The sequence below is a fragment of the Pan troglodytes genome, chromosome 2, assembly GCF_028858775.2.
Source record: "Pan troglodytes isolate AG18354 chromosome 2, NHGRI_mPanTro3-v2.0_pri, whole genome shotgun sequence".
Classification (NCBI taxonomy): domain Eukaryota; kingdom Metazoa; phylum Chordata; class Mammalia; order Primates; family Hominidae; genus Pan; species Pan troglodytes.
In genome coordinates, this window is record NC_086015.1 from 138,702,656 (window position 1) to 138,774,744 (window position 72,089).

Sequence of the window (72,089 nt, forward strand, 5' to 3'; positions counted from 1 at the left end):
CCCTTCTTGTTTAAAATGGCATAATAAAAACATGCATCTCAGACTCCCAGACTTCATTGCTGAATTAATTTCTCCATGGAAGCCCAAGAATTCAGGAAATTCAGCCTTCCTCATTTCAGAAACAGAGGTCTGAAGAAAACAAATTGCTGTTTGTTGTCTCAGGCTTGACTGCTGTTAACTGCCTCTGAGAGGCTGGGCAGCGGTCGGCTGTCAGTCCCCCAGCAGCCTGACACAGGGCCTCTGAATTCACTGATGAGAATCGAAACGCTTGGAGCCTTTTGTAACAAGCTCTTCTGCTCCCTGTGTGAAAACATCCTTCCTTAACTCCTCCTCTTGAGCACACCGGGGTGGGAAAGCCCCTGCAGAGGCACTCTGGGCCTGGCTGCATCTGGCCGGCCCCCATAAATCACGCCTGCACAATAAAGATGCTCCATGGAGGCCATTAGAGGCCTGGGGAGCAACGGCGCAGGAATGGATGCCCAGCAAACAGGAGGGGAGCAGGAAGCCTCCCAGAGAAGGGAGCTGCCCTGTCAGCTCAGGAGGATCCCTGGGAAGGGGGACAGGGCCACCATGTGGCACAACTCCAAGAGGCACCACTGACATTGACAGGGCCCTGGAGGAGGAACGGGAGTGGTTTCTGCAAAGCCGACACAACACAGCTCTTCTTCCAGAGGTGTCCAGCCAGGCTCCGGAGCAGTCCGTGTGCCCAGACCACTCACTCTGGGAGGGGCGTCGCAGGCGTCTCTGGGTCCAGGAGGCTCTTGGTTAACCCCTGCACTTCTAGAGTAAGGATGAAGCCCCCTCCCAGGAATTTCAATAGTTCTTCAGATAAAACATCTGAATAATCCAGCTGAGGGCTCAAACTCATTTGAGAGCTTGCAAGATGGAGGGGTACATTTTTCATTCTCTTTTAAATGAAGTCAAATTTATATTTTATTTCTGAGGAGTTTTGTTTATTTTCCTAGCTATGACTTTAGATTTTTTTCCTCCATGTACCTCCTATTTTGCTATCAATTTTATTTCTTAAATATTCCTCCCCTGTCCTCTTCTTTTCCCTCCCTCATATTCCATAATTTCTTTTCAACTCCGGAAAATATCTCCTCTCCTGAGAGATTTCCTTTTCCTATTTCCAAACCATCCCCTAAATACATGTTTTAATAAGCTCCCAACACTGATCTCCTTACAAATCATTCTTTGCCAGTTTGCAATTGAACCAATGTCTTGGTTAAAATGAAAATTCCCCAGGGCACACAATAAATAATAAAAAAGAATAACATAATCGAGAGGGTTATTATTCTGAGCAGAAGAAAATAATGTGAAGCAGTTGGACTGTACTTTGTGAATCTTATGCTCAAAATGCAAACATGAGAGAAGGTGGTGGGCAGGAGCCTCGCTCCGCAAGCCCTCGCCCTTCTGGGAACTCTACACAGCAGCATATGTTGAGGGGACTGATCTTGGGAAATGAAACATCTTTTCTCACAAAGACCTGCCTTTTGCAAGATGTTGGGAGTTACTCTTGGAGAAGGAAGCCACCAATATAAAATAAGACTCATGCAACGTTAACAAATATTTAGCACCAGGCACTGCACCACACACTGGGACTATAAGGAGGACAGACACAGCATTGTGGCACTTGCCGGTCTCATGGGTGAGAATTAAGGGGAAGCAGACTTTCATGGTGACACAGGCATGATTTAGAGTTAGAGACACAGGATTTCAGCCCTGGCTCTGTCTATGAGACTTTGAACAAATTGCCTATCCTTTCCATGTCTCAGTTTCCTCATCTGTAAAATGGGCACAGTAAGACGATCTACTATTGTTGTGAGGATGAAATGAAATCATTCCTATGAACACCTGAGTGTAGTCCATGTCACAGAGTGGGGACTCACTAAATGATAAACCCAATGTAAGTATCAATAGTCTAAATAACTAAAAACTGAAGCCCTCTGGACCCCGAGGACAAGACTCAGGGACTTCAGGCAGGGTTAAAGTGACGGAACACAGGACAATACATAGGGTCCCAGATGCCTGGCTAGAGCAGGACCAAAGAACCCCCAACATGAAGTCTAACCCAGGGCTCCATCCCTCTAGGCTAAAAGGCTTTTCTGCAGCATTGCAGAAAAAAGCCTCCCTTCTCCGCCTGCTCCCTCCCTCTCTTTCTTCCAATGCTTTTGGATACCTTTAATGGACTTGCTTGTCCTCCATTTCCTCACAGGTTCTGCCATTCCAAATTGTCTTACTCCCATCTCTGTCATTCTTCATTGCCTACCTGGTCCCCAAGACATTTGAATTTGCAACCTTGGACAAGATTTCCTCCAGGGCCTTGCTATTCAACATGCGGTCCATGGACCAGCAGCACTCCAGACATACACCAGAGTTTGTTAAAAATGCAGAATACCTGGTCTCACTCCAGATGTGTTGAAGTGGAAGCTGCATTTTAATAGATTTATGTGCACATTAAAGTTTGAGACATTTGGGCCAGTCCAGGAGAGCTTCTCTGAGATCCTTCACAACCCAAGCCCATGTTTCCTCTGCTCCTCAGGGCACATCATGCATCTGCCCCATCCATGCCCCCTCCGAAATGGGATTATTCTGGGTACAGAGCATTGATGAGTTTCCACTGAAGTGTTAGAACACTTTCAGGAATTCTCCCTTATATGGATGTTCTTGCCTTAGCATGGTCTTCAGGAAGATCGCTTTTCAGATTTGGTGCCTCAAAGACGAGCAGTTAAGCTTCTACTGAAATCACAGGCTTGGTGCTCTCATGGAAAACTGGTGATGCTGGAGAGAAATGCAGACGTGGCAAATTTTAACGCTGCCGAAACATAATCAGCTTTTGCTTCTGCAGCAATTAGCATAATATTACCGATAATGTTTTACATGGCAATTTTGCTGTAAACATTTGTGCTAATTTGCCATGACCTAATTATTTTATGACATATAATTAGGAAGTATTTTTCAAGTCGAAATATTTTTGTTTTATGTTTCTATAATCCTTTTCCAGAAAAAAAATTTAAAAATCAGCACTCCCACAAGTGGAAACACACAATTCTCTCTTAGCTGTTGTTTGTGACACTTTATTTCACTAAATAGGAGGAATTCCCTAGTGCTGGCACACTGATGATCATGCATTTCCTTGTGACTAATTTGAATTGGGCGTCATTGAATCCGCCCGCTCCATTATTACACCAGGAGATTGTCGAATCTATGCTGTCAGCCTCCTCCCAACACCCACTCATTCCCAAACATACAAACACTCTCAATCTGGCAGGGGAGGTGGCTAATGCTTGCACTGAGAGAAAAAGGGTTGGGTATCATTTTTAATGAATGTGAAATCTTTGGCTAAGAGAAGAACATGAACATTGTATTATCCTCCCTTAGACAGATTGTTCCCAGTGTGCTCTTAACAGCCTCCTCCCAACCACAGGATGCTGAAGTGAACAGCCTCAACCATACCTTCCATCCTCACTCTCTCCCTAGTTAGAGGTCTGTAAGCTTTGTTGTGTGTATTCTCCTGGGGTGTTGTAGGTGAGGAGGAGGGTGATGCCTTTCTTCTGCCCGGGTCCCCATGAAGACAGTCCTGTCATCAATCTGGCCTGGCGGTTCCTGCTGTTACCCACTCCGGGGCAGGTCTGCTTAGCAGTGGGTAATGAGATCACAGACCTTCAATGGTCAGCAACACCATCTGACCCCATGCGCCAGGAATAGACTCAGGAAGACAGCCAGTCTGTGGAAGGTTGACTATGCCAACTAGGGTCACCTTTTGAGGCAGGTTGAGGCAAGCCAGAGAATACCCTGAAACTCACACCCCAATTTCACATGGAAGAGGCAAGGTCTCAAAAATCTGGGCCACAGAAGTGAGGGCTAGAGGCCAGAGACCAGGGAGGGTGAGGGCAGCCAATGCCGTGAAAGCAGAAAGCAGGAGGATGAGGTACATGAAAGCAGGAGGTGACCATGGCAGGCACTTCCAGGAAGAGGCACAGATATGTGTCTCCAGAGGAACTCCTCTAGGACAAACTTCACAACATGGGTTCATCCTATGCCCAAGTAGAGTGGAGAAGAGCCTAGACCTTGAAGCTGGAATGCCTCATTCCAAATCCTGGCTCCTCTACTTACTCAATGTGCAAACTGGGGCAAGTTCTAAACATCTATGTGCCTCCTTTATTGACTCTTCTGTAAAATGGGGATAACAGTAATATTAACTATCCTCCAGGGCCACTTTGAGGATTAAATTAATATTTATAAAGCCCTTAGAACAGACGTTATGTAAGTTTTTACGAAGTAAAATAAAATTTATTATTCTTATAGATTCCCACCAAGACAGGAACAGAACCTGCAAGGAACAGGCACCCACCAAACTCACAAAAGTGAGCAGCAACATATGTCAGATTCTTTAATGATTACTGAGCTAATAATGTTTAAAATTTGTTGCAATAACTAGTTTTTTATTGAACGGATGGAACATTTACAGAGCATATACTCTGAGTTAGGCCCTGGTCATGTCCTTGGGGAATACAAAGGTGAATAAACAGGAACTCACAGTGTAGCAGAAGTAGGCACACAAACCAATAGCTGCATATAAAAAGACAAAACTAATGTGCACAGAGAGATCACAAAAGAGGAAACAAGATTAGCTCAAAAATCTACAACAGGTTCCATGTTACTAGTTAACATTTTAAACTATAGATTTTTGCATACTTGAAAGTTTGTATCAACTTTATTAAGGAAAAATTGATGATCCATAAAAATTCACACATGTTAACTGCACAATACAATCAAATTTTAACAAATGTATATGGTCACTTAAGCACCATCACAATGACAATGTAGAACATTTGCATCACCTCACTTAAATCACTTTTAATAATGCTTTGTTGATACTGTGTTAAGTGAAAGAAGCAAAGTACAAAACCGCATGTAAGTTATAGTTATAAATGTGTGTGAGTATATGTGTGTGTGTGTAAATGGGCATGGGGGAAAACAGAAGGAAATAAAACAAATTGAATATAACAATTACAGCTGATTTATTATTTCTCTCTCTAGTTGCTAAGTCTCCAGTAACTTCCAGCTATCTGATGTTGTAGAGGTAAGAAACCATGTGACACACACACAAAAAATGTCACCTGAGCAAGGTCCAGAAGGATGTAGAGTTTTCTAGGTATGTGGCAAGAGGAGTGGGAGAAGGAAATGCCAGTTCGAATGAACAGTATGAATGAGCACAGTGGTGTGAAAGGGGACAGTGTTTTCAGGGAACCTGGTGATTCTGTGCAGCCAGAGCAATGTAAGAGGGAAAGAGGGAGTCTGGGGTCAGATAATAAAGGATCCAGATTATGAAGTTCCCTACATGTGACTACAAGGACTTTGAGTTTTATCTTATCAGGTATTGAAGGACCATCAAAGTGCTTTTAACTGAGCAGTGAGCCCACCAGAATTACATCTTAGAATAATCACTTGGTGAGCAGTGAGGAGGAGAAGCTAGAAAGGTTGAGCTCTGAGGCACAGTGACCAGTCACAGGTTCTTGCAGAAATGTAGGTGCAAAATGAAAGGTGCGTGAATTCAGGAAGTGACCCTGGAGATGAAGACAGGTAGACAGACTCTACAGAACTTGCAAATGGACTGGATATGGGGATAAAAGACCAAGTGGATATTTGTGCTATGCACTAAAATAAGACTGGGAGTAAGACAGGGGCAGGTTTAGGAGTCAGATATTCAAGAGCATTCAATATTACCTTGAGGTGCCTATTAGACACTCAAAGGCAGATGTCAAGGAGAGAACTGAGTTTTTGAATCTGGAGCTCAGGAGAGAAGTTTACGCTTAATACATACATGTGGGAGTCCTTTGCATAAAACTTTTATGTATATTCCCGAGACTGGATGGGCTCTGTTTTGCTTACCTAATACTGTGTAACAAACCACCCACAACTGAGTAGTGTAAAACAAAAGCTATTTTATATGGTTACATATTCTCAAAAATTATGTGGGACAGGAATTGAGGCATGACACAGCAGTAATGCTTACATCTATTCTACAATGTCTGGTTCCCTAAATGCAAGGGATGTCTGAAAAGAGGTGAGTATATGGGAGACTATAACTGCACAGAGAGAGTTTCGGCAGGCACAGAGTAGAAGGAGAGATGTGGAGTCTGATTAGTAGATGTACAAAATAGTTCAGGGATGAGACTATAGGAGATTATGGATGCCCAGGGATGATTTGATTTTTGCCAGTTAAACAGGGATGTATGGAATAGTGGAAATGATGGGACTGGTCCTAATAGTTCTTGGAGGAGGGTGGATAACAACAGTTATTGCTGTGGTCCTAAATGCATTCCTCAATGGTATAGAAACATATAGGGTGGCAGGTCTCCAAGGCCTGGCCTGAATCACTGTGTATCTGGGAGGAAGAACTCTGTACGATTCCTTGAAGCTAATAATGCTCACAGGGAGAAATTAAATTAAATGGGATTCCTCAGCTATGCATAGGGTATAGGATAGGAATAGGCATAGAATGGAGAAGGAATAGGATGAGAGTGTCTGGTACTTGGGGTTTGGGGGAGAGTGGGGAAAAGTAGGATGGTTCCACAGAAATGGGAATGGAGGTAGACTCTATGGTAGTGAAGGTGAAGATGTAATACCTTTGTGTATGAATAGGTTCATTAGCAGCTGTGTTTCCTGTGGATGGGGATTGATTAACTGTCCTCAGAGGACTCAATATGGAAGCTGAGGGATCGTGATCAAGTGCTATTTTGTGTACTGATGCTAGTTTATGTCAAAGTTTAGGGCCCACCAAAGAGAAGACACCCTGATAAGCAATGCATGTCTTCACTGAAGACCTCTAAAATGTTCTGCCTTAGGTTTAAAGGCAATTGAGAATAAATGAGCCCTCTAAAACAGGAAACCAAACTTTGAAACATTTTTAGCCACTATTAGGTAAAGGTGACCTTCCCCTAACTTAATTATTTCACAGAAGAGAAATTTTAATCCTCTGTGGAGGAAGACAATGTCGAACAGAACTTCTGTAATTTCTCATATACATTTTCCAGCATTCCATAAAATATAACCAGGCATGACAGGAGTCAGGATGAAATTTTCAAAACCCAAGAGGAAAAAAAGACAAAGAAACAAGACTACAGGTTAACACTTTGAAACTATTAGATTCAGATTTTTAAATAATTAAATTAATAATTAGTAATTAAATTTAATATTTAAAATAATATTAAGATGTACAAGAAAATAGATATCAAATGGAGAATTATCAGAATTGATAAAATGCATCAAATGTAAATTTTTTTTTTTGAAACTGACAAAGACAATGACTGAAATTAAGAATTAAATGTATGAGTTTAAACAGTAGATTAGACACAGCAGAAGTATAGATTAATAAACTGGAAATATCAAGACAATAAAAATAAACAACCTGAAACATAAAGCAACATGAATGGTAAACACAGAAAAAAGTAATGAGGTATATGGAACAATTTAGAAAAACTTAATATATATATATTTGAGATCCCAAAAGAAAAACAAGAGAGAGTGAGGCAGAAGCAATATTTGAAGAGAAAATGACCAAAACTGACAAAAGATACCGATACATAGATTCAAGGATCTTCGTAAGCCCCAAATAGATGAAATATAAGTAAAGGCATGCATGCAGAAAATAGGAAAACTACTTGCTATGGTCTGAATTTTTGTGCCTGTCTAAAATTCATGTGGAAAGTTAATCCTCAATGTGATAGTATTAAGAGGTGGGGCCTTTGGGAAGTGATCAAGTAGGAAGGGATTTGCCCTCATGAATGAGATTAATGCCCATATAAAAAAGACTGCAGAGCTATCTGGCTCTTTTATCTCTTCTGTCATGCAAGGATACAGCCAGGATTCATCCCTTTTTGCCCCCTTATGTCATGTGTGGATGCAGCAAGAGGATATCATCTTGGAAGCAGAGAGCAGGCTTTACCAGCACCAAATGTACTGGCACCTTGATCTTGGACTTCCCAAACTCCATAACTAAGATAAAATTAATTTTTATTTTGAATTACCTTGTCTCAGGCATGTAATTATAGCAGGACAAATGGACTAAGACCCTTCAATAAACCCAGGCCAAAAAAAAAAAAAAAATCTAGAAATGCAACCAGAAGAAAAAAAAAAAAAGACCTAATAAGACTTACATGTTACTTTTAATGGAAATTATGGAAAAGGGAAGACTATAAATGACATATTTGAAGTACGAAAGCAAATGAGTCTTAATTTAGAATTCTATACCCAAAAAATATAACCTTCAAAAATAAAACAAAATAAAGACATTTAAGACAGGCAAAAATTGAGAATATTTGTTATCAGGAGGCCCACACTAAAATAAATAAATACTAGAAGAAGTTCTCCAGCAAAAGGAAAATGACCTTATATAGAAACAGGTAAAATGGAAAAGAAAAAAGAAGATTCAAGAGAATAAATACATGGATAAAACAAAGTAAATATTGACTTTAAAATAATGTCTTGGATGAGTTTAATATATAAGTAGAACTAAAATGCATTTTTGTGGAAATTGACAGGCTGGATTTAAAATTTATATGAAAATACAAAGTGCCTGAAATAGCCAAGACAATAAAGTTAGGGTACTTTTACTACTAGATAGCAAGATTTTTATAAAGCTAACATATTTAAGACTGCAAAGAATGGTGCCAGTATACACAAATGAAGCACTGGCATTAAACAGAGAGTCTAGGAACAGATTTGATCATATTTAGTCACCTGATTTATGACAAAGATGTGACTATGATTTCTGTGGGGGAATTACTGTCTTCAATTAATATTTCTGGGCCAACTGAATATTTTCATGGGGAATAAAAGAATCTTGACCCCAATCACATCACTTAGAAAAATCAATTCCAGATGAATCATGGACCTAAATATGAAAGGTAAAACAATAAATCTTCTAGAGGATATAACACAGGAGAATATATTTATAATCCTGAGCTAGGCAAATACATCTTAAACAAGATAAAAAAAGTGCTAACCATAAAGATAAAGACTGATACATTTGAGAGAAGATATTTCCAATGCACATATCTGACCAAGAACTCGTGTGTATGTGTATGTGATGCCAGCATCATCCTGATACCAAAAACTGGCAGAGACACAACAAAAAAAGAAAATTTCAGGCCAATATGCCTGATGAACATTGATGCGAAAATCCTCAATAAAATACTACCAAACTGAATCCAACAGCACATCAAAAAGCTTATCCACCACGATCAAGTCGGCTTCATCCCTGGGATGCAAGACTGGTTCAACATACACAAATCAATAAATGTAATCCATCGCATAAAAAGAACCAACGACAAAAACCACATGATTATCTCAATAGATGCAGAAAAGGCCTTCGATAAAATTCAACACCCCTTCATGCTAAAAACTCTCAATAAACTAGATATTGATGGAATGCATCTCAAAATAATAAGAGCTATTTATGACAAACCCACAGCCAATATCATACTGAATGGGCAAAAGCTGGAAGCATTCCCTTTGAAAACCGGCACAAGACAAGCATGCCCTCTCTCACCACTCCTGTTCAACATAGTATTGGAAGTTCTGGCCAGGGCAATCAGGCAAGAGAAAGAAATAAAGGTATTCAAATAGGAAGAGAGGAAGTCAAATTGTCTCTGTTTGCAGATGACATGATTGTACATTTAGAAAACCCCATCATCTCAGACCAAAATCTCCCTAAGCTGATAAGCAACTTCAGCAAAGTCTCAGGATACAAAATCAATGTGCAAAAATTACAAGCATTCCTATACACCAATAATAGACAAACAGAGAGCCAAATCATGAGTGAACTCCCATTCACAATTGCTACAAAGAGAATAAAATACCTAGGAATACAACTTACAAGGGATGTGAAGTACCTCTTCAAGGAGAACTACAAACCACTGCTCAAGGAAATAAGAGAGGACACAAACAAACGGAAAAACATTCCATGCTTATGGATAGGAAGAATCAATATTGTGAAAATGGCCATACTGCCCAAAGTAATTTATAGATTCAATGCTATCCCCATCAAGCTACCACTGACTTTCTTCACAGAACTGGAAAAAACTACTTTAAATTTCATGTGGAACCAAAAACAAGCCCTTATAGCCAAGACAATCCTACGCAAAAAGAACAAAGCTGGAGGCATCATGCTACAAATTACTTTTTTTAAAAGACAGACAACCTAGGAGAAAGTAAACAACAAACTTGAACAGGATGGCCAGTAACCAGGTGGCCCACAAACACATGGAAAGTTGTTCACCATTAATGGTGGGTAGAAAACTGAAAATTAAAATCACAATGAGGTACTATTATGTATCCACCAGAATGGCTAAAATGACAAGGACTGACAATACCAAGTGTTGACAAGGATGCAGAGGAACTGGAACTCTCACAAACTCCTGTTGGAAAACTAAATTGATACAGTCACTTTGCAAAATTGTTTGTCAGTATCTACTGAAGCTAAATATACACATGCCCTATAACCCAGCAATTTCACCTCTATTAATATTACAGAAATGAATGCATACATTCAATAAATGACTACGAAAGGGCATAATAGAAGCTTCTAGAATGCTGGTAATGTATATCTTTACCTCAGTAGAGGATATATCAGTGTGTTCACTTTGTAAAAATTGATCATCTATATTCTTATGCTTCTTCCTGTTGTACTTTTGTAAGTTACACTTCAATAAAAATTATTCAGAAAGGACTGGCACCCTAAAACTTATATCCATTAAAAACAACAAAATTAGAAACCTTTGAAATTCAGATGGCTAGAAGCTAGAGAGATGGCACAAAATAGAGACACTAAACAGACATTCATATTTAATCACTTAACTGACAAAAGTGTAACTATTTCTGTGAGGAAATACATGGTATTTTCCATTTAAATTGCAAGGCTGAGGTTTAAGAAAAAAATGAAATTTGGGGCCAGAGCTTTTCCCAGGTCTTGACTAACATTCAGATGCTATGAGTCTCTGAAATCTTAGCCTGTGACTCTCTAGTGGAACAAAAGACTAGGGTTATCAAGGGAAAGGACCATCTAACTTTATCTAATAGATTGTATGCATTGCCTAGCCCACTGTACTGAAAGGTTTGTCATTCCCTGCTGTCTTCTCCTGGTTCCTTGGCTGTAATTTCTTCACCAATCAGGTCCTTGGTTTAAACCTTCAGAACACTCATCATCTCTCCTTGCCAGTGGGTTAACTGGCAGGCATGAGTTCTGTCCGGGATATGCCCCCTAAGACAGCACCACAACTTTTGGAGCAGAACAAAAGTAGTGCTATCTACATAAATGATGAAAGCATTATGTGACTTCCAAAGAGAAGATGCGGACCATGAACAGGCTTCACTGTCACTGAAGCGGCTGTAATCAGAAGACCTATATATATCTACTATACAGAGTCTTTATGAGAAGTTTCCCCTCTCCTAAAATTGACGACTCCTAGCAATCACGGCAGTTTCCAGTTGCCAAAAAAGGGCCTCCTCAGCTGAACAGAGGCTGAACTTAAGCAAGTGTTTCTCTTTATAGCAGGAGCCTGGAGTATCATCATTGTGGGGCTACCTCCAGGGAAGCCAGGCCCAAAGAAGCAGAAGCCACTGTTGCTGTGGTGACAGAACAGCATACAAAGTGAAAGCATCAGACCATAATTTCTCATGTCTGGGTGAGAGTCTCCCTCAGTGGATGCACCTGGGAAGAGCCCTTCAAGATACAGAACATGCGAACTGTCAAACCTGTGCTGTTGCTCTGTGGACACATCTGGGTAGTTTCCAGGCTAGTTGTGCAGGGATTTCACCAAATCTCCTAAGAAAGTAGGGATTCTCTGAACACTCACTCTCTTGCTTTCCCACATCTGAGTATTTCCTCCCATCATTTCTTCCTTCCAGAGCACCCCTCCCCTCTCCCTCACTAGCTGTAAAAATGCATATCCCACTCCTGGGCCCAACCGACATGGCACTTCATTCCAAAGCTTCCCTCAACCTCTGTCTGACCTAGTCATGTCACTACTTCAGTGCTCTTTGCTGCCTTCAGAATAGAACCTAAGCTCTCCTGAGCACCTATAGTGTTATTTGCTACCTGGCACAGTGCTAATTTTGACTACTTTACTCCATGAGGACAGAAGCCTTTCTGACTCCCTTCTCCTCTCCATTTGGCTTTGCATGGGGCTTGGCACATAGGAGCCAATATTAATTGACTAAATAAACAAATGGCAATACAAACTTAAGTGTATCCAAACAGAAAACTGCAGAGGACACATGCATCCATCTCAAATTATTTCTGAGTGATAGTACCTGGAAACCAATATTAGCTTTCCCTAGAAGCATAACTCTACAAGATCTCCAAGTTAGAAAGAGGCCCCAAAGGTCACTGCCTCTAGGCTGACCCTCCAGCCTTCCTTAAGACTAAAATTCACACCTTCCTTGGGATATCCAGAGGACAAAACCATGACCAAGAAGATAGATCTTCAGGGTGGGGAGTGTAGAACAAGTCTCTTTCTCCTCAGGGTGGGTAGGTAGGGGCTTCATTTCTTAGCTCTCAGATATGAATAAAAAAAGAGCATTCATTTATTCACCATTCTGAAGGATGGTGTGGCCTAGTGGGGAGATGGACATAGTCATATGTGCCAATAGCTTTGTTCATAACAAAATATAGAAATGAAATTTCATGGTGACAAAGAAGGGCTCTCCCAACATTGCCTAGCAAGTCTGGAAGGGGACATTGATGCAGGCACAAGTACAAGGTAATATGTTAGATGCTATAATCACAATTTGTGCAAAAAGTTATGGAAGTCTGGGGAGGGAGGCATGACCAACTTTACCTGGAAGAAGCAAAGGGAGGGAGTAGCTGAACTGAGTCTTGTGGGATCAGGAGGGTCAGGTGAAGGGAGCAACATTGCTAAAGCTAGAAAGAGTAAAAGGCATGGTTGAAGAAAAGTAAAGATTCAGTGAGGCTGAAGTATAGAGTACAGGATGAAATTTGTCAAAAATAAGGCAAGATAAGGAGATGGTTGCCAAGTAGGCTTTAAAAATCATGCCAACTTTGAACTTGGTCCTGAAGGCAGTGGGCAGTCTTTAAGCTGGACTAAGGTGATTTGTGGAAGATAACCAGACATCAGAATGGGAAATTGACTGAAATCAGATAGTCACAGAAGCAGGAAGGCTGGCCCGAGGCTTTGCTCTCAGTTCAGTGGAGGGTAGGAGGCCTGCGCGTGTCTGGGGCAGTAGCCTGTATTTGAGAAACATGAGTTTACAGAACTTGATAGAGATCCAGGACCTGTTGGTGAGAGGATGAGGGAAGAGAAAAGCAGGATGACTGACATTTTTGCCTTGAATAACAGTGAAATGGTGGTCTCATTCACAGAGACAGGGAAAACAAAAAGAATAAAAGACACAAGGGACACAATGAGTTTAGCATTGAACCCGATGAGCGTGAAGTGTTGTTCTGCATTTGACTGGGCATAGACTTAGGAGCCATGGGTAAGTAGTAGCTGGGCCCAGGCTCTCCATCTCCTCACCCACATCTCTGCCCCTTCCCGCCCCTCCTTTTCACTCCCACCCCACTTTTCTGATTTTGGCACTGAGGTGTCCTGTTAACTCATTTTATATTGGATTCATCCTGGACACCTCGGCAACACATCACCCTTCCAGTCCCCTTCCTCGAACCTCTACTCTGCTCGGTCACACTGTAGTGACAAAATAATAAACTCCAAATATGTCCATGTGCCAATCCCTGCACCCGTGAATATGTTAACCTCTGTAACAAGAGATTCTGTGATGTGATTAAAGATAAGAACCTTGAGATGTCAGAGGATCCTAGATTATGCAGGTGAGTCCAATCCAATCCCATGAGTCCTTAAAAAACAGGGAACCTTTCCAAGCTGCAGAAAACCAGAGTGATGGCAGCATGAAAAGTACTTAGCTCTCTGTTGCTAGCTTTGAAGATGGAGGAGCCAAAGAATGTAAGAAGCCTCTAAAAGCTGGAAAAGGCAAGGGCACAGATTCTCCCCTACAGCCTCCAGGAAAGAACACAGGCTATCAGATGCCTTGATTTTATTTAGTCCCATGAGACTCACATTAGCTTTCTGACCTACAGAACTGTAAGATAATAAACTTTTTAAAGCCACCAAGCTTGTGATAATGTTACAGCACCAAAGGGTAATTCGTTGCAATGGAAATACCCACCAATACCTACTCCCCTCATTTCATGGATACTCAGCAAATCTAATTCCCTACTGGAATCAATTGACAACTTTGCAAAAAAGTCTATAGGAAAGAGATGCTTAGGGTGCCCTTTTAATATCAGCAGTTCTGGAGTTCCTAGAGGGCCAAGGACTTCATAATAAAAGCAATTCCTGTCTTGGATCTGGATGAGATGACCTGGTGAGAGGGTAAGGATTGAGTTGGGAGAGAGCCCTGGGCAAGATGAAGACAGGCCAGTATATGAGGCAGGGGTGTAGGGAGAGGGAAAGGAAGGATAAAGATGACACAATGTCAGCAAAACCAGGAGAGGACAGCATTTAGTAGGTGTTGATCAGAGATGCTCAATGCTACAGAGAGGAGCAAACTGAATCTGACAACAAACAGGTCATTTGTGGTTTTCAAAGAAAGAATTTCAGTGAAGAGACACAGCAAAAGCCAAAATGTGGAGGGTTGGGGAGATACTGGAGGAAAAAGTAAGAAGTAAATAAGCCATAAAGAGTGAAAAGCTCTTTAGAAAAGATGGGATTATTCATCTTTATATCTGTAATACTCAGCACAATGCCAGAACACAGTGGGTGCTCATTATATGCTGAATCAAGAGAAGTACTGGAGTCAGTAGGCATAGACCAGCATTTCTCAAACTTTACTGTGCATACAAATCACCTGGGGATTCTGATGTAGTAAGTCTGGCATGAGATCTGAGATCCTGCTTTTCTAATAAGCTCACAGATGATGCTGTGCTGCTGCTGGTCTTCAGACCTCACTTTAAGTATCAAGGAAGTAGACCACCACACCCAACCACGCTGTAATCACGGCTCCCTTTGGTTCTTGGGTAACATTATGATCCCATAAGTCAGTATGACTTATATAGAACTATAGGATTTGCTGACCTCATGGTACACATCTGCACAGCGGAGCCAAACCAGGCACCCACTCAATCCCAGCATCCGGGAGTAAACATTCATAAAAGGTTCCACTCCAAACACTTTCCACATTGCAGGATTTTTCACAATTCCCCCCAACCTCAACACCACTGCCAACTCCTCCTTCACCAACATAACAATTCATATCCCACCATTGATCATAGAAAGGCTGAATCTTTGACATTAGGCTTGGGGAGGGGTTTTCTCATCCGGTGACCTCAGGGATTCCAAATGCATGGATTTTAAAATCACCATCTGAATCAGGACACTCCCAACACAGATATTGCTCAGAGTGGGAAATGGCTCCCGGTGCCTCGGCCTCTTCCCACAAGGGTATGGGGAGCACCAGTCTGCATATATAGGAGATATATATATAGCTCCTAAAAGCAAGCCTGGGAAAGGTGAAGAATCTCAATCCTCTCTACCTATATCCTAATAAAAAAGAAAAGCTATTAAACACATTTCTATAAATGTTATGCAGGTTGTCACTCAATGGCACTCACGGTAGATATAGAAATGCAGAGTGTCAGAAGGCAGTGTTTACCTTTATCAAAGATATTATCAAGAAAACCAAAGGTGAGAGTAATGTGAGCAAAACTGGTGAGATAGGACTTTCCCCTAAGAGTGAGTGCCTGTCACAGTTCACCCTCAAACACATTTTCATAGCTCCATTTTTATGTTGTTCCAGCCCATACATTAGAGGAATTTGGTTCATGGGGAAAAGAAAATTGAATAGCAGCTAAAGGTCAGTGAGCAAGTCAGCTCTTTCAGTTGAAATTTACAAAAACTTTATGCTCATTGGCTTAGGCAAGAGAGAATTTATTTGCTCACATAATTGAAACACCCCTGGATATGGCACAATCCGGGATATACACAACATCCCCTGAGTTCATCTCACAACTCAGCCGCCTCTGGGTTGGCTCCAAGTCCAGGCTCTACACAGGGTCTTCCAGTAGTTTCAATCTTCACATATCACGATTAGCATGTCTAGGAGAGCCCACTTCCCTTAGAGAGCAGACGAAAGTCCTGGGTTGGGACTCACTGATACCACCTGACATGACTTGGGTTGAGTGTTCATCCCTAAACTATAGAGGGTGGGCTGGAGGTAAAGTGCCCCCCTCAGTTGATTTAGTCTGAGTCATGTGCTCCACCCTGGGGTTGCCTTCTTTGTCAGAGCCCTTGGGATAAATAGAGGAAAGAATTAATTCCTCTCAATCAAATCAAAGTCCTATTGTCACAGTAAGGGAGAGTGGTGCTAAGAGGAAAATGCAACAAATATCTACTACACCCAGATTTGTACACACATTTAGGTACAAGTCTGTTACAATGAAAAAAATTCCAAACACCTGATGCTACCTCTGTGACTGACATAGTCCCTTGCAGATCTTTTCTGTCTCTATTATAACGCACTGGATATATCTGGGCTCTGCAGCTCAGAGGGTCACACCGGCTTTTGATGACCCATTTAACCTCATGTTCTGGGGCCAGCCTCATCTTCTATCCGTATGCCCTGTGCTGAAGATGGATCCCACCATTGCTTCACTTAACACTTAGAACTGAACTAATTCCTTTTCTCCTGCTTACCTCCTCACTGTCAGAGCATTTGGTGGGGGGTGGGGTGGGGGGACCCATGCCAGGCTTAGAATAACAGAAACTGAATAGGCCAAACACCTGCCCTTCATAGCAGACTGGAGTCCTGCTTCTGAAAAATCAATGTCTCCATTGTTTTTCTTTTTTATGAATCGGAGTTCCAGATTTAGAGAACAGGATACTGTCAATTGCTAGTATGATGAAAGAGTGGCTTGAAGGTATTGTGTTTTGCAGGAGGGCCAGGAGAGATTTCAGTAACGGTTGCTGTTGGGAATTTAATAGGTTTTTACTTTGCACTGTGCTCAGTATCTACAGAGTGCTTCCTGCTTCTCAATGATACTTGTGTTGACCTGTCCATTGACAATCCAAAGAAGTTAATCAAGGCAATTTTCTATCTAAATCTATTAGCTCACCAAAAATCTAGGCTACATATGCAAAAAGTACTTAATACAGATGCTTCTTAAGGGCCTACCATGTGCCAGGTACTCAGCCAGGCTCCAGGCCACAGGGTTAAGATATAATAACAAAATATTAAAATGAGATAAGATATTAAAGGATATCTGCCCTATCTCCCTACTATATCGAAGATCAGGAGGAAGAGGACAGGACTTACTGGAAGTTGCAGGCCAGCACTGCAGAGCTGGGGTAGAACTCAGGCCCTTGATTCCCTCTTGGTCACAAAGTCAAGTTTCTGTGAAGATGGTTGTAAATGGCTAAGATAAGAAGGCACCTAAAAGATTTTTGTTTTTTAAACTATATATAGATTCCATTTAAGCTTAAATTCTTAAACCTGCCCCAGTCCTCAGTTACTGCCTAATAATACACACACTGCAGCTTGTCTTTACCAGCTCAAGATTGGTAGAAAGAGGGCCAGTGACTCCCTGCCCAGCTGCAAAGTGGTGTCCTGCAGCAGGTGGCTGATGTCCAGGTTCCCTCAGAGAAGGCAGGACAGATCATAACTGCTGACTAGGTAGGAAGTCAGGAAGGGAGGGGGCTCATGTCCCTGGCAACAGTTCCCATATGTAACAGTACAGAGATCTGTGGATGGTTGGTCTATCTTGTGTCTTACAAATGCCATCCAATCATCTAATCATAATTATATCATGCTCACCCCCATCCCAATCCCTTGGCAAGGCCCTAAGTGCCCCAACTTAGATCCAGGACCACAGCCAACTCTTGATGCTGTCTTTCATTTGTTTTGGCTTCTGTCATTGAATGAGCCACCTTGCAAGTCAAATACAGGGGTTTTTAATTCCAATCCAGATGGGTGCCATCTCTCCAACAGAGGCCTGCCCAGGCACTGACATAGATGCTCTGGGAGTCAGGCTGAGACTATGACCAGGGTCAGACATTTTATATGCAATATGGAGCCCATTGTAGTCTGAGCAGTTTGGATCCCATCTCTTATGTCTCCCCAAGCCAAAATCAGGTTGCCAAGTAGCTGTGAGAGCAAAGATAGCCCAAATTCAGCCTTTAAATCAAATGTAGGTGAGGGGTTCAAACACCTGTAAAAGTGAGTCAAATCAATCTTCTTGCCAGAGACAGTCTCCCTCCTCCTTTGAAATTTTCCTTCCAGGCACATCTTGAACAGAGTTGAACCATTCATTCGATAACTATCCTTGTTTACTATATGTCAGGTCCTTTGCTAGGTAGAGCGTCAGAAAAGTGCTCAAGAGAACATAGTCTCTACTCTCCCAAAGTTCACAGACTTGTGCAATATGAATGAACAGAAGTACAGGAGCCTACAACCGATCTAAACTCAGGGGTCAGGGAAGGCACCCTTGAAGAAGTGAGGTTTAAACTGAGACCAGACTGTGAGTAAGAATGAGCTGGTGAAAGAGTGGAGTGTGTCCCAGCAAAGGGAACAGCATGAGTGAAGCTCTGAGGTGGGGCATTATAAAATATTAATGAGGACAATGATAGTGGTGGTGTCTATCATTTATTTAGTGCTTATTACATGCTGGTTACTTTATATGGATTAACTGATTTGATCTTTACAAAACTGAGTGCCATTATTCCCATTTACAGAGGACAAATTACAACTTTGGAGTTGAGTGAAGTTATATAAACTTGCCCCAGCCCAATAGCCAATAATTGATTTTTTCCAGCTATATTGAGCTTTGAATGACAAATAAAAGTTATTTATATTTAAGGTGTACAGTGGGATGATTTGATATATGTATACACCGTTAAATGATTACTGTAATCAAGCTAATTAACATATCCATTACCTCACATAGTAACCCTTTTTTGTGTAAGAACACTTAAGATTTACTCTCTCAGCAAATTTCTAATATACAATACATTATTATTAACTATAGTCACATGCTGTACATTAGATCTATTCATATATATATGTATATACACACACACACAAACACATATACAAATACATGTATATACAAAAACACACATACCTCACAATTTCTTTCTTCATTCACTTGGCCTTTGTAAATAATGCTGCAATAAATGTAAGATTGTAGATAACTCTTCAAGATAATGATTTCATTTCCTTTGGGTATGTACCCAGAAGAGGGATTTCTGGATCACATGGTAGTTCTATTTTTAACTTTTTAGGAACCTCATCTTGTTTTTCATAATGGCTGTACCAATCTACACTCCTACCAAATGTGTACAAAGGTTCCTTTTTCTCCAAACCTTCACCAACATTTGTTATCTCTGGTCTTTTTCCTAATAGCCATCCCAACAGTTGTGAGGTAATACCTCATTGTGGTTTTGATTTGCATTTACCTGATGATTAATGATTTTGAGCACCTTTTCATATATCTGCTGGCCATTTTTGTGTCTTCTTTGGTAAAATGTCTATTCAGTTCCTGTATTAGGGTTCTCTAGAGGGACAGGACTAATAGGATAGATGTATATATGAAAGGGAGTTTATTAAGGAGTACTGATTCACACAATCACATGGTGAAGTCCCACAATAGGCCATCTGCAAGCTTAGGAGCAAGGAAGCCAGTCCGAGTCCGAAAATCCCCAAAGTTGGGAAGCCAACAGTGCAGCCTTTAGTCTGTGGCTGAAGGCCCAAGACCCCTTGGCAAACCACTGGTGTAGGTCCAAGAGTCCAAAAGCTGAAGAATTTGGAGTCCGATGTATAAGGGCAGGAAGCATTCAGCATGGGAGAAAGATGAAGGCCATAAGATTCAGCCAGCCTACTCTTTTCATCTTCTGACTACTTTATTCTAGCCACGCTGGCAGCTGATTAGATGATGCCCACCCAGATTGAGGGTGGGTCTGCCTTTCCCAGCCCACCGACTCAAATGTATATATGACTCAAATCATGTCATCTCCCTTGGGAACAGCCTCACAGACACACCCAGGAACTTTGCATCCTTCAATCCAATCAAGTTGGCACTCAATATTAAACATTACAGATAGTTTGCCTATTTTTGAATCAGGTTATTTGTTTGTTTTTGCTTTTGCTTTTGTTGTTGTTAGTGGTGTTTTGGTGTTTTGTTTTGTGTTGTTTTTGCTATTTAGTTATATATAAGTTCCTTATATATTTTGGATATATGATTTGCAAATATTTTCTCTCATTATGTAGGCTGCCTTTTCATTTTGTTGATTGTTTTCCTTGCTGGGCAGAAACTTTTTAATTTGATTGTGACATTGTGAAATATATCTTTAGCCTTTGTTCCAGTCTCCTGACATATAGCTCCTAAAATCCTTGGAATCTCTAGAGTGATAAAAGTGTCTTCAGTGTACTGAGTTGACTGATGGCTGGGGGCTCCTGGGTACCCTGAGAGGGTCATGGGAACTCTGATTTACGGCCACTGTTCAGAAGGTCCAGAAGCCCAAACTTGCAATTGGCATCTGAAGTAGGGGATGAGCCCTTAACCTGCAGGTTCTGACAATATCTCCAGGTAGATAGTGTCAGAATTGAGCTGAATTGAATTAGAGGACACCCAGCTGGTGTCTACTGCAGAATCTGGAGAATTTGGTTGATTGCTTAGGGTGTGAGGAAATACCTCCACATACACATCTGGTGTCAGAAGTCTTGTGTGACTGTGTAAGAGTAGGGCGTAAAAGGAGAAACTGAGTTTGCTTTTCCCTATATCTTTACATAGATGTAGTCCCACTTGTTTATTTTTGCTTTTGTTGTCTGTGCTTTTGCTATCCTATCCAAAAAACTTATTGCCAAGACCAATGTCAACAAGATTTTTCCCCTAAAACTCTTTGAGGAGTTTTATGTTTGGGGTATTACATTTAAGTCTTTAATCCATCTTGAATTGATTTTTGTGTGTGGTAAAAGATAAAGGTTCAATTTTATTCTTTTGCATGTGGATATCCAGTTTTCCCAACACCATTTATTGAAGAAACTATCTTTTCCCCATTATGTATTCTTGGAGGCTTTGTGAAAAATTAGTTGAACGTATATATATGGGTTTATTTCTCAGCTCTTTATTCTGTTCCATTGGTCTATATGTCTGTATTTATGCCAGTACCAAATTGTTTTGATTACTGTCTATAGCTTTGTAATATAATTTCGGGAAATGTGATGCCCACAGGTTTGTTTTTCTTCAAGATTCCTCTAACAATTCAGGGTCATTTGTAGCTCCAAGCAAATTTTATGATTGTCTTTTCTATTTCTGTGAAAAATGCTTTTGGAATTTTAATAAGGATTGGTTTGAATCTTTAGACTGCTTTGAGTAGTATGGACATTTTAACAATATTTTTTCTCCCAATCCATGAACACAGAATAGCTTTCCATTTATTTATCTTCTTCTATTTCTTTCATCAATGTTTTATAAATTTCAGTACACAGATTTTTCACCTCCTTGATTAAATTTATTCCTAAGTATTTTATTCTTTTTATACTATTATAAATGGGATTCTCACCTTAATTTCTTTCTCAAATAGTTCATTGTTAATGTATAGAAATACTATTGATTTTTGTATATTGATTTTGTATTCTGCAACTTTAGTGCATTTGTTTATTAGTTCCAACAGGTTTTTGGTAGAGTCTTTAGGGTTTTTTATGTATAAGATTATGTCATCTGCAAACAGATACCATTTTACTTCTTCCTTTCTGATTTTTTATGCCTTCTATTTCTTTTCTTGGCCAATTTCTCTGACTAGTATTACGTTTGGTATTATGTTGAATGCAAGTGGTGATACTGGGTATCCTTGTATTGTTCCTGATTTTAGAGGAAGAGTTTTCAGCTTTTCACCCTTTGGTATTGGCTGCATGCTTGTCATACGTGGCCTTTATTAAGTTGAGGTACATTTTTTTTCTATGCCTAATATTTGAGGGTTTTTATCATCAAAAATGTTAAATTTTGTCTAGTGCTTTTTTGCATATCTATTGAAACAATCATATGATTTTATCCTTCATTCTCTTAATGTGGTATATCACACTTATTGATTTGTATTTGTTAAACCATCCTTGCATCCCAGGAATACATCCCACTTGATCTGGATAAATGATGCTTTTAACGTGCTATTGAATTCAGTTTGCTGGGATTTTGTTGAGATTATTGCACCTATGTTCATCCAGGATATTGGCCTGTAATCTTTTCTTGTAGTGTGCTTATCTGGTTTTTGTATCAAGTTGATGCTGGCTTTGTGAAATGGGTTTGGATGTATTTTCTTTTCTTTGAATTTTTGGCAGAATTTGAGAAGGATTGGTATTAATTCTTCTTTAGATGACTGATGGAATTTACCAGTGAAGCCATATGGTCCTGGGCTTTTCTTTGCTGGGAGATATTTTTATAACTGATTCAATCCCTTATTCATTTTTAATCTTTTCAGATTTTCTTACCTCTTCATGATTCAGCCTTGGTAGGATGTATGTTTCTAGGAATTTATCCATTTCTTCCAGGTTATCCAATTTGTTGGCCTGTAATTGTCCATAGTAGTTTCTTATGATCCTTTGTATTTCTGTGAGCTGTCTTAAAATAATTATTTTGAATTCTTTTCTAGGCAACTCATATGTCTTTATTTCCTTCAGGTTGGTTGCTAGAAAATTATTGTGTGCTTTTGGTTGTGTCATGCTTCCTTTTTTTTCCTGTTCCTTGAAGTCTTGTGTTGCTATCTTTACATTTGAAACAGCAGGCACTTCCTACAGTCTTTATTGACTGGCTTTGGGAAAGAAACACCTTCAGTAGCCATCAAGGGTGAGGATTCTGAGATTTTCTCAGACTTTTTCTATGGATGGGCCTGCTCCACCTCTCTTGTTCCTTTTTTGGTGGAGGGAATTATTAAAATTGTGTGCCTTTTCTGCATCCTGCAAAGCTAGACTGTTTGCTGAGAATCTCCCATTTGTTTTCCTTAGGGCAATGCCCTAAAATGCTCAAGTTTGTGTGTCTCCTCCAAGTCCCACAGAGTCAAGCCAGTTGACCGCACATGACTGCAAGCCACCTGCAAAGGCTCACACTTATTGTATAGAGCACATGCATGGGGAGCCATTCAGCAGGGGTACTGGGAGAGGAGGTGAGGAGCATGGATCATTGAGGGCATCCACGGGCCAGTTAAGGGGCTTTGCAAGGCATCTCAAGTGGCTCATGGGTAAGCCTCCTGAAGGAGACTGTGAAGTTGTTAGTAGAATACATGGCCATTTGTTGAATTTCAAGCCCTGTTGCTGTGAGTCCCCACCACTTTTCCCTGCTCCCAGCCTCTCACAGCCATATAGCCAGGGTGATCCCCTCAGCATTCTGTGTGTGGTGCGGAAGAGCTGGGCCTCTTGTGTATCATTCCACACAGCTGGGAAATCCAGCTGCTCATTCACTACTCTTGCTTTCTTCCATGGAAGGACTCATGGGCCACAGGAGCCTCTTTTGGCAGTGAGATGTGATGCCTTGGGAAGTGGTGACATGGGTAAAGTGAAATCTATTCAATGTATCTATTCTTGGATTTTTGGGTCTTTTGGTTGTTTAGTTTGTTTTGTTTTTGCTCCAATGGCATGCTAGAACTTCTCTACTGGACACCCAGGCTCCCACAATGGTACTCTCATCCACAGTGGTTGTCAAAATCAGTGAACTGTGGAGAGATGATAGTAGAAAACCCTTATTCTGCCATCTTGCTGACATCATTCCATCTTAGACAATTTTCAGTCACAGATAACAGTGTGCTGGAGCCAGCTCAGAGGGGCTTACGAGAGCAAATCGTGCACCATGATATTTTCCCAACTCCACAATCAGCGGCTTCTTGTTAGTGCTTTGAAATCAGGGCCGGGCATGGTGACCCACACCTGTAATCCTAGCACTTTGGGAGGCTGAGGCAGGCAGATCATGAGGTCAAGAGATTGAGACCATCCTGACCAACATGGTGAAACTCCATCTCTACTAAAAATACAAAAATTAGCTGGGCGTGGTGGCACATGTCTGTAGTCCCAGCTACTTGGGAGGCTGAGGCAGAAGAATTGCTTGAACCCAGGAGGCATAGGTTGCAGTGAGCCGAGATTGCACCACTGCACTCCAGCCTGGGTGACAGAACAAGACTCTGTCTCAAAAAAAAGAAAGAAAGAAAGAAAGAAAAGTCGGGTGTGGTGGGAATATTTACACTATAGAAATCAGAAAAGTTTTAAAAGAATGGGGACTTGTTTTGTTTTGTCTTGTGTTTTCTAGAGAGCCAGTTGTTAAACATTTAGCAGCCCATGGCAGTAAATGATGGGCTGATTCCTGGAACAAATGTCTCATCTTCTATGTCTTGCACTCCTTTCTCTCCAATGTTAGTGAAGAACAGGGCTTTCCACACTGTAGTGCTCCTAAGAACCACCTCCATTAATTGAATTTTAACCCAGGCAAGTTTGGCCCTGGAGCTTGATGGCCACCATTCAATCATTTATTGATTCATTTCTTCATTAGCTCATACTGAGTACCTGGCTAGCAGTTAAGGATATAAAGAAAAGATAAGTACCTGCCTCCAAAGATCTCACAATCTCTCAGGGAAAGCATTTGGGCAGGTTTTAAACCAAGCTCTTGTAACACATCCCCATCCCAAGACTAGTCTACCCAGTAGACTAATATTACTGACTCCTAATATTAGCAGGACCCAGAACAAGGATACAGATAGAAGACTTCTACGTTAGTTTCCCAGGGATGTTATAACAAATTACTACAAAATTTGTGGCTTTAAAAGAAAAAGAATTATTATGTCACAGCTCTGGAGGCTAGAAATCTCAAGTCAAGGTGTCAGCAGCATGCCATCTGAGGGCTGGAGAGGAGAATTCTTCTTCACTTTGTTCGGCCTCCAGTGACTGCAGGTATTCTTGGCTTGGTCCTTACTCCTCCTTCACAGGCCCTTTTGTCCTGTGTCTCTGTGTCTTCACCTCTTCTCATAAGGATACTTGTCAGTGGACTTATGACCCACATGGTTAATCCAGAATGATCTTATCTTGAGATGCTTCACTTAATTACATCTGCAAAGACCCTTTTTTCAAAATGAGGGCACATTCTTAGGTAGCAGGGATTAGGATTTAGACACATCATTTTGGAGGCCACAATTCAACTTACTAAACCCACATACCATGTCTAAATATTTAAAATTTATAAATCAAACTGACAAATTGGCAGATAACTTACATTTCACCTTAATATTTATACCATTATGATGACAAAATTTAAAAATATGTGCAAGCTATAGTTTCATATGGCCAAAAAGAAAATATCAAGATAGACTGAATTTAATCATTATTGTCTATGTGTAGGTGACCTATTGATAGTTGTATAATATTTGCGTTAAGTAATAAATGCATACATAATTCATAAATTACTATATATGCATTCTGTGAACTTTATTTTTCTTTCCATCAGTTAAGTAAAATTACTAAGTATGTTCCTATAATCAAGAGTTTTATGTAATTTGTGTTCAGTTGACACAAATGAGGATAATAATGACATTCACTCTACAAGGAAATTGTATTTAAAGTGTACACAATTTGAATAAATTTTCATTTAAAATGTAAATTGACGCCAGGAGTGGTGGTTCACGCCTGTAATCCCAGCTCTTTGGGTGGATCATCTGAGGTGGGCAGATCATTTGAAGTCAGGAGTTCGAGACCAGCCTGGCCAACATGGTGAAACCCCATCTCTACAAAAAATAAAAAGAAATTAGCCAGGCATGGCAGCATGTGCCTGTAGTCCCAGCTACTCAGGAGGCTGAGGCAGGAGAATCGCTTGAACCTAGGAGGTGGAGGTTGCAGTGAGCCAAGATCACACCATTGCACTCCAGCCTGGGTGACAAGAGTGAAACTCGGTCTCAAAAAAAATAAAATAAATTAAGTTACATGTAAATTGAGTATAAACATTTGTAAAATTAATTTCTCAAAGAATTATAAATCTATTTTTCTTACAAAATATTCAAACTTATTAAATTTAGAGGTAAAATATATATTGTAATCAATGAATATTGCATTTTTAAATAATTACTTAAATCATCTTTAATTTTTCATTCGATATTTTGAAAATTTAATTAAAACTTAATAAATATGTCATAAAAATAAGATTATCTGCAATTTGAGAATTCAATGCCCATGCAATTGACCATGTGAGGAATCAGTGTCACTGTTGGTGGGAATGTAAATTAGTATAGGCACTATGGAGAACAATATGGAGGTGCCTCAAAAAACTAGAAATAGAACTACAATATGATCCAGCAATGCCACTGCTGTGTATATATCTAAAAGAAAATACATCAATATATTGAAGAGATATCTGCATTCCCATGTTTATTACATCACTAATCACCAAACCAAGATATGGATCAACCTAAGTGTCCATCAATAAATAAATGGATAAAGAAAATGTGGTACATAAACACAATGGAATATCATTTAGCCATAAAAAAGAATAAAACACTGCCATTTGCAACAACATGGATGGACCTAGAGGACATTATGTTAAGTGAAATAAGCCAGGCACAGCAGGACAAATTTTGCGTGTTCTCACTCATATGTGGGAGCCAAGAATTAAGCAAATTGAACTCATAAAGATAGAGAGTAGAATGATGGTTACCATAGGCTAGGAAGGGTGGCAGGGAGTGGGGGTAAAGTGGGGCTAGTGAATGGGTACAAAAATACAGTTAGATAGAATGAATAAGATCTAGTATTCAGTAGCACAATTGGGTGACTATAGTTAACAATAATTTATTGTATATTTTAAAATAACTAAAAGAGTGGAATTGCCATGTTTCTAACACAAAGAAATGATAAATGCTTGAGGTGATGATTACCCTAATTATCCTGATTTGATAATCACACATTGTATGCCTATATCAAAACATCACTTGTACCCCATAAATATATACAACTATTATGTACCATAATAATTATTTTTAAAAGACAAAAAGAAGCAGTGTCATACTTCATGCATGTTATATCCAGACCTAAACTATTCCTCATCTACCCTGAACAACTTTTGTGAATACCATATTAACTCTAAGCACTACCAAAACCCACAAATTGGAGTGTAAAAAGAAAGAAAGAAAAAAAAAGAATATGTGACACTACTAAAAAATCTTATTTTATTATGCCAGAACCTATTGCATTCATGTACCTGAGAGGAAGGATTTGATACACTAATTTGTCCTTTCCCTTACCTAAGTGCTTCCACTGCTCAAGTTTCCTTTGTCTTTTTCTAATAACAACAGCAAACCCACATACCTGAATGAATTGATTTGTGTTGTGGAGCAAGAGATGTGAAGAAGCATTTCCCTGGGGCCTGAATGGTGATAGCATTGACAGTGAATGTCCCAGGTTATGGTGTGCCAGCAATAACAGCTGGATCTCAAGTGAGAGACACTAGTGTGTTCGTGTGTGTGTGTGTGATCATGATCATGATATATATTGTCCTTTAAATTGCAAGGATTAGGACAGAGACCACTCTTGCCTTTGGTATATTCTGGAAAATACCTCCCAGAACTCTGTTATGTCTTTCTGCTGAGTGTAAATCCCACCTGGCTCTCCAGACTAGAGCCTGCCATCCAGTCCTCTGGCATCCAGAGGGAGAAGCCTTGAATACTCTGCCTTGGTGCTGTTGTTTAGATCTCTACTCCCGACCATTCCACTGCTAACCACCTGCCCATCTACCTTCTCTATCATCTTCCCACAGTCTCTGAGGCTATGTTTATCTTCCTCTGGAACCAGATGACCTGTGTGTCCCCAGACTCTCCTGGTATTCCGTTTGACATAACCCCCAGTTCTGTTGCTACAGACCAGCCTATCAATCACTGCACCCACTGCCTTTGCTGAAGTCTATTAGCACAGTCCAGCTCTGGCTGTCTTTAGGAGTACCATCTAACTTGGGTCCCTGGATGATCTCTTTGCTTTCACAACCTCTGAATGGTATGCTTTTCCCCATCAAGAATTAGTTGAAATTCCAGGCTGGCCTTGCTAAGTAACAGCATCCCATCATAGAAAATATCAGACAAATCCATGTCTCCCACCTCTGACTGGGTAAAGTGCTTTATTAAAAATAAGAGTTGCAAGTGATGATCCAATAGAGAAGGCTAGCCTGCAAAAGTTTTGGGAGGAAGTGTAGTTTTTAAGTTTGATTCTGAATCTTTAAACAGAGTTTGGAAACTTTTCCCAGTTTTCCTATACCCAGCCCAATTCACACATTTACATTACTAGGCTAGCCCTATAGGTAAACAATAAAGCATTGTTTTTAGAGCCAGATGAAAGTGAATTTGAATCTCTGCTCCATTTCTTACCCGCTGTGTACTCTGAAACAAGTAGTTACATACTCTTTCAGAGCTCAGTTTTCTCATCTCTCAAAAGGAATAGCAAAACACACCTAGCAGGTTAGTAATGATGACTAAAAGAAAATGTGCTTTAGCATAGTGTTTGCACATGCTAGATAATTGGTAGTTGTTGGTTCTGTTCCCCTCATTCAGGCTCCACAATTCTCTAGCCACACTCTCAAATCTGCTAATGGATACTTTACAACTTGGCTCTGAGTGGGGCCACTACTTCCTCCTTTTGGATGAGCAATTAAGGACTCAGGAGACAGCCTGTAGCCAGGAACTTAACTAAGTCAACTAAATCCAATAAATGACTTCTTCTATTACATAGAAATCATGGGTGCTCGTAGATACAAATTGGCTGTCTTCTCTACTTTCCTTTACAGCATTTAAGTAGTTCCTTAACACAATTTTATTTTGGAGCTTCCTAATTATATTACTCCAGGCACCTACTGTCAATGAGCTTGCCCATGGAAAAAAAAAAAGAAGAGTTATTTATGCATTTTTATATTCCACAGGCATTTATGGAGTAACTCTGGTGATCTCAGCACTGCAGAGCATGCCAAAGTATAAGACGTGGTTCCTGCCCTTGAGGAGCTTAAAGACTCACTGGTGATAAATAATAAATATGTGAGAAATTATTAAATCAGAAGTGTATAAAACAGATGATGAATATTTAAGGGGAATGATGTTGTGGAAGAGCCCAATAATAATATTATATCTGTCATTTATTTTTTTAACTATTTTTATATATAAAGAAATGAAGTAGCTAGAGAATGTACCATGGATCAGGGAAATAGCATGAACAGAGCCTTGGCAACTTGACTGAGCCAGTAGGAGCCTGATCCAGTTGGAGTGAAAGCCCCATATAGAAGAGTCATTTCATTTCCATAAACATGAGCAAGCTCTAAATGATAGCTATAATCCCACAAGTGTTTTTCCTGCCCCTGGCCTTTCTCCTACTTGGGACAATCTATCATACTCTAGTGTAACAAAACATTCTAAGTACCGTGTGAAAAGTATCACTCTCCCATTCGAAAACTTACAGTGGCCCTCTACTACTGCTGAATCCCACTGCTCACTGAATCCGGACTCTTCTGTGGTATCCTTATAGATCAGATAGAGGCTCAAAGTTTGGATTGTAGTGCAATTAAGTAAAGAGAGGATAGCAAACTAGCAAACTGGATTTGAATCCAGTTCAGCCATCACCTAGTTATGTAGACCCCTAAGGAATTCAACTTCCTTGTGCCTCAAATCCATAACTCATCAGTTGCTGAGGAGATTACAATAATTTAATACATGTAAAGGGCTTAGAATACTATTTGTCACATAGAAAATACTCAAGGACTATTGCCTATCAGTAGAGGAATGAATGTATTGATTAATGGAACAAGTGAACCTGGAGAAAAGTTTCTACTCCCAGCCCTGAAAGCTCAGTTTGTGAGCCAGTGAAGACATAGAAGATATACTTATTCCATTTGTGAAATGATATAAAGTGGATAGGAATAGCAAATATGTTGGATGACAAATAATGTTCCAACACTATTCTAACCACCAACTGATAGGGACAGACCTAACAAGATACAAGGAACAGGAATAAACACAGCCCAGTACTTTATGTGCTGGTAAACCAGCTCTCTAGAAGATAAAAGCCCCTGATTCACAGTATTTGCTAAATTCTGTGGTATAAAGACTCCTACCACAGCTGACGTCAAGTTACCATGTGATGTCCTGAACTCAGAACTGGGAAGAGATGCTAGCTAACATTGGCTCTCGTGAGCTGCTCTGGGCTTGTTCTAGTACACCACTGAAAACAGAAAGTCCTAAACCAAGTTTAAAACAAAACTCTGTGTTTAGTATGATATAAAATGTGGCATAGTGCCTGGCCCTAAAGAGTTTCCATGAACTGAGCGACTGTAAATTCAACATGCGAGAGAAGCAGGGAAGTGAAATGGCCTGAGAGCTCTGGTCCTGCAGCCAGACATTTATGGATTCAAATTTCACCTTCCCTGCTTGCTAGGTGCATGATCTTTGAATAATCACTAAACCTCTAATCCTAGCTCCCTCATCTCTAAAATGGAAATGATGATAATAATGATAATAATGTCTGCCTCGTAAACTTACAGAGTTGAATGAGAAATGTCATGTTAAGAAAGAGTTTAGCAGACTGGGCACGGTGGTCCATGCCTGTAATCCCAGCACTTTGGGAAGCCAAGGCAGGCAGATCCCTTGAGCCCAGCAGTTCAAGATCAGGCTGGGCAACATGTTGAAACCCCATCTCTACAAAAAATATAAAAATTAGCTGGGTGTGGTGGCATGCACCTGTAGTCTCAGCTACTCAGTAGGCTGAGTTGGGAGGATCATTTGAGCCTGGTGGAGGTTCGAGGCTATAGGGAGCCAAGATCACACCACTGCACTCCAGCCTGGGTGACAAAGTGAGGCCCTGTTTCAAAAAAAAAAAAAAAAAAAAAACCCCAGAAGAAATAAAGAAAGAGTTTAGCAATAAAAAAAAAGACAAGCAACCAAAAGGGGAAAAAATGGGCAAAATAATGTGAATGAGCTATAGCTGCCATAACACACCACCCAGGGCTACTGGCTTAAAACAACAAATATCTATGTGCTCTGATTTCTGTGGGTTGACAGTTTGGGCTGAGCTCAGAAAAAAATGGCTCATTTTATCCTCAAGAAATTAGCTGAGCTCAGTCTCATGTTTGCAGTCAGCTGGCAGTCAATGGCCTCACTCATGTGTTTGGCAGTTTGCTGGACTAATGAAGGTCACCAGGCCATGTGTCCCTCATCATTCAGCAGACTAGCCCAGGCTTTTTCACATGGTGGTGGTTTCAGAGAAGCAAGAAACAGCACCAATGCACAAGCACTTTCCAAGTCTCTTGGGCCTCTTCAAGTCTCACATTTTCTTATCTCCTTAGCGAAAGGAAATCACATGTCTACGCCCAGAATCTGTATGATGGGAATTACCCAAGGATATCGATTCAGGGATGGAAATTATTGTGGCCATTTTTGCAAACTAGCACAATGTAAGAATAGGAAATCGATAAAAGAAAAAATCCAAATGGCAAAAAAAAATGCATAAAAAGATGTCCAACCTTGTTAGTAAAAGGAAAATGCAAATTAAAATGAGATATCATTTCATATTTACTGGCTTGGTAAATAAAAAGCCTTATAAAACTGAGGAATGGTTGAAAATGGGGAAATGAGAAATCCTATACACAGCTACTGGAGCATAGACAAATTATGACACACTCATAGAATTCAGTAACTAAAATTAGGTTCCTAGGAATCAATATTGAAAACATAATTGTGAGTTACAGAATATCAGGCAAATAAGATTTGATACTTTATATATGATATTTTATAAGTATATATGTAATAAAATTATAAAACATGGGTGGGAGGAACATACATCAACTTCAGAATAATATTTATTTATTGTGATGAAAGAATGAAAAGCAAAGAATGAAAAATAAAGGAGGCTTTGATTTTATCTGTATATTTTATTTATCCAAAAATTTGAAGTAATCATGGTAAAATAGCAGCGTACTGGAGGGCAAGGAGGGGAGGTGGGGATGGTTAGTAGATACAGAAACAGTAAAAAGAATGAGTAAGACCTACTATTTGATAGCACAACAGGGTGACTAAAGTCAATAATAACTTACTTGTACATTTTTAAATAATTTGAAGAGTGTAACTGGATTGTTTGTGACTCAGAGGATTAATGCTTGAGGGGATGAATATTCCATTCTCCATAATGTGCTTTTTTCATATTGCATGCCTGCATCAAAACATTTCATGTACGCCCAAAATATATATACCTACTATGTACCAACAAAAATTAAAAATTAAAAGCATAAATAAAAAGGAAAAGAAAAATATATGAAAATTAAAATTATGAAAAAAGCAAAAAAAAAAAAAAAGAATATGTGTTAAATTCCAGAGGTAGGTCCATGAGGACTTGCTATGTTCAGAATATTTTAAATATGTTTGAAATATTTCATCATTAAAGTGACATTTAAAGAAATAATAGCTGACATCTTCTTTAAGAAGAAAAGGTTGGAGGAACAAGTTTTGTAACTGTTTAATTGGCTGCCCAAAAAATCTGCTCTTAGATTACATTCATGGAAGTATAGAATGTAGAAAGAAGGTGTGTACAATCCTGCTCTACTCCATAGTGTCAGACCATACCATGCTGGAGCACACTTTAGAAAGGACATACACAAATGTGAGAGTGGCCATTCATTCTGCCAACCACACTGCTTGAGTCTCTACTTGCGCTGTCAGTATAACAGGCCCTGAGGATACCACAGAGGACACAACATCTTGTGTCCCTGCTCTCAGAGGGGTTTGGATCATAAACCTGAAAGACACAATTCCAAACACCATCATCCCAAATACTGAAATCCCTAGAGATCAAAATTCCTAAACAGAAGATGGGAAAGTTTAACAGGAAATGTTCATGTTGTTGCATATCGAATCACAGAAGAATATCAAAAAGAGCAGCACTACATAGAAAATGAATATGAAAATATTCTCTGAGGAAAGCCATGTCCTAATAGAAAAAAGCAGCTATTCATCGTGATGCAAGACTTCAAAATATAGTCAATGATAGTGAAGGTTAGCCAGCCTTACGGACAACCTCTGTGCAATTGCCATTATCTATCCACTTAATATACTTTTTCATGTCTAATGTTTTTCTTTTCTTTTTGTTAGTCTTTTTCATTATTTTAAATTGTTAACGTTGTATTTTACAATTTGCTAGGCTATGTATTTCATCTTTACATCATTTTCAATATTGAAGATATAAATAGCATAGAGACTTTTGGAGAGTTCTAATTGGTTTTACACATTTTTTTGCAGATTTGACTCCAGAAAATGCATTATCATAACGTTGACTTTGTGTGTAAGCATTGTGCATGTAAGTAAAAATGTTGAAATTTCCTCAATAAATGAAGAGATGTTCTTTTGCTACATCTGCTTTTGTGAGAAATGTCTCAAGATCTCGGCTCTTTGGGAGACTGCATATGTGATGGTGACCCAACATGGTTTTGTTTTTTTATTGATCTCTTTAAAATACTGTTAGGTTGCTCATAACAGTATTTCATATGACTGCAGTTATAAGGCTGCGTACACAACCATAGTGATATGTGTTTATATATTTCCCTTTTTCACCTATTTCTTTATGAATACAGTTCATCTGCTCATAATTGTTATATCCATGTGGCTGTCATTAGTATATCTGAATTTTTATGCCTCCAAAAATGTGTATGTTATTGACTCTTTTATTGTATAAAGTGGCCTGTGAAGTGTTCTGTTGCATTTTTATGTTTCTCAAATAAATTCCCTTTTAAATATCTTTAAAATACTTTTTTATTGTTTTTCTCAGAATTGTATTTTTGGGATTGTGATCATTCAGGATTTCCACATTCAAGATGGTGGCACTCTGGATTGTGTCTTTCAGGATTATGATCAGCTCTCCTCTTGGAGGCTTACCTTGCCTCCCAGTCAACATATACAGCAAATTTAAGAGTATATAGGATATAGTGGGTGAGGCAGTGGAGAGTTGATAACATAGCAAGGAGATGAAAAACTGCCCAAGCCAAGTTGTGAGGGGAAGAATGACAAGGCTGCCCGCCCCCACCTCTCTCCCACACTGACTCTTAGTCTACAGGGAATGCTGGGCTTTAGATGGAGCACTCTGAGTACCTTCCTGCACAGATACACTCAGCATAACCAGGGAGAAATCTGATATGTGTCCAGGGATCTCACTGGAGCTTTCCATGAAGCCCACCCTTAGTGTCCCCATGAGAACTTCGCCCTCAAGCAAAGCAGAGGATCAGCGCAGTGTGCTCCATCCATCAGCTACTCGGCAGCCTTTATCCCTTCAAGGCTGAACTGCAAAAACAGTTATTTTTGCTGTACTGTATTTTTATTTCTCTTCAACTCCCTATTTCCTATTCAGTAATTATTGCCAAGAAATATTCACAGAAAACATGCTAGGTTTCTGACAGTCTGTCATGTGGGAGCTCTTCCTGTGCACTGCCTGGAGACTGGAGGCTGGCTGGGTGAGGTGCAGGGAGAATGGTTCTGGCCACCATAAGGAAAAAGTCTAAGGCTGCTGGGTTCAGACTAGCAGCAGGTAGCCTCTTTGGAGGTCTGCCAAGAGAAGACACAGGAACACTGAAGAGCAAGTGGCTGGTTGGCCTTAAGAATTCTATAAAATGTCTTCATTGAATTTTTCTGATTCTAGAATAATTATAAAACCATTAAAAATTAAAGAAATGTTTAAGACAGTGTGGCTCTATAATTTTATCTTGTAGGGAAAACCACTATTCACACTTTGATCTGTATCTTTTCAGACATTTTTCATTGCATATGCAAACTTTCAGATATGAAAGGGGGATCATGATATATATAGATTGCCTTGCAACTTGCTTTTCCCTCCCGCCATAATGTTATATTTTGGAAGCCTTCCCCATATTGGATCTGCATGACTATTCATTCTTTTTATGGGTTGCAATATTTATTCCTTCACAAATACCTACCAAACGTGAGCACCCACTTAATGTCAGGCACTCTTCTAGGCACGAGGGAACACAATGATAAGCAAAAGAGTTTCGTCCTCATAAAACTTTACATTCTAGTAAAGAGAAAGAAATACACAAACAAAAAGATATCAAAGAATGTCCAAGAAATACACGCTATGAAATAAAATAAAGCAGGTTAAGGGGTCACTGTGCAACAAAGAATACTGTTTTAAATTGAATAGTCATAGAACACTTCTCCCAGGGATTCTGTATCAGTGGTCTATCGCTGTGTTTCAAATTACCCCAAGACTTAGTGTTTAAAACAACAGTATTCATGACTCACAGTTTCTGTCTAATGGGAATCCAGCAGAGGCTTAGCTGCACCCGCTGCTTCAGGATCTCTCTCAGGCTTCAGTTGAGTTGCCAGCCAGACCTGCAGTCATCTGAAGGTTGTTAGCAGGAATTAGTTTCCTACAGGCTGTTCTCTGGGAGCATCAGTTCCTCATTGGCTGTTGGCTGAAGGTCTCCCTCAGTTCCTTGCCATGTGGACTTCTCCATAGGGCAGCTCACAGCATGGCAGCCTGCTTACTCACAAGCAAGAATGCCAGGGAGAGGAAGACAGAGGGAGAGAGAAAGAGCATGCAAGATGAAGTCATGGTATTCTGTTATCAGATCTCAGAAGTGAAATCTCCCCTTTTAAAATATTCTATTCATTATTAGTAAGTCACTAGGTCCAGCTCACACTAGAAGGGAGGGAATCCATACCAGGAGGGCAGGTCGTTAAGGGTCATTTTCGAAGCTGTTCACCACATGTTGATATTTGAACAGAGGTATAAATAGAGTGAGGAGACAGTCGTATTAATATCTGGGGGAGAAAACCTTCCAAGAAGGAGAAACTGCAGGAGCAAAGGCCCTAAGGGTGGAACTGCCTTGGTCTGTGGAACAGCTATAGCCTCTAGGAACTGGAGCAGGGGGAGAGAAAGAGCAGTGAGAAATTAGGGTGAGAACGGGGAAGGGACCAAATCATCCCAGGCCTTATAGGCCATGGGAAAGGGCTTGGAGTTTTATTTTAAGAGTAATACGAAGCCACAGTATTCCCTAGTTTGTATTATCATAATTTATTTGCTTAACCTACTGATGAAGATCATTTTTAATTTTCTGTTTGTAAAAATGCCAACCCTAAATATATGTATGTGTGCATTTATCCTGCAGGTATGTGTGTATCCTCAGGGGACTTTTTCTGGACCAAAAAGTATGTGCATTTAAAATGTAGATACACACATATTGCCAAACTGCACTCACAAACACTTTCCCAATTGACTCGCCCATCAAAATTGTGCAAAAGGAAAGTCCTGGCCAACACTAAGTAGTATTAAGCTTTCGAGTATTCATTAATCCGATGCAGGAAAGTGGCATTTCATTGTGATTTGTATTTGTTTCCTCTCTTAAGAGGACAAATCTCTTTGCATCCTTCTGTTTCATCCTCTGCAGGGTCTGGTGGGGTCTAAGGGTCCTCTACTCTGACTGTCTCTAATGGCTGCTGGCCCCACAGCCCAGGAGCTGGCCGGCTGTCCAGCATTGCTTCCCTTTTCTTCCTGTGGTCTCAGGGGCCACTCCGGCCTTCCTACTGCGGAGCCTTTGCCTGATCTCCTTTCCCCACACACATCTCTTTCCACTTGTCAGACTCAGGTGTCTCCTCAGTGTCTAGCATCCAGCTGCCTCTGCCATGCTCTCCATCAGATTACAGGTGCTCAGAAGCCCCTCCACAGGATGCCAGGTGGCCCAGTGAAGCAATAGTCAGAGAGGTGTACACCAGGCTTCTATCCAGTTCCAGCTCCTATAACTCTCTTATCTTGGGGAAAGTGCCGAAACAGCATGTGTCTCCATGCTTTCTCTAAATGGAGGTCAGAAATAATAGTCACTTCTTAGGTATGCTGTTATAGGATTAAATGCGAAAGTTAAAACAAAATACTAGGAATAGTACCAACCACTTAGTAGGTAGTCAGTAAATATGAACTCTTACCATCATCGTACCTACCTGAGTGCATTTGAGATGCAGTGAGGGCATCTGAGTTCCTAGAAGGCAGAAACAGTACCTTATTCATTTTTGTAATTCTAGAGGTACTTCATACAGTTCCCTGTACAAGACAGCATTCAATAATTATTTGTATAATTATTTGTGTATGTGTCAAATCAAGGAATTCACACCTGAATGAATGAATGAATGAATTGAATGTGCAGCCCTAACATGGAGGGATTTAACTGTCAACTGTTATCTTGTGTACAGTTGGGAATCCTTGAAGGATCTCATGAAGATTAAATAACATAAAATAATGTTTTAAGAAGGAATTTAAGGAATAAGTAAATTTACAAATAAGATTTTTTTAAACCTGCAGATTTCCCCAGTTCTCATAAAGGAAAGCGGCCAAAACACATTTGGAAACATGTTTTAAGCTGTCTGCTCTTCAGACCATGCATGCATAGGCTCCCCAGCCCTCCCCCCATTTCTGTAGCCCACCCTGCCTCCCAGTGGCCCATTACCAGGCAGAGGCCCCTCTAGAGATGAGCACACAAATGTGCTCACTGTTTTTGCCTCAGGTGCTCTCTCCAGCATGCACGGTGGTTTAAAACAGAGGCAAACAACCACAGCCTGAAGGCCACATTCAGCTCGCAGATATATTTTGCTTCATGCACACAGTATTTTCTAAAAATTAAATTAAAACTCAGGAGATTTACATTTTTTAAAGTACAGATACCTTGCAAAACCTGAGGTCTGGCCACAGGGACCAGCACTTCCTCATGGAAGCACCAGTCTTTTTCATGAACCCCTATAGCAGCAGTCCCCTTAGGACAGGCCTATACTTTATTTTCAGGTCCCCAGGACCCTACATTCTTATCTCATTGTTTATGTTGAATGGATGCCGAGCCACATGAGTTTTCAACCCTTGTTTTACAAGTATCATTCCAAGTAGACATTGGCCTTGCCTTTCACTAATGAAATACTCACTAATGAGTATTTCAGCCCCAAATAATTCCTCAAACATATAAAGCAACAGTTCCTTAACCCCGACATGATTTTTGAGAAAACTTCTCTATAATCGGATATACTCAAGCATTGTCTACAATTCTAACCTCTTAGATACTGAGTACTTGTTTGGCTACCACTTTTTTCAAGGTGTACCTCCATAAACATCCCATGGAAGACATTTTGGGGAACATAGCCTGGGAAGGTCCAGAGACCCTCAATACCTAAAGAGAAAACTCTACACTCACAGATACACTCACAGAGACAATCTCTTAGAAATAGGGGCAACACTGCCCATCTTCAGCCCCTTACCAAGGGAGGTGATACAAGAGAGATGACACAAGCCATCCCCTGGATAAGTCAACTGCAGAGGAAGCTGGGGAAGAGGAAGACCCATTGCCTTTGCTCAGGATTCTAGAAACAGACTCTGAGATGGAGATGTATGTGCAGGAGTTTTGTCGGAGCAGGCACCAGAGAATGCAGAAGCCTCAGATAATCCTGCAGGAAGCTTGGGAGTTATGGACTGCGGAGTATTCAGAGTTGTCTTCCAAATTGAGGCAAAGGGGCCAGGCCTTTGTAACCCCTGTATCAACCAGTCATTGAAGGAGAGAGTATTACCCTGGGAAAGGCAGCTCTCACCAGCCAGATGCAGTTCCCAGACAGGGATTTGGCTATGGCCATCAGTAGCCAACACTCTCAGCATGAGCAGATAAGTGTGTCAGTCCTGAAAGGGAATCTGACTGGAATTCACAGATCCACACACTACATCCACCTTCCTCCTTCAGGGTAAAATAGAATAATCTTCTTCCCAGCCACTGGCACCAACAAATGCCATGTGAAAGCCAGAAGGTAAGACCTGGAGGCAAGGCTCTGGCGTATTGCTTCTAACATTTAACACTGGGAATGGCAGTACTCTTTCTGAAGCACAGTTCTGGATACAATGCTACAATATTTAAAAATCCTCAGGGGCTCCCAATTTTCTCCAAAATGATGTACAAACTCCTTAGCCTGGAATTCCAGGCCCTTTATCTTCTGTCCCATGCTACCTTTTCTGCTTAACTCTCATTATCTCCTGCAAAACTCAATACTGAACAGTAGTCTCCAAGCAGTCTCCATAGTTTACCTCCTTCATGTCTTTATTGTTGGTTATTCCCTCTTCCTAGAAAAACCATATCTCCCATCTCCATATATCTAAATCTTATCCAACTTTCTTGGTTCAGCCTAAATGCTTCCCCGGTTCTATCTAACTGGAAGTAATCTTTCTCTGATCTTGTAATAACATTGCTTTGCTGTGAATTATATTCGATTTCTCCCATATACTTAACCATAAACTCCTTGAAGGCAGGACTTAGGTCTCATTAAGTGTCTTTTGTATCATAAATATTCATTTAATTTTTAATGTATTAATAGATGGATTGACGGATATATGGACATATGGGTGGACAGGAATATAGATGGAAGAATGACAGGCTCAGGATAGATTCCTGCTATTGAGATGATGTCTTCACTGTCTTGTCTTCATTCTGTTCCTTAGCTCTGTGTATCCTATTTAATTTATGAATAAGAGGCAGATTGGTCTAAAAAGAACTAGGTTATATTTTCCATATTGAAATATTCAAATTGCTTACTGAGCACTGGAGGCAGTGGGGAATCACTGAGCCCCCTTTTCAAGCTTGTTACCACATTTGTGCATAAGAAGAAAATAGCATCTAAGTCCCATTTGAGCCTACCACAAAACAGCCCCTGAGCCAGCTGTTATATTTCAAGTGGTACCACTTGGAAGACTTCTTGAACCTCAGATGGTTATTAACAAAACAATATGCTGATCAGTTCCAAGACACTAAATCAGAGGCAATGAGTTTTGGCAGCTGCTTGGCTCATGAAAGGTGACACCCAATTAGAGAATACGGTCAACCCCAGTGTGTGCTTCTGACTTCCCACAGTATTTATAGATGCAGTCATGGATCTGACAGCCAAGGATCCCACTTGGAGACACAAACTCTTCCAGAAGCCATACTAATAACCACTTACTGTTGCGTGATGCTGCACTTCATCTGAGTCCTCACAATGACTCCAAGAAGTAGGGATGGAATGTATTCTCATCTTCTCTTGAAGCCTCAGAGAGAAAAGACTATCCCAGAATGACATGTCAGTAAAGTTAGTGTAGCAGCAAGGCCACAAGTAAAACCCAGGCTTTGACTCCTTCTCAGCAGCAATCTCCTTGCTATGTGATCTCATCCATACCTTTGCCTCCAGGTCTACAAAGAAAAATTATCAGATATATAATAATTTATTAATAATTTATGCAAGTGACATCATAGCCATTTTTATAATTTTAGCACAATGCCTGGTAATTATTCATAAAGCCTGATCTAGATTATTTCTGCAAAGTTTAATTTCAATCTCTTTTGTCCTATCCTCATCTATTTAATATCTTTTGGGAAGAGGGCAGGTTTTAATTTTCAAAAGAGTAAGATGGTCCCTATTAACTCCTTGAGAAGATTGTGTAACAGAAGAAATGTGAATCCTTATTGGGAAGAACATGTCTCCTGGGACCAACTTTGACTCACTAAGAGCAATCCCCATTAGACATGCCTGTTGGTGAGATGACCACAAAAGAGAATTAAAAAGATGCAGTAGATACTGTGCTTATTGATTTTAGCAATGTCTTTGATGGAGTTTCCTATAATATTGTTGTTAACAAATTACAGAGATATGGACCTCATGATAATACAATTCAGTGGATTTATAACTGGTTGAATAAATTTGGAGATAATGATTAATGGGTGATATGATGCTATAGGATGCCCTGAACCATGATATAATGAAGAATTTTGACCTCTGCTTCATTCAGTCCAAAATTTTTATCAAGTATTATTAAATATTTGTCCCCTTGAGCCTGCATACCCCATCTACATGAGGCTGAGAGAAGAGGCTGTGGAGGGGGATGGCAGAATCAGCATGCCAAAAGCAGTAGTTCAAACCTGACCCAACATTTCAGAGCCTTATTCAAATAATCAGGTGCACAAATAGAGGATGAGGAGATAGACCTTGATAGCAACTCATGAGAAAAAGACCTCAGAATTGAGTCTACTGTCTCAGTTTCACTCAATAGTAAGGGGGCAGTTGCCAAGGAAGCTAATAGGAACACAGGACTACATTTTCCAGTGGTAACTAACGGCTGTCTGCTTCTTCCAGAGGTTCTGAGATCTGTAGTTTAGGGTATTCACTGACCAGATGGAGAGAGGTCACAGGCAGGAAAAGAAAATGGGAAAAGAACTGAAAACTATATTAATTAAAAGACCTTGGAGATGTTTAGCCAGTTGATGATTCTCTTTAAATGTCTGAAAGACTGTCCCAAGAAAAAGGAAATTTTCTTTTCTTTTTTTTTTTTTTTTTTTTGAGATGGAGTCTTGCTCTGTCACCGAGGTTGGAGTGCAGTGGTGCCATCTCGGCTCACTGCAAGCTCCGCCTCCCAGGTTCACGCCATTCTCCTGCCTCAGTCTCCCAAGTAGCTGGGACTACAGGCGCCCGCCATCACACCTGGCTAATTTTTGTATTTTTAGTAGAAACAGGGTTTCACCGCATTAGCCAGGATGGTCTCAATCTCCTGACCTCATGATCCGCCCGCCTCAGCCTCCCAAAGTGCTGGGATTACAGGCATAAGCCACCATGCCTGGCCGGAATTTTCTTTCTGTGTGAATCCTTGGTGCAGGGCTGGAGCCAGTGAGTAAAAGTTAAAAGAAAGCACATTTTTGTTCAGCTGTATAAGAAAATGCTAAAATTTCAGTTTACCATGAAAGTCTACATGCCAGGAAGAAACTGAATGAACGTTAAACAGACTCACAATTAAGAGAAGCTATGATGTGGGCCTAGCTTATGGTACGTGAGTTCTCTGGGCCAGGACAGACAGCTTGAGCACCAGGCAGGTACCCTGAGGATGTGCCATCACCACAGTGACCACAGACCTGAACTGGCTCTCTGCGGCTTTGTGGTCTGTATTTACAGCCCATCCATGCATCCTTGTGCCTTCCTGTCCCTAACTGGTGCCTGCACTGAACACTTGGGTCTTGTATTGTGCTTAAATCCTTCACACCAGGCCTGAGGGTTCGGCCTAAGTAGTTTCAGCCTCTCAAGGGTCTTCTTAACTAAACTTTTCTGCTTCTCTGTGGCCTTCTGATCGACCCTCCTCAACCCTGCATGTCCCACAAGCTGTGGAGTTCCCCACTGCACATAGTACTTTATTAAAGGCTAGAAAATTAGGGATGTGAATGACAATAGGATGGGCAACCAAGAGTGCTCATCAAATCTCCTCCCTGAAGTTATTTAGAGACAAGAGCCTTCTTTGTTAAGATTTTTCAGAGGACAACTAACTAGGTGAGCCACATGGCATCTGGAAGGGGAGGGGAATGGAGTTGGCACTGGTTGAACCCCTACTCAGTGACTGTCATTGTGTTAGGGTTTTTGACACACATTACCACATGAAATACTCACAATACTCCCTTGGTTAGGTCTAAATCTCTTTTAAGTTAGAGGTGACAGAGATTCCTAGGGTTAAGTAACCTGCCCAAAGTCATAATGCTGGCAAGTTGCAGAGCCAGGATTTGAATTCAGCACGACCCTCCAGCCTATTTCATCCCTGCTGCAGGCCTTTTCTAGCTTGGAAAGTCTAAATCTACCAGGTTTTCATGCGATGCAATTATTGAATTACTTGTAGAATTTCATTCTTTTGAATGGTCTGTTTTGCAGCAACACTCAGGAAAAAATTGTCATGCCACACGGCTTTGATTAGCAATATTAACACTCTTTTAGAAAACATAGATTACAGCAATGCAGGGAGCTGGCCCCGAAATTAAATTCAGGATGATAACTCAAGAATTTTAGATATAAGGGCAGAAAGAGGATGGAGGTAAGCTGGTCCTGGCTCCTGAAAAACCATCTCCACTCCCTGTTTTACATTTTGTCTGAACAGCTACCTCCCAACTGAAGCACTTGTCTCTGCAGTAATACACCAAAGAGTCATTTTCTGCACTCTTGCCTAAAAGCTGACTTTTACAGAAGAATCATAGGTATAATACAATATAGGTTTCCATTTGATATAACCAATTTTCACTAAAGAAATTCTGCACTAAATTAAAATAGTGAGCACTATAACATAATATAAGCGCATAGTCTCTGGAGCTTAGTTACTAAGGTTCAAACCCAGATTCCATCACCACTTCCTAACCGTAACTTTCCTTAGCCTCAGTTTTATTCTTTGGAGAGTTTTAAGGATTTAACCAGTTAATACATATAATACAGAGTAAATGATGTATTGTGATTTTGTTTAGTTTTGTTTTTCAAGGACAAGGGGAAACAAGATCATTGTGCAATATGTTCCCAACCCAAGTGTTGGGTGCATAACATTCCCAAAGGACAGTTTTGAGCTTAGATTCTGCATTTCCTGTGTAATCCAGAACATCTCTATAACTTGCCACATCTGACTCACTCTCAACTACTGAAACTTCTCAATGATCAGAGCTGAGCACTTGTGAAAATATGGGATAATAAGAATCTAGCAATTCATTTTCTGGACATTTTGTTTTTTGTTAATTTGACAAAGCCCCTTATTAACATTAGTTTACTATGTTCATTTCTACCTAGAAATTCTATTGGGGGTGATTCCCCTTGATTGGAGTAGTCTGGGAAAGGAAAAAAGAACTTTCCCAACATCCTAGAGGTATCCTATATTCATTCATTAACTGGTTCACCCATTCATTCAATGAATAATTTCTTGAGAAACCACTGATGCCCAGCTCTGAGCTGAGTTCTAAGGATTCAGTAGCAAGCCAAGCAGACATAGTCTCTGCCCTTATGGTGCCTATGGTAAGATATATGACAAACAAGTAAACAAAGAATTAAACAATTATATCATAAAAAGCACTACAAAGGAAACAGAAAGGGCTTATGACAGAGAATAATGAGAGGGAGCGAAACTACTTAGACAAGATGTTCAGAAAAGGCCTCTTTCAGAAGAAAATGCACTCTCATTTCCTGAACCCAAAAAAATAGAAGCCAGCTATGGCAGACACCACCATTTGCCTAATACATTTCACTTCTTCCTTATTTTGCTTATGTGCACAGCACAGTGTACCTAACTAAAACACGCATATCCCAGCTTTGGCCATTGAGGTATATGCTATAATTTCGGAGAAGGTGTTGCTTCCCTAATATAAGGACTGCCCTTTCTTGCTTCTCTTCAGCAACTTCTTTTATCTGAAATATGGATAAGATGGCTGGTGCTATGGGAGTCATCTTGCAAACAAAAGGGAAAAGCAAAGACAGGGATCTTTTCTCTGATATTTTTGAGCCAATGACCAAGGCAACCTCTTTTAGACTTCTAATTGAATGAAAAAGAAAAAAACCCTGTATATATGGAAGTACTGTCATCAGAATGTTCTGTTATTCATAGTCAAATGAAATCCCTCACTATTATACCAGCCAACCACAGCACAGAAAGGGCATTTTGGGAGAAGAAATAACATGCCTGAAAACCTTAAAGCAGGAAAAAGCTTGGCATGTTTAAGGGTAGAAAGGCCAGTGTGGCTAGAGTACAGCAGGCATGGAGGAAAGTGAGAAGAGCTAAGGTTGGACATATAAGGGAAGGGTCAATTAAGCCTGCAGGCCAGGGTTAGGAGTTTGAATTTTATTAGAGGAGTGAATGACAGCCACTGGATGGCTGATATACACTCTACAAAGATCCTCTGCCTGCCTTGTGGTGAAGGACTTGGAGGCGGGCAGGAGCAGAAGTGGGGAGACAAGCCAGGGCCATTGCAGTTGTCCTGGGGAAAGAAGACATTGACGTAGGCAGGGACAAAGGCATTGGTGGTGGAGAAAACTACACTGAAATGGCAGTGTGGCAGCCAGTTTGAGAGTAATTTGGCCAAAAAAAAAAAAAAATCAATACAATATGTGAAGAATTTAAGCATTGCTTGTTAATCAAGAGGATCAAACTACTTATTGCCACAGGCCAGGCAGGTGAAATAATATTAAATATAGCAGCTAACATTTATTTATGTGTTATGGTTGACAGACACTGTATCATTAATCCTTGTAATGGCATTATAAGGTAGACATTATGATTATCCCCATATTACAAATGAGCAACTGAGTCATAATCAAGTAACTTGCTTGAAGTCAAAATTTTTAATAACCTGGTGGAGGTGGGTTTCAAACCCAAGGCTATCTGATTCCTTGATTCAAGACACAAGGGGCTTAGAAATTGCTCTTAGATGATTTTCTTTTCTTTGTATATGCTTACTATCACACATCAAAAGTCTCCACATCCTCCATTCATGGACTAGAATCCTTATCCTTGAGGGTGATGGAGGGAGGAAAGTCTATATGTTCTGGAGAATAAAACCTGGGCACATTTATTGAGACTTTATTACATGCCAGGTCCTCTACGTTTATTATATCCACTTTACAAGTTGGGAAACTAAACTGCAGAGAGGTAATGTAACTTACCCAAAGTCACAAACCTAGTAAGATTCAACCCAGGCTGTCGGACAGGTTTAACCATTGCACATAACTGTCTCCTTCAGAGGAGTTTCTTCTCAGATTCAAAGTCTGAATCTTGCTCATTCTGCACAAAAGGTAACCTGAATGGTGTAAGGGCCCAAAGAGCTGCTGTTCCACTAAGCCAGAAACATCAAGCCAGTACTCACCTTGGGATCAGTGGTGGTAAACACATTGGGGCTGACAGATTGTTTCAGCTAAATGCAAATTCACTGAACTAAAAGCCCAACTAGGACCAAACCAAGCACAAAGATGGCCGCAAGACCCTGAATTAACTCTGCCTACTTCTAGTTCTCCTTAGTTATAGCTCAAATGTCACATCCTCAGAGATGTTATCCCTGCTGAGCTTAGCTAAAGTAATGCTCCCTTGCTCAGGTCACTGGCTACCCCACACCTTACTTATCCTTCCTCTTAGTGTTTTTAACTCTAGAAAAATATCACTTTATCATTTATGTGTTTATTGTCTGTCTCCACCCATGAGAATGTAAGCTCCATTTTTCCCATGCCTAGAATGTCTGGCACATGGTAGGCATTCAATAAATATTTGATGAATGAATGATTGAATAAATTTGTTAATTTGCATTGGCATCTGGGGAAAACACTTCAAGCTCTAGACAAATACACAGGTTTCTCTTCAACTTAAGCACCTGGGACAGTAGAAAGAGGGACAAATAGCTAAACTGATAGGATGGCATTAGAAAATGGCATCAGAAAATGGCATCAGGATTAACGCAGGTGGTCACTTTTTAAAAGCTCCTTCTTAGAAATGGTAGCCTTCTTCTATTCCCACGGGAGGTGGCACGACCCACTACAGGGCATTTAAGTATGCCAGTAGAAGCTCAATTTAGTAGTTCCCACCCTGGTCGAAGCTACAAGGGAGAGAGACAGTGGTGGGAGGGCGCCCTGGGAGAGCGCACTAAGGAGGAGGTGCAGTCCAGGGATGGTCCCCGTGACCCCCAGCAGTGACAGCAGGCAGAGCCCTAGGACCACAGTAGAGTGGCTGCTTGTGGCCCTCACCTGTTGGTTTATTATTCTCATCAGCAGTAATGGAGGTTCCCCCAAGAGCCACACTCTCTAGCCTGCCTTTCAGTGCGGGCAGAGGCAGGAGAAATAGTATGCATGGCTAGTGCTTTTTTGGATGTCTGCACCCCACTGGTAATCATTTCCATTTTGCTTCAAAATTTAAATAAATAAAAACACAAATAAACAAAACAGAAGCTCTCTGATGCGGATGAGAGAGTCATCCCTTGCTCATTTTTGTATTCCTAGAAAGAACATAAACCATACACGATCTTTTCCTGTTTTTTGGTACAGTTATTGCAGGCTGGCTTTTCTCGTTCTCTTTTGAATACCTCGAGCAGAACACCCCTCGTGTTGTTAATGACTTCAAAGATACCGGGTCCACTGTGCGGCAAGTGATAAAAATGTACACAGCATGTGTTGGATAAATTAATAAACTCTCCAGAGCCTCCGAGTCCTCTGGCCCAGCAGCACCGTAATGAAATGTTATTCTGAAGTGGAGGAGGTGGGAAGGAGAAGGGGAGCAGTATTTAATATATGCAAATTAACTAGTATGCAAATTGCCACTAAGTTAAAAATAACGGACTGCGAGAGAAACCCATTTTTTAAGCAGCTTGTTTATTCATTAGCCTAATTTCCATGATCAATCCTTCTGTTTTCTTCTTTATTAAGTACTCACATTTGGGGAAGTTTGCTTCCTACAATTTGTTTTGCTCCAAAACCCATAACACTGGTAAGAACAATCACCATACATTAGCTTTTCTTGGTCTCATTCTTGATTTTGCTCCTAGCTTTCAATCCCTTTTTCTCTTTCTTTCTTCCTGCCCCTTTCCTTTTGCCGTTTTCTCCTATCACTTTCACTTGCCTTGTTTCTCTGGCACCTTTTGTTTCACTGCTGAATGCGACTCCATGAAGCATCAGGCAGGGGCGAAGAGAAGCCTCCTGTCCTATGAGGTCTGACTCCAGGGACCTGTTCTTCCAGCCACTCGCCCTCATAGGTGGACTCGGATGCAAAAGGCACCAAAATCCAGCTCCCCTGCACCTCAGGGCGTGTGCTACCATTATCCCTCTCCCAGCAACAGAAAAGCCAGAACAATGCACGCCCTGATTCGGGTCTGTATATGGCCTGCTCTGTGTAGAGACAGACCTTACACAATGTTAAAGACAAATTGGCAGCCAAAATCCCCGTCTTTTGTCTCAAGAAGCATCCACCTTGCTATGAGAGAGCTCTGGTGCCCCCGAGAGGCCGAGAACGGTACCGATTGCTGGGCCGGTTATGGGGAAGGCAGGAGGCTGGAGTACAGCGTACACAAAGCCCTGGGCAGCAGCGTGTCCAGAGGGGAGATCCTGAAAGAAGGGGTGCCCTTGAGCAGCTGGGGAGGGGACTCAAGAGAACATGCTTTGCCAAAGCTGCACATAGCTTGCAAGGCTGGTTTTTGTTTTAACCGTTGTCATTTTTCACAGGGTTTGTAATCACATAGTTATTACGAAGCATCAAAATTATTTTTTAACAAGAGGTTCTTGGTACATGGTGCTTAGCTGTAGCTGTGCAAAGCTGTTTGTGCCATTCCAGATCCTAAGGGATGTGCATCTTAGACACACAAGCACATACTCTGAGGGGCGGTATCTCCTGGTGTCCTAGAGAAGCTGTGGCTGAGACCCACGGTGGAGAATCCCAAGGCCCGCCCTGTCAGGAGCCCTGCTCCACAGCAGGCTGTGCTGCAAGTCAGCTGCAAGGGATTCAACTTGAACACAAATTCCCAGAGCAAATAACTCTTAACTCCCACTCCCTCCTGAGTTCCCTCAGTTGCTATTGCTTATAACTCTCCTGGGAGACACACTATGTCAGAATAGGAACCACATTTTTCAGGTTTCAGCTCAAGGTCAGAGCTCTGTCATTCCCCTGCTAAAGTACCTATTACTCAGGGGCAATGATGTCAAATGTAAAAGGTCACACTTCGGCAGCTGCTAGGGATCGTCCACAGACAGGCGGTGGCTGGGGAATGAATTTGCACCAGTTCCTTAAACTCCAGCATGTACTGCAATCTCCCATTGCTCTTAGGGCTAAAAATGGTGTCAAAAGGCCAAAGACCTGAAAGAGGCAGATGATACCAGAAACAGTCACTGACACTAAGCTCAAGATGGAGTCAGAAAGATAAATCATTATTATTTAAGCTCTGCACATTTTAATACATACTGTCTTTGCAATATTTCCATAGAATGAGGAGATAAATCACCCTGCTCTTGACATTTTTAATAACTTTAAGAATGTGGTTAGGGTAATACTTAACTTTATTGACATATTGTATGGTTCATCCGTCTCATCAAACCTCAATGAAACTTCAATGAATATTAACTGAGGACCCCTAATGTATAAGGTACTGCCTGAAAAATCTCCCAAACATTCCCTATCTGCCCTCCAGGAGTTCTAACTTATTGGCTTGACTCCTGTCTGTGGAAATCAATAGCCCACAGGGTAAGGTTTTATGGAGTTGGGGGTAGGGACTGTTCAGATTCTAGCTGGAGGATTTGGTTCACTGGGCATGGGAACACCTCTTCTTAGACTCTGGCTATTTGTCCTCAGGTTTAGATGCCTTTCTTGAGCAACACAGACATGATGAATGGGAAGAAGACAGACCCTAGTGCCATTCAACAACTATGCCTCAAAGATAGTAGATGCAGCCTACTGTCTGTGATGTGTATGCGACATTGTTCTTCCTGGTCCCCTGCTTTCACAGAACAGAAGAGAGGCCTAGAGTGGACCTTAAACTCACCAAAGTCACATAACTAACTCTTTTATAGCAGAACAAGGAGTAATAACCAAGTGTCTTGATTTTCAGGCCAACTCCCTTTTCATTAGTAAATGATAATGGTGGTGTATTTTACAAACGGGTAGGGGAACAAAAGGAAAGGGGGTCAAATAATTCAAGTACTGATAATGATAATATTTAACCCATTTCTCTAGGATTCGCTTTTTGTCACCTTGGATTCTCAAAGACACAAGTTTTCTCTCTCACCCTCAGGAGTTTTTTGAGCTGGTGCCTTTGCAAGAATACTCTGATCTCCAATCTTCTTCTCCCAGCCATTCTTAGACATTCTCCAGGTCTTTGTTTGGATATCACTACCTCTAGTAAGCTTTGCCTTGTTCCTCACATCTGAGCTAGGTGCCCTCTATATATTTTCAAGGTCCCCACCCCCTGTCCTCCATCACAGCTCCTACCACACTTTATTGTAATTTTCTTTTACTTCTCTGCCTTCTTCAATATTCTGTGAACCCCTGGAGGAGAGGAACTATATCTGTCTTGCTCAATCAAGATTATCTCTACAGACTCTAAAGTTGTAGAGTCTCTATAACTCTAAGAACATGGTTATAAGTCAACTTTATTGATATAGTGTACAGTGCATCCATCTCATCAAACTTCAATTAAATCTCAGTGGCCATTAAACGAAGGCCTAGAATGTACAAGGCAGTGATGCCTGGCACAGAGTAGATGCTCAATAAATATTTTAGAATGCATTAAGGAAGAGTGGAACATAGAACCTCATCAGGGAGAAAATGTCACTAGCCATTCCTGTCAAAGAAGTATCCAATTTCTCCCTCCCCCCTGAATACATCCTTGGCTGCTAATCTGAGCATTCCAGAGTGAGACTTACACTGTCTGAGAAAACATGTTACAGGCTATGTAAAGATAAGAGAAAGGTACACACATTTGAATATGGTCTGTCTTATTTATAGGAGTAAACCTAACACTCAGGAAACACATCTTCTGGCTAGCAAAAGCCAAGGAAACAAGCAAATATTGGACAGAGAGACAATTTTGCAGAAATATTGCAAAAATTGTTTAATATCTTTGCTACATAAAGAATTCATATAAATTGATTTTTAAAAAAAAGAATAAAGTCCTCAATAGATAAGTAGGCAAGGGACATAAACAGAAAATTTCTATAAGGAAAGCCTTAACTAGCAAATAAAAATATATAAAAATATCTAACCTTGCCTGTCAAAACAATTGTGTGGTATAAGACCTGGATCCAGAGATAAGAAAGGGTCGGTTGCCCCTCTTACCCCGGCCTTACTCACTCACAGCAGGACTCGTTGTTGCTGCTGTATTTCAATGGGCAAGGTGAGGCATTGTTTGAGTAGAAGCCCCCAGGTCCTTAATAGGCTAGGAGAGATGCAAAGAGCAACACAGTGAACAGCACAAGAATGAGAATTCTGAACTGGTAGCCAATAGAGTGGGAGGAAGCTGGACAACAAGCAGAGGGATGCAATGGCACAGAGGTGGCTTTGCTTGTTCCAGGATGCAGTGCCTAATGTGGCTAGCCCACTGCCTGGCACATGACAAACACTAGAAAACTGTGGGACTAAAAATACAATATTGCACATGGAGGAGAAGGAGTCAAAAATATAAATGAATGTTTGAAACAAGGTAATATGTTTAAATACGACACAATCCCAGGGGCTTTATGATTTGCTGTGAAAGTGTGTTTTTGGCTTCTTGTTCAAACAGCTGCCATGTAGGGTTCCCTCTGGTGCATCCACCAGAAGGGAAATGAGATTCATTAATGTATAATATCAGCATGGCTCCTAGGTGCCTCACAAATTCAGACATGGGTCTGAGAAACAAAATGATAACAAAAATATGATTTACCCTATTAAATTTTCAGAAGTTAAAAATAAAGATAATATTTTATTGGTGCAGTATAAATATAAACACAACAATTTTTTGAAACTTTTTGAAAGCAGTCTGGCAATATCTATCAAGCACCATGTATCAATTAGTTATTGTGGCAAGAACGTTGTGTAACAAATACATCAAGAGAGCCTGTAAAATCTGCAAGGAGTTACACATGTGTTTCTCTACCTGGGCAATGCGGAAAACAGGGTAACGCCAACCCACCAATGGGAGGCAGCTCAGTCACTGGGCTCCTTTTCTAAGCTCAAAGGGCAATGCATAGAGTTCAACTGAATTCTCATAATTGCACATTAAAAATTCATTGAAAGGAACTTCATAGGGTCATAGAAGTGTTCTATATCTTGAATGCGGTTAAGCAGGCATGTTCACCTTTCAAAACTCATTAAAATAATCACCTAAAATATGTTAATTTTATTGTATATAGCTTATTCCCCAATAAAGTTTATTTAAAAAATAAAACCCAGTTGAGAATCACTTTAACTTTAAAATTTGAATTATAGAAAACTGGTTTTATCTGAAAGCAGGCTGGAAAACTTAAGTTGAATCAAAAACTATAGTTGTTTCAGTTCTGGCTAAGACGAAATAACAGGGACTGAATTTTGTCCTTCTGTCTGAAATAAACAAGGACAAAACAACACATGAAAGAACAGTTTTCAAGACATTGACTATCAGCAAAACAACAGATATCAGTGTGGCAATGCCTGAGAGATGCAGAACAAGTGAGGGGAGCTGTACAATTACCCCAGCTTGCTACCTTTAGAACATTTCCAGACCATGGAGCAAGAAGGAGGATATCAGGCGGAGACCAGCAAACTTCCCTAGTTTAGGGTACAGAGCTAAAAGCCTTGGGAGACAATGCAGCTAGAGTTCCAAAGACAGAGAGAAGAGAGATGAACAGAGAGAGAACTCTAAAGTCAGCCAAGATCCCCTTGTGTATTCAACAAAATATTGATCAGCACCATGCACTGAGAAAATTACTTAAGTATAGAAAAAGAACCCCCAGAAAAGATTAGAGAGAACAGTATCTAGTGTTCACATAGGGGCAAGAATACTGCCTGTTCTCACTAGCAAGACTGGAAAACATCATTATTCACCAGCATTAGGTAGAGCACTCACAAAGGGCTTGCCTAACTGGTAGGGAATAATTAACTCTAGACTGAACACAGCTTTGGTCTCACCTAACAAATATGAAAAGCAATAACCTAAAAGATCAAACTGTTGCCAAGTAACTGAACTGTATCACAGAACAAGGCTCAAAAATATTTACAGAAATACAAAAATATCCAGCACCCAACAATGGATAAAGAAGTTTAACTCATAGTGATAAAGAGGCAAATACATGATAATCCTAAATTTTTATGTTCCAGAAAACAGAACTTCAAAAAGCAAGAAGCAAAAACTGGTAGAACTTCAAGAAGAAATAGACAAAGCCACAATTGATTGTGGCAGATTTTAATATCCTCTCTCTCAACAATTGATAGAACAAGGAGACAGAAAATTAGTAAGGGATATACAAAACTTGAACGACACTGTTAACCAACATGATCTAATTGGTATTTATAGAATACTCTCCACCTAACAATAGCACAATACACATTATTTTGAAGTGTAAATGAAATATTTACCAAGATAGATTATATTCTGAGACATAAAATAATTCTCAATAAACTTAAAAGGATTAAGTTCATAGAAAGTATATCTTCTGGTCAAAATGGAATTAAATTATAAATCAGTAACAGAAAGATCTCTGAAAAATCACTAAATATTTGAAAAGTGAACAACATACTTCCAAATAACCCACAGGTCAGAGAAGAAATCAAAAGTGCAATTAGGAAGTATTTGAAGTGTAAGTAAATGAAAACACAACATATCAAAAGCTGTAGATGCTGCTAAAGCTGTACTTAGGGGAAAATTTATAGCACTGAATGCCTGTATTAGAAGAAAAGAAATGTCTCAACTCAGTGAGCTCAGCTTCCACACTAAGAAACTAAAAATGGCAAAGAAATTAAGCCAAATAAAAGCAGAATAAAGGAAATAATAATTATCTACATGAATATCAATGAAAAAGAAAACAAATGCAACATAGAAAAAAATGAGTGAAGTTAAAAGCTCATTCTTTGAGCAGACCAATAAACCTCTTGCCAGACCCCCCCCCAAAAAAAGGCAAAAACTTCTTGCTTATTTTTTATCAGTAAAAGAGACAGAAAAAGAAAGAAAAGGAGATACAAATTAGCAATTACAGGAATGAAAGAGGTAAAATCACTACAAATTCTACAGTTAATAAAAATATTACAGAGTATATTAGGAACATCTTTTTGACAATAGATTTTACAACTTAGGTAAAATAGACAAAATCTTTGAATGACAAAAACTACCAAAGCTCACTCAGGAAGAAATAGATAGTCTGAATAATTTCATATATATCAAAAAAATTAATTTGTAGTTAAAAACTGTCCCATAAAGAAACTCCAAGCCCAGATGGCTTCACTGGTGAAAACATTAAAGAAAGAAATAACAAGAAATGAAGCAAGGAATAAAAACTTACCAACTAATTCCATGAGGTCCGCATTACCCTAATACTAAAAGCAAACAAAGATATTACAAGAAAACTCCAGACTAATAGATCTCATTAATATAGATACAAACATTTCAAACAAAATTTTAGCAAATCAAATCCAACAGTATGCAAAAAGGATAATATACCATAATTCAGTAGGGTCTATCCCAGAAGGGCAAGTTTGGTTTAACATTTTTAAAAAATCAACATAATTTATTATACTAACAAACCAAAAAGAAAAACTATGTGATCATTTCACTTGGTGCATAAAAAACATTTGACAAAACTAAACACCCATTCCTAATAAAAACTCTTGGCAAACTAGGAATAGACAGGCAATTCTTTAATGTAATAAAAGGCAGATATGAAAAATCTACAACTATAATCATACTTAATTGTGAAAGACTGAATTTTTTGCATAATATTGACAGTAAGACAAAGATATTCATTCTCACTACTTCTGTTCAACACTTTTCTAAAGATTCTAGCTAGTTCAATAAGGCAAGAAGAATAAAAACATCCAGATGGAAAAAGAATTAAAACTGTATTTATTCACAGATAACATGAACATCTAGGTAGAAAATTCAATGGATTCCACCAAAAAAAGCTATTAGATCTAATGAGTGAATTTAGAAAATTTTCAGACTATAAGCTCAATATATACTAGCAACAAACAATCAGAATTTGAAATTTAAAAACCAATGCCACTTAGAATAACATCAAAAAATATTAACTACTTAGGAATAAATCTCACAGAAGATGTGAAAGACCTATACAATTAAAACTAAAAAAAAAATACTGAGAGAAATTAAAGATAACCTAATTAAATAGAGTGATACACTGTGTTGATGAAACAGAGGACTCAAGATTGTTAAGATGTTAAATCTCCCAAATAGATTTATCGACTCAGTGTAATCTCAACCAAATCCCAGCAGGCTTTTTTGAATAAAATAAACTGATTATAAAAATTCATATAGAAATGCAAAGGACCAATAATAACCAAAACAATGTTGAAAAAGAACAAAGTGGAGAACTAAAATTACCTAATTTCAAGACTTATTATAAAGCTACAACAATCAAGTCAATGTGTATAGACCTCAATGTACACAACTATATCAAAAGAACACAATAGAGAATCTAAAAATAGACTCATATATATATATATATATATATATATATGGACAATTATTTTCAACAAAGGCAGAAGAGCAATTCAATGGAGAGAGATTTACCTTTCCAAAATAGTGTTAAAATGATTGGATAACTATATGCAAAAAAATGCATTATATACAAAAATAACTTCAAAACGGATTATAGGCCTAAATTTAAAACCTAAAACTATAAACTTCTAGAATAAAACACAGGAGAAAATCTTTGTGATCTTGGGTGAGGCAATGATTTCTTATATATGACACAAAAATCCCAATCCATAAGAAAATCATAAATTTGTATTTCATCAAAATTAAAACTCTTATTCTTCAAAGGATACTGTTAAGAGAATCAAAAGACAAGATACAGACTGGGAGAAAATCTTTACAAAGCATATATCTGATAAAGGACTTGTCTCCAAAATATATAAAGAACTCTCAAAACTCTGTAATAAGAAAACAGCCCAGTTTGTATTTACATGAGCAAAAGGTTTGAAAAGCTATTTCAACAAAGAAGATACACAGATGGCAAGTAAAAGGTGCTCAACATCATTTGTCTTTAGAGAAATGTATATCTAAATTACAATTAGACACTCTCACATACCTACTAGAATGGCTAAAGTTAGAAACACTGACCATAGCAAGTATTGATGAGGATGAGCAAGTATTGAAAAGGATGCAAAGCCAATGAAACTCTCATATACTGCAGGTGAGAATGTGAGATGGTATAACCCTTTGAAAAACAATTTGGGATTTCATAGTTAACATATACCTACTATATGATCCAGCCATTCCTCTCCTAGGGGTTTGCCCTAGAGAAATAAAAGCATATGTCCGTACAAAGATTTGTAAACATTTGTTTACAACAATTTTATTTTTAAAAGCCCAAAGTGAAAACAACCCAAATGTCCATCGATAGGTAAATGAATAAACAATTTGTTGCTACATCTATACAAGACTACTCAATAATAAGAATGAATGATTGACACGACATTGATAAATATCAAAATAACTATGAGTTAAAGAAGACAGTCAAAAAATACATACTGTTTGATTCTATTTGTATAAATTTTAGAAAATGCAAACCAATTTATAATGACATAAAGTCTATCAGTGGTTGCCTGTGGACAACAGGAGTGTGTGAGGGCAGGTAGATGAATAGATTACAACCCTTTGGGAAAACTTCTGGAGGTGATGAATATACTCATTTTTTTATTTGGGTGATGGTTTCACAGGAGTATGCATGCACCTGCACCCTCACTTATCAAATTGTACATGCTAAAAATGTGCAATTTATTGTGTGTCAATTATATCCCAATAAAGCTGTTAAAAACACAAGTTATAAAAGTACAAGGGACCAGCAACATTTTAAAGAGATAGTATACTTTTGTTTTTGTTTTATTTTATTTTGTTATCTTGGTGTAGTGGGGAGCTTTTAAATGGGGACTGGAGATAGAAAACTTATACTTCAAAAGAAAAACAATAGTATAACTATTGTTAGCTGTTCTTGAGTTTTTGTTTTTGTTTTTGTTTTTTTTTTTCCTGCGGTTTGAACTAAATCCTAAATTCTTTGTCGGTTACAAGTCCCCAAACTAATGCTTTCAAATTTTTACTTTTATTTTATTTTATTTTATTTTATTTTTTAATTTTTTTATTTTATTATTATTATACTTTAAGTTTTACGGTACACGTGCACAACATGCAGGTTTGTTACATATGTGTACATGTGCCATGTTGGTGTGCTGCACCCATTAACTCGTCATTTAGCATTAGGTATATCTCCTAATGCTATCCCTCCCCCCTCCCCCCACCCCACAACAGTCCCTGGTGTGTGATATTCCCCTTCCTGAAGCTGGAAACCATCATTCTCAGCAAACTATCGCAAGGACAGAAAACCAAACACCGCATGTTCTCACTCATAGGTGGGAACTGAACAATGAGAACACATGGACACAGGAAGGGGAAATTTTTACTTTTAAAACTGGGAGTTGCACTCCTTACCCTAGCACTCAGTATTTACCTTATAGTACACTGTTCCCCTAAATGCGATACTGAAACTACAGATGACAATACTAACGGCTTTGCCATGCAAGCCTTGGAACCCCAGCCAGGCCTGCATGAGTACACTCAGGCAGCTGCAAAGTGGTTTCACTCCTTTCACCTTGGGGTCAACACCTACCCCCACTACACCCCTGATCAGCAGGAAGAAATTAGAGCGGCCTTCACCCTTTTTCCATTTTCATTAGCCAACACCCTAAGATTAAGGTGTTATAAAACCTAAAAGGAGGGATTGAAACCGCTTTTGCAAAATTATGACTGACACAGTGAAGGAGATCTAACTTAACTGACTCCATTTTGCTTCTAATCTCTAAGCTGTCCTTGTTCATTCCTGGGCATAAGCTGAACTAACTTTGGGAGGAACTTAGTTTATACCTTAAAACAAACACAATAACAGCACTTTCCCAAAACAAACCTCCTTCCTGCCTGGGTACTAGACTACTAACATTAGCCACAGGATTAGAAATTATGGTTTAGGATTCATGCAGCTGGAGGCTACAAGGTTCTGACCCTCCCTAAACTCCTAAGATCAGGCCTTGAGATGTTTTGCAGACCTTGCATTTGATAGATCAGCTGGCACCACCCAGACTGATAAACTGGCTCATCTGATCTTGTGACCTCCCCCACAACCCAGGAAATGACTCAGCACAAGAAGGCAGTGACACACTATGATTTCATCTCCAACCCAACCAATCAGCACTCCCAGACTCACTGCCCCTCCCCAGCCACTAAATTGTATTTTAAAACTCTGATCCCCGAATGGGGAAGACTGATTTGAGTAATAATAAAGCTCTGGTCTCCCGCAAACAAATAAATAAATAAATAAAAAGATACTGCTGTAAAAGAGTGAGGGAATCATGAAAGTGTTTTCAGAGAGTGGGGGGAAAAAGCAAGTGCCTCAGAGCTAGACGAAAGGAAAACAGGGATTAGGGGAGATAAGTATAGGCAGGCTCCACGCAGTAAAACCCAACCTCCTCAGTTTCATCTGGAGCCATAGAATGAGATGGCATTAGGAAGTCACAAGGAATGGGCGTTATCTGATGGCTGTTCAGGGAAAGGGAGATCAGCCAAGTTTCTGCCATTGCTTCTCACAGCTTAAGAAGAGTCCCCATTGTCTACAGTGACACAGAAAAGCTACCAGGAGCTTAGTAGACCATGGAGGACTTCATAATCCAACTTCCCCTAAAATCCAAGAACTTCAGGAAAACTCCAAGAGGAAACAAAGCTTTACAAATTTTCTGGATGACTTAGATCAGTGGTCTCCAAATAATTTTGATTGCAATCTGCTATAGGTAAAAAAGAATCTGAGCATGTGCCCTCTAACTAGGGTCACTCATTACAAGATTACATCCCTGTATGCTGTTATATCCATATAACATGTTGATTTGTTTTAAACAGCATCAAAAATAGAAACTGTACAAGTATAAGATAAAAACAAATAAAAATCAGAGTTATAATATTCTTCCTACCCTCCATATTCCCTAGCTTACTGGGTGACTACATCTCACTTTGGGGACCACTGAGTTAGATAAAGCATTCTAATCATGTACAGTGGACAAGAATAATCAGACTCAGACCCAGTAGGCTGTGTCAATGTTAGGAAGAATAGAAATACTTGTGATAGGAAAACATTGGAAACAATTGGTCTATTCCAAGATGAATAACCAGTCAAATTTATATCCATTTGTCAGACAATTAAGCAACTATTTAAAATAATATTTCCAAAGAATATTCCTTGGCACAGAAAATTTTTCATGATGTGGTATTACATGAAAAAAAATGAATAATAGAAAGATTCCAATTTTATAAAATGAAGAAGTATCAATGTGTCGTAGAAAAAACTGGACAGAAATGTATTGAGGTGTGGCTGAATTGTGGCTAATTTTACATTTCTATATGATCTTTTCTGTACTTTCCAAATGCTCTACAATGAATATTTTCCACTACATAATTATAAAAACACAATAATTTGGTAAAGAAAGCATTGTAAATAAGTCCACCAGGCAGTAAAGATCAGTGACTCTGAGGACACACCTACAAATCTAGTGAGACATTAAAAGGGTTAGAAATAAAATTTTAAAAACAAAAAATCAAAACTCTAAGCATAATGTAAAGGAATCTGGGCTCACAGCAATACTCAGGATATGCATTCACCCCGACCCTCTACAGACATCCACCCTGCATGTGCTGGTCATGTCACAGGCTCTAGGCGAGGCCCTGGGATGTAAAGATGCTTCCGATGCAAGCGCCCTGCCCTAGAGTATTTCAGTCAGTTGTCTTGTGTTCTCATGCTGTGTTACCAGAAACAAAAAGCAAAAATACTTTCTTCCCTTATGCAAAGCCGCTTTTTGTTTTTCTGTTAAACAAAGCAGTTAAGAGATGTTCTCGCCACCACAACCCGGAAAGGTACAACTACTAGAGATTCTGAGAAAGACAAATAAAATGGGAATATCAGACAAGGGGAAAGGTGAGAGTCTTCAGTCTGAAGGCCAAGAGGAAAAGACATCTGCATCCACAAAACCAAGAACCAGCCAGGGCACGGTGGCTCACGCCTGTAATCCCAACACTTTGGGAGGCTGAGGCGGGTGGATCATGAGGTCAAGAGACTGAGACCATCCTGGCCAACATGGTGAAACCCCGTCTGTATTAAAAATACAAAAATTAGCTGGGTGTGATGGTGCACGCCTGTAGTCCCAGCTACTCGGGAGGCTGAGGCAGGAGAATCACTTGAACCCGGGAAGCGGAGGTTGCAGTGAGCCGAGATCCTGCCACTGCACTCCAGCCTGGGCGACAGAACGAGACTCCATCTCAAAAAACAAAACAAAACAAACCAACAAAAAAGAAAAAACAAGAACCTTGAGGTTTCATGAGGCATGGATTTACTCACCAGATTCCAAAACTCTGTGACTAGGGGATATCCTGTGAAATGTGATCCAGGTTTAGTTCCAGACATAAAAGGAAGCAATTTCTCTCACAGTGAGTAATAAATGGATTGAAACTTATTGGAATTCATCACCCCCAAGAGGTGGTGCTGGCAGGAAATACAAATGCCTTCCAAAAAGGTTCAGACAAATTTAGGAGTGACAGAATTGTGAATGACCTCCCTTGCTCACTTCCTCTTGCTCTCTGTCTCTAAAGCAGGCATGGTCTTTAGAGGCTGGGCTGGTGTTTGCTCTAAAGGATTTCCCCTAGTGGCCAGGCAAGGTCAGGATCCCCATTCCATACTCCCACAGCATCCTATATTTAACTCATCATAGCCCTGACCACACTGTATTACAATTCCTCCTTGATATGCCTGAGCTCTGTGAGGATGTGACAGAGGCAGAGCCAGTACTGAGTAGGTGCTCAATAAATGTGGGTTGAAAGAAAGAGTGTGTGACCCTACCTGTCCTGTCCCCAAGCCTGGAAGGTATGCCAAGCACTGCATTTAATCAAGGCTAAATTTTGAGAGCTTCTGACACTGGCAGGAATGCTGATTACTCTCTGGTCCTCACTTGCCACTGCTCCCGACTCCAAAACCATACATTCCCAGAGCAGAAAATCTGGTAGAATGGCAGGGAGCACTGGCTGCTTAGGATACGCTCTCAGAGCAAGGGCCCCAAGTAAAGTCACACAAGAATATCTTATCTGAGGAAATGGCTCTTAAAAGCTCCTGGGCAGCTAATATCTTTTATCCCCCCTCCTCTTATCGTCCCCCAGACTTGCTCAACAGACAGTTCTGTTGTCCACTGTTGTGGGCTTCTGAGCTTTCATCTGCAAATCAATTCCCTGGAAATTTCACAATAAAGTACACTGAGCTCTGTTATATCAAGGACACAGTCTCCTATATCTCCTCTAAAACCTTGTTTCATAACATTAATCTTATCCAGAAGTGTGCCGAGATTCTTCAGATTGAGGGCATGGGGATTTTAATTTATTTTTCCATTAATGATCAGCATCCATGCTAAACCTGTAAATATTACTTCTATTAATGCAGTGCAATGCTAATTTTTAATCCAAATAAACAGAGTGAGCAATTCAGGGACACAACTTGCCCCAATAGGGCTTTTGCAAATCTGCGTTTGGCTTAGGAGACAAAAGAGGGGAATACTTTGTATTCTGGGAAGTTGCAGTGGTCAGCTAGGATTCAGTTTCCTCATTCTTAAGATTTCTCCAGGATATATGGGAAGGGGAGGAAAAATAAATCAAAAGTACAGATCATAATATCACACAGTCGTTAAAGCTGAAAAGGATTTTAAGGACTTTCTACTCAAAAGCCCTTTTTTTTACAGGTATGAAATGTAGTCACAGATGAGGATGTATGGCCCATGAGTAACTGTACAAAGTCCAGAAATGGCAACCTCCTTCAGGTTCTCAGAAATGGGATGGAGTGACCACAGTGGCAAAGCACTCTATTGCTGAGTTCGTAATTATCATTCAGGTGCCAGTGCCCACCAGGGTCATCATATGCCACAAGTTCTCCCAGTCAGTGCTCATTTGAAATATTCTATTACATAGGTCCCATAAATGTAGTTTAAAATGTCAGATATTTACTCTGATTTAGGGTTCCCAAAATACACTCTCTAGAATTACACAAAACCTATAGAGGTAAAAAGTTAGGTCCTGCTGGGAGTCCCAGGAGCCTAGACCTAGACCCTGTCAGGACTCAGATCCAAGGCATGGTGAGCCCAGGTCTGGAAGTGCTCCAGATGTTCCGGGCCTCCAACACAAGAAGGAAAAGACACAGAGAAACTCAAGATAAAGTGGTTGCCCATAATTATCAGTCTAGAGGCCATGGGAACTGATGTTTCTAGGCAGTCAGGTGGGAGGAGAAGTAAAGGTCACAATCACTCCCTGAGCGGTCTCCACAAGTGGCATTTCTCAACAGTTTTCAAGATAACAAGTTGATGTGATGGTTATAAAGACTATGATAGGAAAAAGCATTATGGAAAGCAGATGTGAAATACAGGATTGGACTGTCACTAGTCATACTGTAAGTCTCTATGGCAGATGGACTTCAAGTGACAGCTGCTTTCTGTGCTCACCCTCCTACCACCCAGCAATTCCATCTCTGCCCTGTGAGACCTGGGTTATCCTTCTGGAGCTGAGGTAGGAGCAGGGGAGAAAACATGCTGATATGATGGGGATCTGCATCCCAAAAGATCTCTGTTGTCTATTGAGCTAGATAAGGTAAAGGCCAAACCAGGGGACAAAAGTACTCCACCTTGCAGTCAGGCAGTGATTCCTTCAAAGAAGACTCAAATGACACACTTGCTGAAACTCTGCACATGGTGCTCAATGCCCTGAAAGTCTGGCCTGCTGGGAGAAGATATGAGCCACGATAGGGTTCATAAGCTGAAGTTTGTGGATCTGACTTGCAGTCCACTTGTCCCCTTGAGAACAACAGTTCCAAAGTATGGCTGAATGTCCCTTGGCTTGGGATTGCAGACTGCTGAAGGATAATGAGAGGAATAACAAGATCAGGCAATAGCTGGACAGGGTAGGTCCAGGCCAGAGTCTCTGCCATCCAACACCCTGGACCACAGAGGGCTTTCCTTCCACTGGGCTTAGGCATGTGACACTTAGGTAAATATTGACACACTTCACAAGGAAGAAAAAATACAATTTTTATTAATTATATATTTAAAGTTCAGTTTATTCAGACATTTACTCTTTTTTTCATTGTGTTTAATTTTGGGGGTGTTAATGGTGGTAGTGGAACCCTTTTGATTACAAACTGAGATAAACCACCTGTCATTAAGAGATCTGAGATCTGTTTGTTATTGCTCATTTGCAGGAAGCAGCAAGACCTTGAGAACAGGAGCAAAAACTACAGTAGGACCGAGACAGCTATTATGCAACACACTATTTCAGGCGGACACAGAAAGCTCCTCTTTCAGAAAAGGAACTAAGGGAGGAAATGAAAAACGAAAAACTCATGGAGTCTACCTTTTGCCATATTTTCACACTTTCTGGACTGTACATAAGTTTCCACTTTTTCCGATGCTTCTGTAACTTGAAGAAAATAATCTCATAAGCTCTAGGATCTGGCTTTGGAAGGAAAGGTGGAGAGAAACAGACTAGACTGTGATCGGGTAACCAAAAATATGTGATTTCTAACCTCTGTCAGCATTTTGGACTGTGAATGTATGGAGACCCTGAATAGATGACCCTCTGCTTAGCGGAAACTTCAATGGGTGTTTGGATATAGGAACCTGGGTGAAGAGCTTGGTTTGGGTTGAAGAGGCGAAATGAACTGCTCTGTTTAAGAAAGTGATAGGAACATAAAGATAAATTGGGTCCAAGCACAGACTTAACAAGGAGTACTGAGCTACCATAATCCCAGTTCAGGGGAGCTGAGGCCGTCCATGACCACTGGGGAGTCCTCCATATTCCTCCAACTCCGCATTCCCAAAGGCTACAATCCTGTTGATCCTGTCCCCCCATACATACACTTTCTCTCTCTCTATCTCTCTCTTTCTCTTTCTCTCTCTCTCTCTCTCTCTGTTTCCCCTCTCTTTCTCTCCACCACCCCCACCCAGGGTTCCTCATGGAAATCAAGTGTCCCCTTGCTTTAGGTAGCAGCCCGAGTATCCAAGCTACTAATCCCCCACCACAGACACCCACTACTCCCTACTCCCCTCCATACTTACCACAGACAAGTCTTCTGTGAATTTCTAGGTTTCTGGAATGCAGGGGCAGGACTGGAAGAGAAGATGAAGAGGATGGAGAAAGCTCATAGCCACACAAGCCAGCAATCATCCCTCTTCTTTCTACACCAATTATGGGTCTGTGCTTTCCTGTCTACAAATCTTACCAGCCTGGCTCTGTATCCCACATTTGATGCCTTATTGTGCTATTGTGTGAGGCAAATAGCTCTATTGCCCAAGCCTAAGACTCTCCCTATTACTTGGTCCTAAGTGATGAGGAAAAATGGAAAAAGGGCACTGTAGGCTAGTAAGATTGCCTTCTAAATTTTCAGTTGAACTTGTGGCTCCCAGGTTCAGAAGGACAGTAACTATGGAAAATGAGGAACACTTGGAGCTAAATGTAAAAGATAAATTTAAGATTAATAAAATATGATATTTCCTTGTATTTATAATAGTGGTGGTTGAGGTAAAAAAGGCATATGAAGATTGTTGATCCATTTTTTAAAATGGCAGCTTAGTAGAGGGTTTTGGGAGTGGGGAAACTATTTTCCCAAAAGGGCCTTGTATTGCTTAGACTTACTACAGAGTCTGCTGGGAAATGGAGTCCATTTGTCTAATAACCATATGCCTGCCCTATCTGCATTCCTCAAGTCATTATGATGTATCAGGTACTACTTTCTTTCTCCAGATGCTAATCCCAATAAAGCTATTTCTTCTGGGGAAAAAAATAAATGAATAGCTGGGAGCTTGTGGTTTGTGACTTGGGAGCCAGAAAATGGAATAGAAGTCTCAGAAGGAAGAAAGAAGGCAGCAGGGCAGGCCTATTGGGGATTGTAGCTAATTTTAGAATTGTGGCATTAGTTATAATGCCTCTTATTCAATTTTAAGTGATTGCCTATAAGCTCTACCCATTATCCATAGACAGTCCTTAAGTAAAAGTCTCCGGTGCACATAAAATGTGTTAGTTTTAACTTGGGATAGATTTAAGGAATTGGGGAGGTCTTCAGCTTGAAGCAAAGATGTATGGAAAATTAATAGTGGTCAAAGTAGGAAAGGCACAGGCAAAAATCCAAAATTCAGGAAAGCAAAATATTAAATTAAAAGCTAAGTAGGAGAAATACCAGCTTCCAAATAAACTTTAATATGAAGTTACTGGTTGTTATAGACTGAAGTCCTTCTAAAATTCATTTGTTGAAATCCTAACCCCTAATGAGATGGTAATAGGAAATGTGACCTTTGGGAAAAATCAGTGTTCATATTTCTTTGTTGTCTTTCTTCTGATCTTTTACAGTTTCATTCAATTCAGATACAAATAAGGTCCACATATTATAATTGTTGATATCTAGCCTAAGTATCTTTTAACCTAAAGGTTCCCCTTTCCTCTCTCTCTCGTCTTTTCTTTGTAATTTAGTTGATAAGTAAACTGGATTGTTTTTCCTAAAGGGTTTTCCACTGTCTGGATTTTGCTAATTAGATCCCATGGTTTCATTTGATGAGTTCTTCTGTTCCTCTAAATTGCTAGAGCTAAGGGCTTGATTAGATTCAAGTTTGTTTGTTTTCTTGTTTTTGTTCTTTTTTTTTTTTTTTTTTTTTTGGCAAAACCACTTCACTGGTGGAGTTGTGTACTTTCTTCAGGAGATCCATAATGCCCACGTGTCTCTGTGTTGTTAGCAGTATTGATGATCATTGCCTAGATCCAACAATTCATTCATGGTTACCAAATATTAATGTTCTAATTATATCACTTCTTCTTCACTTAGTATTATCTGTATAATAATATAAAGAAGAACTTTCCTTTATCATTAATTTGCTTACTCTGAGGTATAGCTCTTGTAGAAAGGAAAGATAATTCCGGGATAATTTCCTTATATTTACCAGTTTTCAGAATAATAAATTAGTTTCCTAATTTTCTATCAGTTACTACTGAGTTTCTTCTTTACTGTTACTTTTTAGCCACCTCATGAATTTATGAATTCAAATATATTTGATATGATATCAATCCATTAAACTGTATCTGTATCAGTGGCCAAATCATTCCATTTTTGGATAGTGGTAGCCTTTTCAATTTGGAATCTGAGTCTTTGACAAAACCTTAGTAGTCTTTCATTAATCATCTCCTTGATTTTTAGTATAATATGATACTTAAGGCTTGCCTTGTTCATTTCCTGTTTCAGAGCTGAAATAAGCTGTTTTTTGTAAAGAACAGTCCTTTTCAGGGAAATACTTGGAGACCATAGTGTAGATACTAGGGGTGCTCATTGATTCTGGGTTGAAGCACATCAAAATATTAATCTACCACAATCAAGTAGGCTTCACCCCCAGGATACAAGGTTGGTTGAACATACACAAATCAATAAATGTGATTCACCACATGAATGGAACTAAAGACAAAAACCACTTGATTATCTTAATAGATGCAGAAAAGGTTTTTGATAAAATTCAACATCCCTTCATGTTAAAAACTCTGTATAAACTAGATATTAAAGAAACATACCTCAAACTAATAAGAGCCATCTATGTCAAATCCACAGCCAACATCATACTGAATGGGCAAAAGCTGGAAGTATTCACCTTGAAAACCAGCACAAGACAAGGAAGCCCTTTCTCATCACTCCTATTCAACATGGTATTGAAAGTCCTAGCCAGAGCAATCAGGCAAGAGAAAGAAATAAAGGGCATCCAAATAGGAAGAGAGAAAGTTAAACTATCCCTGTTTGCATGATATGATTCTACATCTAGAAAACCTGATAGGCTCAGCCCAAAAGCTTCTTTAGCTGATGAACAACTTCAGTAAAATTTCATGATAGAAAATCAATGTGCAAAAATCACTAGCATTCTTGTATACCATCCACAGTCAAGCTGAGAGCCAAATCAGGATGGCAATCCCATTCACAACTGCCACAAAAAGAATAAAATACCTAGGAATACAGCTAACCAGAGAAGCAAAAGATCTCTACAGTGAGAATTGTAAAACACTGCTCAAAGAAATCAGAGAAGACACAAAAAAATGGAAAAACATTTCATGCTCACAGATAGGAAGAATCAGTTTCATTAAAATGGCCACCCTGCCCAAAGCAATGTATATATTCAATGCTATTCCTATCAAACTAACAGAATTATTCATAGAATAATAAAAAAACTATTTTAAAATTCATATGAAACCAGAAAAGAGCCCAAATAGTCAAGGCAAACCTAAGCAAAAGAACAAAAGCTAGAGGCATCACGTTACCCAACTTCAAACTATACTACAAGGCTACAGTAACCAAAACAGCATGGCACTGGTACAAAAACAGGTACATAGACGAATGGAACAAAATAGAGAACCCAGAAGTAAAGTTGCACACCTATGACCATCTGATCTTCAACAAAGCTGACAAAAACAAGCAATAAGGGAAAGACTCCCTTCTCAATAAATGCTGCTGGAGTAACTGGCTAGCCATATGAAGAAGATCGAAGCTGGACTCCTCCCTTATGCCATATATAAAAATCAACTCAAGATGGATTAAAAACTTAAATGTAAAACCCAAAACTATAAAAACCCTGGAAGACAACCTAGGCAATACCATCCTGGACATAGGAACTAGCAAATATTTCATGACAAAGACACCAAAAGCAATTGCAACAGAAGCAAAAATTGACAAGTGGGATCTAATTAAGCTTAGGAGCTTCTGCACAGCAAAAGAAACTATCAACACAGTAAACAGACAACCTACAGAATTGGAGAAAATATTTGCAAACTATGCATCTGACAAAGGTCTAATATCCAGCATCCATAAGGGACTAAAACAAATTTACAAGAGAAAAACAAACAACCCCTGTAAAAAAGTAAGCAAAGGGCATGAACAGACACTTTCCAAAAGAAGACATACATGTGGCCAACAACCATATGAAAAAAAGTTCAATATCCCTGATCATTAGAGAAATGCAAGTTAAAACCACAGTGAGATATTATCTTACCCCAGTCTGAATGGCCATTACTAAAAAGTTAAAAAAAAAACAAACAGATGCTGGCAAGGTTGCAAAGAAAGGGGAACACTTACACACTGTTGGTGGGAGTGTAAATTAATTCATTGTGGAAAGCAGTATGGTGATTCCTCAAAGAGCTAAAAGCAGAACTACCATTTGACTCAGCAATATACCCATTACTTGGCATCAACCCAGATGAATATAAATCATTCTATCATAAAGACACATGCATGCAAATGTTCATTGCAGCACAATTCACAATAGCAAAGACATGGAATCAACCTAAATGCCCATCAATGACAGATTGGATAAAGAAAATGTGGTACATAAACATCATGGAACACTATGCAGCCATCAAAAAGAACAAGATCATGTCTTTTGTGGGAATATAGGCATTGCTGGAGGCTATTATCCTTAGCAAACTAACATTGAAACAGAAAACCAATACCACATGTTTTTACTTATAAGTGGGAGCTAAGTGATGAGAAATCATGAACACAAAGAAGGGAACAGACATTGGGGTCTACTTGAGGGTGGAGGTTCGAAGGAGGGAGAGGTGCAGAAAAGGTAACTATTGGGTGCTGGGCTTAATACCTTTTTACAGAAACAATTTGTACAACAAACTCCCATGCCATGAGTTTACCTACGTAAGAAACCTTCACATGTACCCCCGAACCTAAAATAAAAGTTTAAAAAAGAAAAAGAAAAGTGCATATACCATGATTTTCTATATCCACTCTCAAAAAACTAAAAATAGGATTACCATATGCTCCAGCAAGTCCACTTATGTGTATATACCCAAAATAAATGTGTATATACCCAAAATAAATGAAAACAGGGTCTTGAAGAGATATTTGTAACCCATCTTCATAATAGCACTGTTCACAATAGCTAATACATGGAAGCAACTCAAGTGTTCATCAACAAATGAATGGGTAAACAAAATGTGGCATGTACATATAATGAAATATTACTCAGCCTTATAAAGGAAGAAAATTCTGCAATGTGCTACAACATGGGTGAACCTTGAGGAGATTACGCTAAGTGAAAGAAGCCAGTCTCAAAAAGACAAATACTGTGTGATTCCACTTCTGTGAAGTACTTAGAGTAATCAAAATCATAAAGACAGAAAGTAGAATGGTGGTTGCCAGGGGCTGTGAGAAAAGAGGAATGGCGACTTATGGTTTAACAGGCATAGAGTTTCAATTTTATAAGATGAAAGGAATTATGGAGATGGATGGTTGTGATGATTACTCAGTATTATGCCACTGAGCAGCCTGGAATTGACTAAGTTTCACATGAGATTAACTTGGACTCTGCTCTTAGTTACATTCTGAGATGATCCAGGAATACCTTTACACTATCAATGGTAAGTTTTATTTTATGTGTATTTTACCATAATAAAAAAAATAGAAAAAAACTTATACCACCTCTCTCACATACTTACATTACCTGCCTGGCCCTGGGATGTTGGGAACCCCTGACCCAGACCCTAAATTCTAAGAGAATCCTAACCCAAAGATTTAGAGATTCTCTGTATTCTGTAGCATTTTGAAACACTTCCTGCCACAAATCCTTTGGATGTTGCTAGTCTGCAGTTCGGTCAAACTCAGTAAGCATTTTTTGACCCATTCTGCCTCTACCTTTAAATCTTGAATCCAAAAGATTTTATTAATATCAATTTATTGACAAAAATATCTTTGTATAACTCAATGAAATATTTCACTTTATCCTGTTTTCTAAACAAAAATACTTTTAGATTCTTAAAAATCATTGGTTTGATTTGACCTAGTGAGAAAAGTGAAGCCAAAGTAGCATATCTTATTTAGATAAAGTAATTGCAGTGGCATGAGTAACTGTGTTTGTCCTCCTTGATTAACTTTAAGATGAATCCCGAAATTAGTTCATGGATATCACAATAGAATAATTCTGTTGGGGAAACCCTGCCTCTGAGGAGCAAATGACTGGCCTCTTTCAAACTGCTTTAGAGGACTACAATTTGTAACAGTAAAACAATCTGGGGCTAGTGGAATGAACTATACCTAGAATTAGTTTACGAGAGTTTGAAGACTGACTCTGTCAGTACTTTGCCTTGGGCAAGTCATCCTACCTTTCTGAGCCTCAGTTTCTCAGATTTCTCTATGAAATAGATAAATAGAATAGGAATAATTTTATCCAATTTTAGAGGGATGTTGGAGGTTTAAACAAGATCATGAATGGAGAGAGAGAGACTGGCAGATAAATGTTTACCTATTGCTTCTTCCTTGTTATTTGAAGGTGGAGTGAAACCATATCTTAGCAAAAAAAAAGAACATGGTATGTTCTTCCAAAATTCACAGAAGTACTTTAGAAAAAAATTCTTCGTAGATATTTTCCAGTTAGAACCATCATAAAGTGAGGAGACAATGACTCTGAAGAGACACTGCACTGTTGATTCAGAGGAAAGGGTAAGTTGCTATTTGGAAGAAGATAAAGATGTGGAATTGAAGATAACATATTTCTCACAAATTTCTAGACTTCTCAATGGTTCTTGCTCCTGAACTGGATGATTTATAGAAAACTATAAGCTGTGTCCAAAATGGACATATTATACCCACAGTATTTGCCCTAACCAATGTATTAGAACTGATAAGATTGTTTTATCTATAGATTTATATCATGGTCCCTGGCAAATAGCCATGGAGGAGGTATCTCTATAGCAACACTTATAACACCAATTGGGATGTTGGATTTTAATGAGTTCAATTTGAACCAAGAACTGTTTATGTCTTTACAAAGGTTGGTCAATGAAATATACAAAGGGCTGAGCACTTTTACCATGGCCTGTGCTCCTAAAATTGCTCTATTCATCGATAGTGTAAAGGTATTCCTGGGTCATCTCAGATTGTAACTCAGAGCAGAGTCCAAGTTAATCTCAAGTGAAACTTAGTCAATACCAGGCTGACTCCCAGGACCCAAAGTTGGTAAAAAGATAGAATGCAAGAATCTCACCTTGTTATTTTTTGGCCAAATTACACCTGGAATATTGTGTTCAAATTCTGTTTCCCACACTTACAAAGGGACTTTAACAAACTGTAGCATGTTCCAAGAAAAGCAAAATTTCTGGAAACCATTATGGATGAGGTCTTGTTCAAAGACTGAATAAAAAGTGAAGATTTATTGAGCGCCAAAACCTGTTCTTAAATGCTCCACAGTCTGCCAAAGCATTGGGATTATTTTCTGTGGTCCCTGAGGACAGAATGAATGGGTAGAGGTTACACATAGGCAGATCTCAAATCACAACCAAAATAGTGTTTTCTTATGCTTATGTATGACTGAATGTACATTATGGGCTATCCAAAGAGATAGTGCATTCTCTGGCACTAAAAGTAAGCATGCAGAATCTAGACAACCACTTTCCAGCAGTGCTGTAGAGGAGCTATAAGCACCAGCAGCAGAGTTGCTTGAAGGACCCTTAAAGTCACTGTTATTGTCTGAATGTTTGTGTCCTCCTAAAACTCGTATGTTAAAAATCCTAATCCCTGAAATGATAGTATTAAGAAATGGGCCTCATGGGAGGTAGTTAGGTCATATGGATGAAGTCCTCATGAATGGAATTCTTGCTCTTATTAAAGAGGCTCAAGAAAGTTGCCTTGCTCCTTCCACCATGTAAGGTTACAGCAAAAAGCTGCCAACTATAAGCTAGGAAACAGGCCCTCATGAGACATCAAATCTGTTGGCCCCTTGGTCTTGGACATTTCAGACTCTGGAACCATGAGAAATAAACTTATTTTGTTTATAGACTACTCAGTGTACAGTATTTTGTTATAGCAGCCTGAACAGACTAAGACCGTCACCTAGCCCTGACATTCTGTGCTTCCCCGAAAATTGCAGTTCGTGAGTAGCAATGTGGCATAGTGGTTCTCTTGACCTCTTGGCTTGGGCAAGATATACACCCAGGTTCTAATTCTAACTCTGCCAACTTGGCCAAATGTTTTAACATCTCTAAAGCTCAGTGTCCATTATAAAATAAGAATCATAATAGGAACTATCTCCTACTGCTTTCTAAGAGTTCAGTCATCTTGAGCTCAGCATCCCCAGGAAAGACAAAACAGGTCTTCCTCACCAGTTTGACAACACTGGGCCTTTTAGAGATGTATCTAATGATGGATTAGATGCTGTGTTCTGTTTCCTTTTGACTTGTTTCTATAAGAAGATAAGAACTTTAAGCAGGCTGTGAATTCTTTCAATACAAAGCAATCTCCAAGGGGAAACATTAGCAGTGGTTTTGGTGTCTGTATATTTTGAGTCAGGAGCTTACCCTATGGACAGATCATCAGCAGAGCTCCTAATGTCCTGCCACATGGGGTGTGGGGATATCAGGCTTCCAGTTAAGCACTCAGACTGCTGGGGATGAAAACAGCTGGCATACGAGCTTTCTGGACTAGAAAAAGGGAACTGGCCTGCAGTAGTTCCCA

At 39.7% G+C, this 72,089-nt stretch overlaps 1 long non-coding RNA gene across 1 annotated transcript; it reads right to left on the bottom strand.

Annotated features, from left to right (window-relative positions):
* Positions 1–2,429: 2,429 nt before the first annotated feature.
* Positions 2,430–60,042, bottom strand: LOC107970778 (uncharacterized). The gene is made up of 4 exons (XR_001713648.4): positions 59,925–60,042; positions 40,032–40,258; positions 35,319–37,051; positions 2,430–2,781 (listed from the first exon to the last, which is right to left on the bottom strand). It is a non-coding gene; the product is annotated as an uncharacterized LOC107970778 (long non-coding RNA).
* Between the last annotated feature and the right edge of the window lie 12,047 nt (positions 60,043–72,089).